This window comes from Hermetia illucens, chromosome 4, assembly GCF_905115235.1.
Source record: "Hermetia illucens chromosome 4, iHerIll2.2.curated.20191125, whole genome shotgun sequence".
NCBI classification, from domain to species: domain Eukaryota; kingdom Metazoa; phylum Arthropoda; class Insecta; order Diptera; family Stratiomyidae; genus Hermetia; species Hermetia illucens.
In genome coordinates, this window is record NC_051852.1 from 4,124,900 (window position 1) to 4,196,988 (window position 72,089).

The window sequence follows — 72,089 nt, forward strand, 5'->3', positions numbered from 1 at the left end:
TGCCCTCCTTGCCAAGGAGCGTAAAGCTATCTACCGCCGTAAGGGTGAAAACTTAAGAGAAGTGGTTGCCCGTGCAGAACGTCAACGCACCCTTAGCGAGTGGCAACTTTCTTGGCAAAATGAGCCAAGGGGCAAGTGGACTGCGCGGCTCATCGACAAATTAAACCCATGGTTGAACAGAAAGCACGGTGAGATTGATTACTTCCTTACCCAACTTCTAAGTGGGCATGGAGGTTTTCAGTCTTACCTGCACAGGGTTGGGAAGGTGCGATCTCCTGATTGTGTGTTCTGCAATAGAGTGGCGGATGACGCTGAACCCATCTTTTTCTCTTGCGAGAGGAGGGACGACCTCCGCCAGCAGCTTTATGCAGACACAGGGGAGCTCTCCCCAGACAACATGGTCAGAGAGATGCTGGAGAGCGCTGGCAGCTGGAATCGTATTGCGCATTATGTTCGAGCTCTTCTTACTACCCTGACTTGAAGGCTCCCAAAGCCGGGAGAGCGGGAGGGCTAGCCCGAAGTAATGTGTCCAACGGTTCCAGGCTAGTTCTCTGATGACAGGGAGGTGTTTAGTTGGTAGTCTGCCAGCGTGCTGTTGCGGGAGTCCAACATTCTGTGCGTAAACGCGTAACTCCCACAAAAAAAAAAGAAAAAAAAAAGATACGGTGACATATACAAGATACAATGAAGGGGAGGAAGTTGGGCGGGGAGACACGAAGGGCAATACAGTCAAAAAGAAAGCCAGAGGAGGAGAAGACGAGTTCAGCGGGAAAGGTATCGTTTATTGCAATTAGGACTCCACCACCGATGAACTTACGAGATGCATCCCGGTCCCCTACACAGCGGAAAGTGGAGTATCTTTCGGGGAGCTCGGAGTTCAATATGGCATAGTCCAGCTACCTTTCGGAGATGCAAACGGCATGGTGTTACTGAGCTAGCGCGGATAAATTGAAGGCTCCTACCTTGGTTTTTAAACCCCTAACATTCTAATAAATCAAACATGGATCCAGTTATATTGCTCGGCGGGCGAGGCAAGGGGGTTGTCCTGAAATTTACTCGCGAATGGGGGCGTTTGTATGGCTTGATGAATACACCTTCAGGGCAGAAATAAGGGTTGCCGAGAACGTCAAATTGAAAGACGCAATAGAATAATTTCATTAGAGCTGAATGAAACCATTTTTTGTTGAGGAAAATAAAATCTCCATTCGATTTATTATCAATAGATACATCGGAATGCTTGCAGTTATATATAATAAATACAAAACTCTTTTCTTTTGTCTTATTTATAAAAAAAAAAGAGTAAATATATACAATATGCATTTACGTGTTTAAAATAAAATAAAATAAAATAAAATTCACATCAAGATTATTTGGCAAAAAAACATTGAAATCAGTTCATACATTTTGCGCTCGTCAGACAATTTTGGAGATTATTTTTCTTCTTTGTTTATCTAATTTAAAAATTCTTCGACTAATGCCTGAAAAAATGGATAAATATGATACATCACAATGGTAGACTTTTAAGGTGGAGTGAAATAACAATAAATAACGTAATTAGTAATGTTCTCTTCCATTTAAAATATTTAACACCTAACAAAGGATTGATTTTTAAATTATTATTATTCGAGCTTTCTCTATAATCTTTTGGTGACTCCCTGAATTGAAGGAGTTGATTCATGCGTAGTCAGGGGTGAACCAAGTGGTATTTGCACTAAAGCTACTCTGTTTATGGTTTACCCTACGTTCTTAGCGAGAACTATTATATTTTTATTAAAGCTGCTATCAGCGTTATCTAGATCTATTAAAATAAAAACAACAGACTATCTACGGCTTTATTACTGAGCGCTAAATAAAGATATGGTACTTTTATTTGGTGTCTTTTCGGTTTCGTATCCTATTGCGGCTTCCGCGTCGTCTTTTCGAAGAAGCCTTCGGTTACTTATCTACTCTTTGAACTAACTAATGGCATTTGGTGCAATCTATGCATTGCGCGAATTGATCTAGGAAGTCATAAAGCTATGACTAAAAGAATAGAAAGATAGAGGTGGGAGGCAAACATGCTTGTGGAAGAGAAAGTCCTACGAGATGGCATGATACTTGTCATTGCTTTCAAGGTTCATCGATCAAGGTCGTCAGTTGTTGGGTGTCAAACAACTGGCGAGACCGGACAGAGGCAACTAGATCCATGCCTTTGATCATTCATCAGTCAAACGTCTCACTTTGTGGAAATTGCAAAGAAATCCTCATTCATTCATGTCCTGTGAAAAATGTCTTACATACATTGTCCTTAGAAATATCATTTTTTATCACTAGAGCCCTTAATATTATCGACTTTGGTTTGAGCCGCATCACTACCCCTAATACTATCTGGAATGTCTTTCGGGTCGGATTCGTCCAGGATCGTTTCGTCCTCCTCGATGATCACGTCGTTCAGATCCAAAGGGGGCGGATATACGGATCGGGGTGGAACATAGGGCCGTTGCTCCGAGTCCAATTGGTACGACACTTGAAGATTGGAAGGTTTTATTAAGTTGTTGTTGCTGGTGATAGCTTGGTTCGATGGAGTCATATCGGTAGTCGCTGTCCAGCTCTGACGATTGTTGTTGTTGGAATTGTCGATTCCGGGGATGGGATTGTTGGTATGCTCCCTCATAGTTATCGGTTGATTGGTACTGTTGCTGTCGGCTATTGACACCTGTGACACCACGGTACGACTGTGGTTGTAGCTGTATCCGATGTCTTTCCATTTCTCTAAAACAAAACGGACAATCTAAGTAAAGGCAAACGCTCTAAACCAGTTTGCATATTTTTAGGCAGGAAACAGGACGAAATGAATCTTTGATATATGAGTTACACTTACCACCTAAACTGCTTCCTTTCAACGGCAACAATCGAGTCGATTTGCATAGCAGAACGGTCTTGTACGCCTGGCGGTATTGCTTGTTCATTATCACATAAATTATCGGATTAATGCATGCGGATAAATACAACATTATGTAGCCAATGATATGGAAGGTCGGCATGTGAACATCAGGATCAGCAACCTTGATAACAGTAATAGGCAAATAGCATGCGGTAAAAGACAGGAATATGGCCAAGACCATTTTCGTTATCCTCCACTCGTTTCTTCTTGCCTTCACGTCCCTCTGATCCTTGACTCTTATTGACTTCTGACTAGTATTCGAATACTTGGCGTCAGCAGCACTAGTTACCTCATAGGAGCTGGACGAAAGTTCCGTCCTTGATGCACCAGCTCCTGTTGTTGATGGCATCGACCGCAAGTTATTTGGTATAGAATTCTGTTTGCTTGCATGCCGTCGTAGTCGTACCTCCGATTTATGGACCACCCAAAATATCCGAGCATAGCATCCAACTATTATCAGACATGGAATCAGGAAAGCAATAATGAAAAGTGCCGTTTTGCTACTTCGTCCATTGCTGTCCTTTAGGATGGAACAGGTCCCCAGTCGGGAGTCATATCCGAATGCTCCCCACACTTCCAGGAATGTCGGCAATTGCATTCCGTATGAGAAGACCCAACAAAATGCAATCATGACGCCAATCCAGAGTTTCTTGTAGATTTTCGCGTACATGCTATGGTGGGCAATCATGATGTACCTGAAAAAGTGAATGGGAAATGCGTTAAATCCTGTAAATGAACCCATTGAGATTGTAATTAATCCATAATTGCGTATTGGAGCGGAGCTGAAAATGGAGCTGAAATTCGCGAAATGAAATTACGAGCTCATGCCATTCCTCCAATAATTAAAACCGACGCAGTTCTTACGGTCCTCCACGGAAACCGGACAGGACTTAAATTGCTTTTATGGTACCCAGCTAGCCCCAATTTGTGGTAGCCTTTTCGGAAATGATAGTCCCGCACTTACCACACGCAATTTCCTCTAATCTACGTTTGGATCTTCATTATCTCACCTATTTATGGTAATCATTGCAATGCACAGCAAGGATACTCCGATATTTCCATATTGCAGGAAAGGTATCAAACGGCACAGGAATTCTCCATGAGTCCATGTTCCCTGTATGAAACGAGATGCACTGAATGGCAAAACAATAGCACAAAAGATACAGTCGGCAACGCATAAGCTGAAATCAGATGGAAATACCAAAAGAATGCAATTAGTTCATGTGTGGTTGCCAAGTGATGTGAGTAGACAACAAACTTATATTGGAATTTCGTAGAGGAACGTATGAATATTTAGTCGGTGTCATGACCATTCCAGGGAACCCCCAAGAAGGGACTAATTACCTTTCCTACATATATCTAGTGACGTGACATACCTGATAATGAAGGCAGCTGCCACATTCCTTACTTTCGGACATTTTAACAAAGCAATTATGGTCAACATATTGCCACAGATTCCGACTATCATTATGAGGATGGTCATTACAGCGGCAAAGGTCAATATTCTACGTGAAAATCTGAAAGAGAAATTGAAGAAAAAAATGAGAAAGATTTAGGAATAATTGGATAATTAGATATAAAAGGTTTCGTGGGAAGTTTGTGGGGTATAGCCCTGAAATGTGCTTCAGTTCGCCCCACAATTTTCCGAGACGCCTGCACTCCTTCTCTACTGTCCTGCGCTAAGTGCCCTTGAGGCGACCCACCCGTCAGTCATGAGAGAGTGGGTTCCACTGCATGGTGTTGCTCGCAGGGCAATGGTACGCCCCTCTTTAATGTGTGAAATACCCACTGCCACTTCGGCTTTCTGATCACAGTGCGTACGAGTGCCCATCCTTTGGGCCGACCAACTTCTTCGTTTGTGATAGGACGCAGATAGTTGTTGACTTTCCAAGTACCACTTAATTCAAGACAACGTCCAAGCCGGTTACCAAATCGATAGTCGATCTTGTTTTCCTTTCTTCGTTTAGGTGACGGAAATCATCTGCAAATTTTGGGGCCACGGGGCACTGGCCCGCCCATAAGGGACCATGCCGCCAGGCTCGGTATACCCTACAATTCGGATTGCCGAAGCTGCGGGGGAAGGAAAGGAAACCCTGATTCAGTCAGGCTACGGACGCTGTGCAAACCATTCCTTGGCGACCTCAGGGATATTTCTGGTTGCAAGTTGGGAGAGCTGCTTTCCTCCGTGAGGCTGTACCTAGGGGCTAGCTCTGAAGATCCAAGCCAGCTAGACTCTAGCTCGCTGCTCTCATAACAGCAGTCACGATCTTAAGAGTTTGTGGCATCAAAACGGCGCACCACAGCGCCAATTGGGTTCCTCGGAGCGGCCACTGATGCTCACCTACTCTACATCCTGCCAAATCTAGCCTGACCCCTTCTAGCCATATTGTTATTGCCCTGACTGATTCATTTGTGTGACAGCCCATAAGGTTTTTGCAACTACATCTAAGGCAAAATTATCGGTTAAGCGCATTATAGTGACATAGCATTCCATGAGGGAGGCTGCAACACGAAACCCTACAGTAGACTTGCCGTATCCGTGCGCCCTTCAAGTCTATTGTCTCGGTCATAACACAGAATCTTCGCCAAGAAGCCGAGTTTGACTAAATTGCTCAGCACTCCAATCCTACCCAGCGCTCCGTCGATCTGCGCCTACTTCACTGAATTGAAGACATTCTTTACGTCAAATATCACCACCGCATAGCATTGGCTGAGTTGTATCACTCTTAACGTTAATCCCGCTATCGCCCCCTCAGGGGTCGTCAACGACCTTTAAGGGCTCGCTTACGATGCCGGGTGTGACGTCCCGAGATGTAGTTCTGACCCCCTAGTTGGCAGTATACTTTCATCCTAGGTAGTAGTCCTGAGAAAACCTTGCGGTGAAGAGCGAACTGCGAATGTCCGGTAGACGTCGGGACACACTAGGAGTCCCCGGAGCTGTCAACAGCTCTCTGTCGACGTTGCTACGATGTGAATCTAGCTCCGCCCAAGTGATAGTTGTGAAGTGTATCATGAGGCAGCCCTTGTGGACCCTGGTCGGGTAGTGTGCATTGAAACGGCGTTAGCACACCGCATTGCCCCGAGTGAACGCAGATTCATCAATTAAGCGTAGGTCAGACCTCAGGGAACTGAGGTAGAAGCTGTGTCCCCGAGGGTACACCCGTCTCTGACTATTGCGACCCGTTCCCTTGCATACGATGCACTGGTGAATTTTCTATGGAGAATAAACCGAAACCAACAAAAAAATCGACGAAATATGAGGGAAGGAGGAAGAGCTGAGTACGTTTTAGCGCAGCACAAAAATGAGTCGTTCACCATAGCTATCAGTGAAAGAGGCTGACATACCCGATGTGACATCGAAACGCCCAAATAAAGAGGAAGCCTTACCAAGTGGCACGACTGACGGTGCGGGGACGGCAACTCTAATAACCTGAAGTGCCCCTGCTCCGAAAAAAAAGTCCAGCCAAAATCGCTAGTCCTGAGCATGTGGATTCGGACAAGAACCGAGTTCAAGTGCAGTCGACCGGCCTAGCTAGAGCCGAAGAGGGAAGGCTCATCAGAGAATGCGCAGCGTTTGCGGAAAGTGGTGAAGCGTATGCGGTCGGTAACGTTCCTCCAGAGGAACGTCAACAAAGGTGTTAAAAACGTGCTGATGGAACTGGAGGAACTATTGGATCGCATCTCATTCTACAAGCGAATGTGGAGAGCAGTGGAACATGACTAGAAATCAGAAACAGCTGCACTCCCCGCTGAGAACGCTGCTTCTGCCAAACGGACCGCAGATAGTCTACCTCAACGCGAACTGGAGAAAAAGCGGAAAGAGGACGATGTCCTTGAAGGAGACTTTATCAAAGTAATTTCCAGGATCAAAAAAAAAGGAAGGCGAAGAAGGATAAACGGAAACAAGTGACTACGCTGCCAGAAACACGTCTGTCACAAGGAGGCTGCTAACCAAAAGCCAGAAAAGACGAGGAAACGAAGAAAGACTAGACCGTCAGCTCTGTTCATTAAGTGAAATCCGTTACAGGATTAAACCGGAGCGGAGGTGTCTTCCATACCGAAAACGTGGGGTGGTGAAGCCCTCGTCGAACTGGGCCGAAGATGACTAACAAGAGTACGTTCTGCGAAACGGTCAAGGGGTTATTGGGGGAGAAGGTTCTTGTTTCTTGCCTAGAGCCCATGTGCTCTCTAGAAATCCGGGATCTTGACTGTCTCACAGAAAAGGTCGAAGTGGAGCAAGCGATAAAGCGTGAATGTCCAGAGGTTACCAATGCCGGGATAGGTCAAAAAGTCAAAAACTCGCCGTCGTAGAAGTCCCTACGCAATATGCGCGGAAACTACTAAGCAGCGGTAAAATAAAAATTGGGTGGGCAATATGCAGGGTACGAATGCGGATAGTCCCCACCAGGTGCTATAGGTGTCTGGACTATGGACACACGTCAGCAACTTGCAAGGGACCGGGCAGGACAACAACATGCACCAAGCGAAGACCTGCAGTGAAAGTGAATGTTTTGTTTTCTGCAGGGATCGTGGCGTGTCTGGTGAGAGAGTCGCATACACTGGGGACTCGGGACGGTGTCCAATCTTTAGGGTGGAACTGGAAAGGGCATGATCTGCATTTTACAAATTAACATGCCCCGGAGTGCAACCACTCACGAGTTGCTAGCGCAGTTTGCTATGGAGATAAATGATAGTGCTAGTCAACGAGCAATACCGAAACCGGGAGCCAGCTTCATGGCATCTTCACTTATTGGGCACTGCCGCTATCTGGGTTCGGGACGACGTTCGATTTCGTGTTCTTCCCGAAGGCCGAGGGAATGGGTTTGTCTGGATTCAGTGTTTAGGGATAGCATTTATCTGACGTCGAATGAGACGATGCTACGGAGGCTACTTGATGCTCTGGAGGACGCCGTTTCGGGCACGAGGGGCGAATCCTTGCAGACGGTGATTTTAATGCTAGGGCCCTGCTAGGGCATGGTTCAGCTGGACTCCAGAGGGAAATGGATTTTGGAAATGGTGGCGAGAAACGGGCTCGTAGTTTTGAACACCGGGTCGGCACCCAGGCTGTGAAGAAAGCATTCCTGACATCACTTTTGCGTCGGAATCTCTGGCATCGTCGGTGAATGGGAGGCGAGCCCTGCAAGATTTCTCGGTAAGTGACCACCAGTACATCGCATTCAAAGTGGTTGACGCCACTTGTCGGCCCCAACGTGACCCTCCCTCTGCCTGTAGACTGTCGTGAAGGTGAACATCGGGAAGTTCGTCGAAGCTCTTGGAGCAGATATAGCTGCGCAGGAGGGTAAATTCAGTGATGAACCTGATAACGATGCCGTGTGAGACTTCCATGCCCCGGAGGCGCCCCAGTCGCGACAAGCCTTCTGTACTGGTGGATGGCAGAAATTGCCGTTTGACACAACGTTTACACGCCAATGAGGAGCATGCCCCATAAAGGCACAGTATATATAGTGTCCGGATAGCTCAGTGGTTAGAGCGCAAGGCTGTCGTACGGACGGTCGCGGTTCAAATCTCACTGGTGGCAGTGTAATTTGTATCGTGATTTGACGTCGGACACCAGTCGACTCAGCTGTGAATGAATACCTGAGTCAAATCAGGGTAATAATCTCGGGCGAGCGCAATGCTGACCACATTGCCTCCTAGTGTACCGTTACGGTCTTGAATGAAGTGCTCTAACACACTTCAAGGCCCTGATCCAATATGGATTGTTGCGCCAACGATTATTATTATTATTAATCCTTTGCCACTTCGAAGGAGATGTATAGGCTGACATTGAGGATTCCATATTCCATTCCCATATTTAAGACAATAAGTCCCATTCTGACGAGTCATCTTTAGAACATATGTGCTCTGAGAATCTGGTTGAAGTTACATTAACTTTTTGTCCAACTATAACTCTCTCTTCTGTGCTCTAAATCTCCTCCTCTTTGGCGCCAGGCCTACTTTAAAAAGCGGACATAGATTCGGTGTGATGAAAACGCTGGAAAAAGTCAAGTCGCAACGACCAAAACCAAGCCATCTTGTTATTCACGGCCTCGCACTCGCAAGTCGACTATATCGTGATAACGCGATTGCGAATTCCTATGACGGCGCTGCTCGCTGGGGGGCACCCTATCAGTTCTTCGTTCTTGCACCATCTGCTCCATCAAATCCTGAGCAGTTGCTCTCCTCTACATGTTCGTTTGCAGGATGTATATCATTTTGCTTGACTTTTCCCTATTTGTAACTCTTCTTTGAAGATCTGGCACCGCCCGGAGATGGGAGCACGAGCCAAGTTTTTTTCCTACAGACCAGGATGCAGCATCTTTCTGACAGTCTTCGCTTTGTGCCCGAGTTCGCCACATTTTTAACACAAGGTGCTTCTGATTTACCCTTTGTACTTGAAGCAACGGGTTGGAACTACTCTTTGCCTTATCCTGATGATGAACCACTTGATCTTTATATTCTCACATGAAAAAAGTTGGCTTATTGTCTTCTCAGGTTCAGTGAGAATGGCCAATTTTTGTTTTCTGGAGTTGGCAGATGTAACCTCCACTTTGAGTTCGCTCCCTTTTTATCGGGAGAAAGTCCGGATCCCGGATTTCGAGAATGAACCTGGACGAGACTGGTAACCACTGCCTTCGTACCCAGAATGCTCTGGTCTGCTCGCAGAACGTTTTCTTCTTGTCAGTCTTTGACCTAAGTTAGACAAATGTAGTGCTGGTTCGAGTCCCCTGGATAGATTTCTTGTCTACTCCAGTGTCTTCTAGTTTAGCGGTGTTCTGGATTTCTTGAAGAACTTCTGAGAAAGATTTCCCTTTTTTAGCTTAATGAGAAGTCCCCCTGGCTGTGATTTGTCCCTTCCCTTTTTCTTTGGCACTGATATTGTCGTCGTAGTTGCCTCGACGTTGCTAGAATGGAGTCATTGCCATCACCACTGCGTTGCCTCTCCTTGTCTACTTTTGTCACTTGTCTGTTTTCCCTCTGGCGGGTTGAGGGCACCGCGTTCAGTGCAGCAAGGGGCTGTGCTTAGCTCCTCTTCGGAGGTTTTTCAGAAGTTTTCGCTTGTGTGATAAGGTCCAGAACTTCTCCATCTCTCGTATGCAACTTTTGACATCTAAAGATATCTCGTTGGAAGATAGTAGCAACCTTGATTTTCCATAAGACCGCCCCGGACTTCTTGAACAGTCTTCTCTCCTCTGCTTTTTTACTCCCGAGAGATGACATGTGCCTGCGCTCGGTTGGCGTTGTTAATTCTTCCCCGTCAAGGCAGTGTCACGCAGGTTGGAGTTCTAGGGTATTTTTTCTCGTTGCTTTTTTTGCGACCACGACCTGAACCTTTTGGCTGGTCGCACTATTGCTTTCCACAGTGTTACTCTCTCTCTCGCTGCAAGTTCCCTTCTCTACTGAGCTACTGAGACAGTGGGCCTTTATGCTTTTTACTAACTGAGCGTCGTAGCTTTACACTTTATGCAAAGGAATTTTTAGTAGGATTTTTAGTATTGTTAGCTGCAAAAAGCGGTGTACGCGATGTATTGTCGCTCCTTCTAAAAATTGCCAGTTATGGCCGTTGTAATTGTTGCTGGTATTCTCGTTGTCATCATTGCAGTTTAGGTCCCTGCTGCAACCTGCAGTCTCCGCTAGAAATTGAAGTCGTCTTGAATTATCCCCGTGATTGCCTGTGAGCAGGAAGGTCATGTGGGGATGGGCGCAAATTCATACAGGATTTTGTTGTCGGAGCCAAGATCAAGCCCTAGTTAGAAGTCCACTTGATGGTGTTATACCTTTCAATGTACTTGCAGTCTTGTTAGGATTATTAGTTATCAGGATTAAGGCAGCTGTAACATTAGTCTAAGATCCGTTTCCACGAGGTATCACTATGTTATAGTAATGCGGGGGGCAGGTTTCGTATGCTCTTGATGAAGGGATCTAAAGAAATGAGTAAAAACAGTGTTTTCTGCAGACAGTTGATGGTTTTTACAGATTCCTGTGAAGGAAGTCCACTAACCTGTTCCTGTGTTTACCCAGCAGGAAGTTCTCATGGCCGCTATTAACCGACAGGTTCTAGCCACAATATCGCCGCACATCGTGACTCGTCACTTTTGGGCAAACTTGGCAAGAGATCAAACGAAGGCGACATCCAACATATCAGCGACCTTCCCGAGGATCGCAGTTACCCATGCCATCAGACGACGAAACTAACAATGACTACGATTTATTGCAGCAAATCCCTGCGGAGGACAATGAACTCAACCAATAGTGACTGGCCAACTTAGGGGCACCACGAAATCCCTGTAATCTATGCTGATGGCAGCATCCCCCACTATGAACGAAGAACAGCAGTATTCGTGTAAACATCGAAAGCACCAGCTGACTTCTTACGTGACTTGCAAAAGCGACATCACGCAATGACTTCGCCATGTTTTCCATCGTGGAAGGAGTCGGTAAGTAAATCAGAGTAGGTACCCGAAGCGGAGAAGAAGTACCTGTAGCTCGTCGAGGAGGAACAACAAGAAGGCCGGTTCAACCTCGGCTGTTGGTGACAAAAGAACAAAAAGCCCCTCCCCCAAGCAACAAGTATCAACGCTTTCCCTGCTTCCCGTGCCACAATGTTCAAAGGCGAGAAAGTTCCTAAAATTACATAGCTACTCCTGGACAAAGATTTGATGGCGACCCTAAAATCCCAAGGACGAAAGCATCCTCAATTTTGGGTTTTCCAACGGGGACCACGCCAGTTTTTTTCGATGGCAAATTTTGCGACTAGGAAAGATAATGCCTTCGGTTCCAACCAAATCTTAATCTGGGCTTTTTATAGTCAACTTTGAGCTCTGTCAAGAAAAGTTCATCCTTCATCAAAAGACTACTCTCGAAAAGGTGAAGCCAGTGTAGCAAGTGCAGTGCTACAACTGTCGAAACATGACATATCGCCAAAAATTGCTCGATTGTGTAGAGATGCATTAAGTACACAACGATTCACGAGAGCTAGCCTGGAACCGTTTGTCATATTGCTTCGGGCTGGTCCTGGGACTCTCGCGCCTTGTGGAGCCTTCAAACCAGGGAATTCCTTTCATCAACGGGAGGGGACAGAAGGAAGGGATCTGTCAGTTCAAAGAACCCCCTGCTATCCGGCTACTCCACCGATCGGGCTCTATCTTCTTTGTAAACGAAGTGGACAACCCGGCTCTACCTGTCAGTACTCCTCAGCATTTCCTTGACAATATTGTCTGAAGAGAGCTCCCCTGTATTTAAATAGACCTGCTGGCGAATCCCATTCCGCCTTCCACAAGAAAAAAGGTGCGATGGGCGTCGCCCACAACTCCACTGCAGGTAAGACTGAAGACCCCCTTGCCTACTTAAGAACTAGAAGATGAAATACTCACTCTCACCATGCTTTCTAACCCTCCCACCTTCCAGATAGAGGCAGAGAATTAGCCGACCGGGGCGACTTAGGTATGGCGTCAGTATTATTGGCCGCAGTCGCTAGTAGGGTATAAGCAGAGCCAGTCAGTGGCGTCTCACGAGCTGAGGCTACGCTGGTGTTCGATGAAGTAGCAAGTTGATGGACAGAATTGACGGTGATTTTGAAACAGCATGTTGAATCGACACCAAAGTCGCCGTATGTTGATGAAGCAGTTGAATTGCATAAGATTTCGTACACTTAGTACATGCCTCCTCCCGGTCGTCGGAGTAGCTGCTTCCTCCCGGCGGCGGAGTCTGTGACACTTCTTCCGGAGCTCTGCAATTTCCACCGTCCACCAATACATAGAAGGTTTACCACGTCTCGATGCCCTCCTTGGAATGAAGGTTCTTCCGGCCGTCGTTATCAGGTTCATAACTGAATTGACGACGGTGTCAGCTGCAGCGCCACCATCAACAGGGGTACCCTCCAGCGCGGCCCCATCTCTTCCAAGAGTTTCGACAAACCTCCCGGTGTTCATCTTCCCGACGTTCCATCCACAGAAAGAGCGCCTGGGGGGCGCACATCGAGAGTTTGTGTCCACCATTTCGAAGGCAGTGTATCGATGGTCGCTTATCGAGACGTCAGTGATTCCAGCGCGGAGGTTAGGTCTGGAATGCTTGCTTCGTAGCCTGGGCACCGGAAAATTGGGGTGAATCCGGTGTTTAAAACTACCAATTCTGTATTCGCCGCCATTACCAGAATTCGTTTCCTTCTGGACTCTGAGTGAGGCATGGCCCATCCAGGTGCCCTAGATTTGAAGTCACCCCCGATTCGGATTCGTCCATCCGTTCCCAAGATAGCGTCCTCCAAACCGTCAATCCTGCGTCGAATATCCGGCATGGTGTTATTCGGCGTAAGATAGACACTGAAAAACGTTATCACTGAACACCGAATCCAGACGAAGCCGTCCCCTCGGTTTTGGGTAAGAGCCCTAAGGAGGGTGCAGCCTTAAACCCATATGGCAGCGGTATCTGATATATCAGGGTGCATGAAACTGGGGCCTTGTTTTGGTACTGCTCACTGATGAGTACTAAATTGTCTCTGCAGTGAACTGTGCCAGCAACTCGTGTGCGGTTGTTCCGGTGCACATTGATTTGTAGGATGCGAATCATGTTGACCGCGTCCTAGTTCTTTCCAGTTTTGCTCTGAAGACTGGACTCCGCCCCGATCCTGAAGTGTGCGCAACATTCTCAGCAGATGCGCGACGGTTCCTGGATAGGACGCAGCTTTCCTTTTCATTGCAGGTGTTCGCTTCATGGCCTGACTGACCCTATTTGTGGTCTATTGCCTTTCTGTGAGGTCCCCGACAGGTTGCAGACGTGTGCCCATAATCCAAACATCTGTAACATTTAGTTGGGGGGCACGGATTCGTACCCTACACACTATCCAAACAATTTTGATTTTCCCGCTGTTTAGAAGCTTCCTCGCATATTGCTCGTCAACTTGCACATAGCGGGTTTTTCGCCTCGGGAGTTCGCGGAGGTAATCCGGACATTGGTTACTCCCAGACATTCGTGTTTGATGGCCTCTTCTATCTCGTTTGTTTTCTATGAGGCAGTCAATGTCTCGGATTTCTAGAGAGCACGTGGATTCCAGGCTGGAAACCAAAGTTTTCTCTCCCAGAAGCCCCTTGACTGCTTCACAGAACATAACTTTATTTGTTGTCTAGTTCGACTAGGACTCCACCATTCCACCACCACAAAACACAGAGCAGTTCATAATTGACTTTCCGCTGGCATCTATATATTTCCTATTATCCAGATAAATTCCGTAGTCCAAGATGTTTGCGTGACAACCTTTTACCTTTGTTTGCAAATTTGAAAGGAATTTGACCAAAAACCCTGAATTAGGTGAAAGTGGATTAAAGCAGGCATTCCTAACCGTTCTCCATAATAATTCCTTCCAACACCTCATACATATCCCCGGATTTATTCCCTTAGAAACTACCCTGCAATCTGCAATCTGATCCGTAAATCTTCAAGGTAGAATAACTATGAAAATTTGCATGAAACATTGTTGGAAGTCACCTGTTGCGTTCATGTTACATAATTTAAACAAATCCCTGTGGGGCATTACACAATCTCCATGCTAAATAACCGGATACTGACACCAACCCCCCGACGCTACCCCCGGATTCAGGGCACGACTCGTACGAATTCAACTTTAATTTCGATTACTCTGATTATATCAAATTGTTCGTTCAATTGTGGCCGGTTGTAAACTAACTGGTTGGCTGTGCCAAATAGTTGGTGAGTTCATGTCGTAGAAATCTGGCTTCCGCTTTTGTTACCCATCTGCTAGCCACTTCCACCCATGCTCAATGCACCCTTCTGCCACCCCCTAGATTCAAACAATCAAAGTTCTATGTAGCAGCAGCAGGCATGGCATTGAAACAAGAGCCCGTTGCTGGCCTTATACAACTCGATGGTGCTTGGGATGGAACCTCCCCAGTTTTCACCCCTCATATTACGGCGACTATTATATGATGTGCTCTCGTAATCCTCTGCTAAGCTTCTTCTGGCTGTGGTCCATGCAAGCAGGCTGGCTTCCGAGCGGGTCAACTGCTCTTTTATTGCTGTTGGTGCCGCTGGCCGACCGACTTGGCTGCTGAAGGCGCTTCGCTTAACACATTTGGGGGCTTCATTATAGCAATAGCAACCGCATGGACTTCTGCTTCTGATGGACGAGGAAACAGGAAATTGTAATAAAAAAGAGTACATTTGTCCATTGGGTTCATTTGTCCATTAATTCGTTCCGATTCCGACCAATCGTCCGACCATATCATGTCTTGATCGTGGTCACAGTTTTCCCCTCCGGTGGTCAGAGCGTGTTGTTTCGTAGGTGGTCCGTTTTAATACGAGACAATATGACTATCAAACCGAAAATTTTTAATTGAAATGATAGCCCCATTTCTATTAAGCTTAAGTGGACAATGATGGCATGCATATGTGGCCCGGAGTTCGGAGTGTATGGGCTGAATCGGAAGAATGAAGCTTGGTAGTGGCTGCAGAATGAATGGATTAGTGCTGGTCATAATCATCATTTTCGCGGGACAGAGCCCCCAGATATTGTCCGACTGATGAGCTAATTGCCTAGTTTGCTCGTTTATTATATGCATTGTAATTGATATCTGAATTGAAGTTATTTTTAGGTCGCGATTTAACTTTTTTGAAACCAGGAATCTATTACAGATCCAATTGGACCAGTCTATCATGCTATGGTGTCACCCGGTTTTTACGACCCCCTCAATCAATTTCCCTCCTTAATCAACATTGCGAACACTATAAATTGACCATAACAACGGATCCATTCATTACCACAATAAAACTATCTCGAAAAGGTAGTTCACCAATGACTAGCCTGTTCACCGAGTACAATAGAAACAATAAAACATTTCCCTGAGGAGAATAATCGTAAAACTATCCCTTAATGATACTTTCGGTGTCTTCTTACCATATTTAATTCAGGATGGGGTTATTCGTCATTGACCATCTTGGCGAACATCATTAGTTTCTTCGATATTATATCCGCAACATGATTAAATCGATGGCCATAACCATCATCAATATTATCCTATATTCATTGTTTGACGGAAGATGGATGTCGGAGCTGAAATAGTTTATCGAATGACATGGCAAGGGATGAGATAAGACGCGATGTGCGTGACTCTCATGGGAAACGACACGTAAACGTTTTATGGAGGGGTTCAGTTGAACTAATAGAATGAAGATATCGAAACATGATAACCCCTCGTGTGATGACAAAGTATAGAGTTACTATAATATGGACTTCAATCTTACAGATAGTGTGACGGTAAATGATTCTAAGAAGCTCCTCAGATAAGCAAGGATGAGTAACTTGATGTAATGAAGTAGGAAGTTGTAGGTCCTATGAACTTCGTTCCGATTTTTTCACTGGTTAAATGTTCAGTCTCCCTATTTTTCAATAAAACTGTTCCTTACAGGATTAGCAGGTTTATTTTAGGGTTATTTTATTTACAAGCAGCATCTAGGTGATACTCCTTAATATTAGTAAACTTCACTATATCAAGCAAAAGATGGAATTTTACTAGGGTAGTTTAAGTACCTGGGTCTCTCTTGACGATTACCTACCTTGACCTGGTGAGGAAGCTCAGTAAGGAAGAACTTCTAAGAAACAAGAGGTGACACCTAAAGCGAACTCGTGATCAACAAGAGCCTAGACACCATATAGTGGCAGATTTCTGATTTTTTTCAGATTTCTCCGTTCGGTAGTTTTTAAGAATGGGTCCATTAAAGAGATGATCACTTTCGACCCCCCGCACTCCTCACCTTTCCAACAAATGTCGAAACTAAGACTGGCTTAGGAAAGTACTAATCGAGACCTTTCATTTGATACCTGACATGACTTACATGACTTTGCATATATGCGACCCCCCCTTAAATTCGACCTAAGAGGATGTAACTCACTGTATGCGTGAACGTTCACAGTTCCCACCTTTTCACCAAATTTGGTGTCAATCACTTGGTGCGTATCCGCGAAAAATGCGTGTGATGGACAGACAGGCAGACAGACTGACAGACAAACAGACAAACGCACAGAATTGTGAGGAGTTGCCAGATCTCCCAGCAGGCGCGACCTCAGTTGGCGGATAGGGGCATACCTATTGATGTGTAAATATGTGTTCATGCACTTTCTTTTCTGACTGTGCATGGGCTAGTGTTTTCTCATCTCTGGTGCGTGGACCAAAATGGCTATGGGAAGGATACCCAGAACATAAAACCACCATGGAAGACGAGAAAAGGAGGAAACTTACGGTGCAGGGGCTCGGAACCCCAGTATCGGCGACTTTTGGGAGTGAGCAAGCGGGCTCCCGGTCGTCGATATGCCTCGACCGCAGTGCCTCGGTGGTGGACAACTTGGCCACCTCGGCATATAATGCTACAAGTGATTTGGATCTGGAGAAAGAGGCGTTCAAGCGAAGTACAACGTTACCGAGAACACCAGTAACAAAACCAAACAAAGATAAACTGAAGGCAGATCTTTGGACGACAAAAACTGTGATAACACTCACCGCATGTGTTCAAGATGCGCGACAGCAGGAGGTACTCCAGGACCAAGAAAGAGATCCATTCAAAAGAAGCCCGTCAACTATGAGATCTCCATCAATGCCAAAGACGGTAAAGGATAAGGTACAGGTAAGGTCAATAAACGCCTAAAGTGAAGGAGCGTATAAAAGAGGTAACCCTGTCGGGGCTTATTGAGAGCAGCGCCGATCCGGAGGAATTACTCTTTACCCAGCTTGGGACAGAAATTGTTGAGCTATCCGAGTTTATTAAGGATAAGCACAACGTTCTCCAAGCTATAAAGAATATGGTGAGAGCTACTAGGGTCCTTTAAAATAGATCGCAGATGGAGGAAAAAAATACTAAAAATATAATACTACCATCGAATCACGGCGAAATAAACGAGCACGTGAAAAAGAGGAGGATCCTGTGAATAATCAGCAGTAAGAGAAGAAAAGGCGGACAGGACATTCTGAAAACCGGCACCAATAGTTCAGAAGGAGGAAAGCCTACAGCGAATGCAGGAAAGTCGAAAGGAGAAATATGTACTGCTCTGAAGGAGCAATTCAAGTTGGAAGAACTTACCGAGGAGTCTGTTGTGGGTCTACGAAAAGCCTATGGCGGTACTCAAACGGCCACAATACAAGTACCAGCGGAGGCAGCGCAGAAGTTGTTGGCGACCGGATGGGTCGTCTGCCGTTTAAGAGAAGAAACTTCACTAACATGCTTCATATTTGGACACTTTGCGAAGGTATGCATCAGCAGCATTGATCGATCCGATCGATGCAGAAGGTGTGGGGAGAAAGGCCATGTTGCCAGGGCGTGCAATAGGGACCCCAAGTGCCCATTGTGTGAAGTAAAAGATGGACAGGATAACCGGCATACCTCCGGGAGTAGTTAATGTCCGGAATTCAGGAAGACGCTCACTGCAATGAGAAAGTGAGACGACCGGCCATACAATGTGCTGCAAGTCAGGCAGGCAGTGGCTTTGTGTGGGCGAAAATAAGTGTTGTATATATATACAGCTGCTACTTCCCACCAAGTCTGACACTGACTGAATTCGAGGGAATGCTTGATAATCTTGTTTTCGACGCAAGGGGACGAAGTCCAAAAGTGATCGGTGGTGATTTCAACGCTTGGGCCCTTGAATGGGGTAGCAGAAAATCAAATGCCAGGGGGCGCAGTTTATTAGAAGCTGTTGCGCAGATGGACATAGTTTTGGCTAACGAAGGTGCTATAAACACTTTTCAGAAAGGGGGATCAGCCCTGCGTTGGCGTGTGGTATGTCCTGGTGCGTCAACGAACGCAACACCCACAGTCAAGCCACCTGCCAAAGTCCCATCATGCCCAAAATCGAGAAAGATTTCAAAGGCCGTTCATCTCCGCAGATCACGTGTCCTGCCCTCTTACTGAAAATCATCCAGGGATTATTCCTCCAACAAAGGGAAGGCACCGACACATTCCAACCATCTCTGAATGTGACGGCAATTGCGCCAGTCACCAGAGGCGAGCTGCCGGAGGTCTGCGGTAGAATAGGAGGCAATAAAGCGCCGGTGTTGTTATACACAAAACCTTAAAAATCAAAACGAAGTCTCGATCCTGACGATCCAACCCCGAGTGAAGGGCAACCCTAAGCTCATCGATGGAGAACCTGAGTCTAGACTTAGATTCTCCACTTACTCAAGACAATCAATCTGATTGGAGTCCTTAACGGATGCGACTCATTCGACTTAGGCAAAACCGAACAGGGCTCGGCCGGCAACAGGTGAGGCTTCATTTACAGACAAGCCGATGGATGGGTCTTGTATGAAGGCACTAATCCATCCGATTACGATACTGAGCAGTGTGGACAGCTTAGGAGGAAACTCCTCCTAGCTGTAAGAACCGCCTCCTCGCAAGTCATTAAGCTTCGCTTTGAGTCGGTAGGCGTATACCGTAGAATGTTACGGATAAACTTTGCCGACGAAAACACGAACGAGTGGTTAGACAGTACCGCTCCTCCCTCATTGATTTGTGGGAGGGTACGCGAGTAACACTGAAAAGGGTCTCTGAGCTGCCATCGTTCAAAAAGTGCTGTCCCTGGCTCCCAGAAGAAGAGCGTAAGGGTACAGAGATTTTGAAACTACCTAGTCTCCAGAATAACCTCAACACTTTCACCTGGATGCTGTTAGGCAGCAAAACAAGAGAGAGAACCGATAGGCCGTGAACTTTCTTTACTGTTGGCGTTTTTGAACTGGACATTAAAAATGTTCGGGAACAAACGGGCTGTGTGCTCTACCAGGGACTAGGGACCATCACATTACAAGTCTCGGCTCCTAAAACCATTGAAGGCGACGCACAGCCCTAGGCATCTTCATCTGAAGCGTAGATGAGGTACCATATTTCCCAAATAAATTTGCAGCATTGTAAAGGGCGACTGTATTTGTTAGCCGTCGGATCAATAGCTGCAAAACATTTATATACCTCATAAAAGAACCATGGGTAGTTGGCGGGCTAGTCAGGGGTCTAAATTTTCAACATGCTGACCTGTTATGTGCTAATGGAAATGGTCGACCCCGGTCTTGCATGGTGGTCTCAAAAGACCTCCAGGCTAATTTGATTAACGACCTATGTCAAACTAACCATAAAATGTCAACAGAGAGATAAAGAGATTCTATGGTGTTCTCCATGTTTCCTCTATGACACGCATCAGAAGCAAGACCAACTCAACTCGGTCACCCCTCCCATATGTGAAGCATGGCTCTCCTGACCCAGTGACTTCGGCGCCATCGCTTAAATTTTCTATTGACCGGCCCCACTGCCTCACTGACCTTGAATAATTCTTCAATTAGCACAAGATTTTCTTATTAAAATTGAAAAATTCTAAGAACAAGCCGGTCTAATTTCAGCTATCTACCTTAGCTTTTCAATACCACCTCATCTGCATTACTGAAAACTCCTTTAGATTCTGAGCTCCTCGAAGGTTACTCTGTTTTTCGTTGCGGCAGAGACTGCGCTGCATCAGGCTCGATCTTTAGTAGTTGCACTGGAATTGTATATGGTAGACAAATTTTCAACATGCTGACCTGTTATATGCTAATGGAAATGGTCGACCCCGGTCTTGCATGGTGGTCTCAAAAGACCTCCAGGCTAATTTGATTAACGACCTATGTCAAACTAACCATAAAATGTCAACAGAGAGATAAAGAGATTCTATGGTGTTCTCCATGTTTCCTCTATGACACGCATCAGAAGCAAGACCAACTCAACTCGGTCACCCCTCCCATATGTGAAGCATGGCTCTCCTGACCCAGTGACTTCGGCGCCATCGCTTAAATTTTCTATTGACCGGCCCCACTGCCTCACTGACCTTGAATAATTCTTCAATTAGCACAAGATTTTCTTATTAAAATTGAAAAATTCTAAGAACAAGCCGGTCTAATTTCAGCTATCTACCTTAGCTTTTCAATACCACCTCATCTGCATTACTGAAAACTCCTTTAGATTCTGAGCTCCTCGAAGGTTACTCTGTTTTTCGTTGCGGCAGAGACTGCGCTGCATCAGGCTCGATCTTTAGTAGTTGCACTGGAATTGTATATGGTAGACAAAGGAAGAGCATTTGTTGCATGGGGCGACTTAGTTATGGCGCATTAAAATATCAGCGTTTTAACTGCCTATAATGCTTCGATGAGAAATAATTTTATTCCTTGATAAACATCAAACATTCCATATTATTTTTTTCCGAATATTATTCATTCTCTTACATCTCACTACCGCATGACTACCAGCAAGTTGGATTAACTCATTGGAAAAGGGCATCCGCTGTAATATTGCGATAATGTAATGCACATAATACTCGTAGTTTCAAAGTTAACTAAGATGATTTTATCATTCGCGGATTTTCCCATTTATTTAATCGGAATGAAAATTCAGACGTCAAAGGAAATTTAAAAATAAATAGAGAGGAAAGCGTAGCGTAAGATGGACATGCAGGCAGGGACAGGCAGGGAGATGCCCGGTAGATGGGAACAAAACGCTCACCCGTGGATAAAAATTGGCTATGGGGAGAATAACCAGAAATATAATAAAATCGAACATGTCCGAATATTCATCAGAATATAAGGGCCATGATAGGAGGCATCAGGTTAGCGTGGGACGAAAAAGTGCGCCAGCCAACACAAGCGACCCTCATTCAAAACAGGGGAGAGAAGGAACTGAAGAGGAGACCGCGCAATGTGAATGTGAAACGCTGCCGAAGATTGTTTTTAGTCCCGGAAATGCGGTCCATTCTATTAGGTTGTTGCAAATGAAATGTCGGATATTTGAGTAAAATTTCAAAAAACTATAACTTTTATGAAAATTAATTTTATTAGTCAAAATAAGAATCAGCAGCTTCAATGCACTTCTCCCAACGAGATACAAGGGCATTTACTCCAGTTTCGTAAAAGTCTGGGTTTCTAGAGCTAAGAAATTCTTCAAAGGCACTTTTGACAGCTACTTCATTGCTGAATTGTTTCCCCACCAAAAAGTGATCCAAATGCTTAAAAAAGTGGTAGTCGGTTGGCGAGAGGTCGGGTGAATATGGTGGATGAGGAAGAGTCCCATATCGTAATTCATTTAATTTTTGGACAGTCATTCTGGAAACATGAGGTCGGGCGTTATCATGAAGCAGTATCACTCCATCTCTATTGACCAATCTAGGCCGCTGAACACGTAATTTCTCGTGCATTTCATCAAGTTGGGCACAATATTTCTCTGCATTAACTGTTTCACCACGCTCCAAAAACGAATAATGAATAATTCCAGATGCAGACCACCAAACAGTTACCATTACCTTCTTCGGGTGAAGGCTCGGTTTTGGCATGTGTTGTGGAGGCTGATCGGCATCTAGCCATTGCGCTGATCTGCGACGGTTGTCGTACAATATCCACTTTTCATCGCATGTCACTATTCTGCGCAAAAAGGGATTGTTCCTGTTGCGGTTGAGTAGAGAACTGGATATTTCCATTCGCAGCGCCATGTTTTGCTCGTTGAGTTCATGCGGAACCCACTTATCAAGCTTCTTCACCTTTCCAAGCTGTTGTAAGTGCCGAGATACTGTCGAATAGTGTACGCCTATTTTCTCTGCAATGTCACGAATCGATGATCGGGGATCAGATTCCACTATCAAACGCAACTCGTCGTTGTCGATCGATGGTCCTGGGTGTCCACGAGGTTCACTTTGGAGGGTCATGTCGCCTGATCGGAATTTTTCGAACCACCGCTGTGTCGTTCGTTCGTTTGCTGCGTCAGCTCCAAATGCTCTGCAAATGTTTCTGGTTGCCTCCGTTGCGTTGTGACCAAGTTTAAATTCATATAGAAAAAGTAGACGTTTTTGACTCCCTTCCATGCTTTTTTCTTTGAGTTTTACTTGGAACTTCAATGCCGATTGAAACTGAAATGACTCCTTGATCGAACGAACGACTATTTATACTCAATTATCCCATACCACCAGAGTCACCTTGCGGCAGTTTTAAACATTAAAATCATAACTAACTTCACTTCATTGAAAAATCCGACATTTCATTTGCAACAACCTTAGTATATACGTCGGATTTGTAGATGGAAGCAGGTGATGGTGACTGATGGCTGTGGGGGTTTACAGCGCTTTTAAAACTAGATCAGACGAAATAGTACTGGTGGTAGCGGGCATGATTCACGTTCACATTCTGGCGATACGTAAGAGGTATGGAGGGGCACACAGAACGCAGGAATGCGGCAAGGTCAGAGTCGTATAATCGCTGGCAACGCGGATGGGATGAGTGCTTGAGCGCAAAGACGGGGAAACCAACTTCCCACATTACCCAGTTTCTCATCGGAGACGGGGAATTATTTTGTTCTGGTTCGGTGGCATACTGGAGGATCCAGCGCATGTGATATTTCAATGGCTAATGTTTTTTTTAAAGAGGTGGAAATCTTCAAAAGGTAATGGTTTGAACACGCCAGTGTGTGGGATTTTTACCCACAAAAAAAAAACACCAACTTCCCCTACTCCCTGGAACTATAATACCTTTGGATATTACATTACGGGGAGGAGTTAGCTTATTTCAACTCCTTCCATCCACCCGCGGTGATCGTAACTGCGCCTTCCTCACCTCTTCCGCTTTTCGCAGTTTACTTTGGATCGTTGCGATCATGTAGTTGATCGTATTATCATTCTCCTGACAAGCTACCATTATCCGGGCGAAATTTTTCGGTAATAGCATTTACTGCACGCTCAAGATCACTCTCCTCTGGATTCCCGGGCATAGGAACATAGAAGGGAATGAGCGGGCTGACGGATTGGCCAGGCAAGGCTCTGTTCTTGGCAGTCCCTCGGGGAACACAGTCGGTGTTCCGCTGGCGGCTGTCGGGGGCCGAGTCTACTCGCACTACCTAGCAGCCGCGGGCCTGAGATGGCGAAGGCTTACAAGCTGTGCCAAATCAAGGAGAATTTGGCCCGCTTATAACATAGCCCGATCACGAGAGCTCCTGTGCCAGACGCGTGCAAATGCATTCAAGATTACGGCGGTCTGCACGGGGCACTGGCCCATAGGGGGCCATGCCGCTAGGCTCGGCTTACCCTACAACTCGCATTGCCGAAGCTGCGGAGAAGGAAGGGAAACCCTCATGCACTTCCTCTGCGATTGCCCGGCTCTGGCTCGAGCCAGGCTGCGGACACTGGGTAAACCATTCTTTGGGGACCTCAGTGAGATTTCTAGTTGCAGGGTCGGAGAGCTGCTTTCCTTCGTGAATGCTACGGGCTGGCTCTGAAGATCCGAGCCAGCTGGACTCCGCTTCCCTGTTCCTATAACAACAGTCACGGTCTTAGGAGTTTGTGGCATCAAAACCTACCCTACCCTACCCAGCATTTACTATGAGTTTCCTCTAAGTTAATACTTTTTTCCACCACTCCAGGTATTCGGATAATTATCGCGCTGGATCCTCCGGCATCCCATCGCAATTTGGATAATCTGTATCCAATGTAAACCTATGCGGGTATTGGTGGTGTCCTCCATGGGGAGAAATTGGGTGAGATTATTATTGATCTCTCCATGTTTTCTGTCCAGCCACTCTCTGATGTTAGGGATCAACCTGTTTGAGTGGTCCCATTGTTGTTGTCATATAATTTATAAATCTCTTTATGTGCGCTAGATAAAATATACAGCGCTGATCCAAAAAATTGGGACTGCATACATGCGAGGTTGGAACTCACCATTCAGGCTACAAAAGCGTGCCTCCTACATTCGGCATCATTCTTGCCAGAGTGATACTGGCGGTGGATATATTTTCGCAAATATACTCCGTGTGCTGCTTAAAACCGAACTTTGCATTTATTATCACTTGCAAGTATTTGATGGTAGACTTGAAAATTATGATATTATTCCCAATTCTAATGCGAGCAAAATTTCTCGTCCGGGGCTTAGTGATGAGGACAGGACCGCTTCCATTTTTTCCACCACAAATACCAGTCCGGCGCTTTCTAGGTAGGCTTTTACAGCACTGATTGGTGCGCATGGGTGCAACTTAGTATCTCTGAGATTCTCTGGAAGCACAATCGTCGCCTCTTCCGAACGCGGATGTTCAAGAGTTTCCACAATAGCGAGCCCAATGCGGAGCCCCGTGGGGCATCTGAGGGCCATCCACGGTGTTGTACCAGAGCGTCGTTCTCACAAGTAGCTCTCAAATGGCTCACCATGAGGTTTGCCAGCCTTAGGCACAGTACCAGTAGGGAATATCTCCTCGGACATGCACGCTTGAAACAATTCGGCGAACATGTCCGGTTTAGATTTCACGGCTTTATTTTCACCTATTCTGCAGCAGAATTCTAACAGCCCGTCTGTGGTTACTGCCGGAATTATCGCCACATCCACAGTTTTCTGAGTGGTATCAGCGCTCCCCCACTGGTTTAAATCTGCATCCTAGCAGAGCTCCTTAAAACATTTCCTTTTGCTCCTCTCAATGGCCAGCTTGAGATTCTCGCGTGCTACCTTGCTGGCATGCTTTTTTTGCACTTCATCAATCCTACCTACCGTCCTCGGGGCCATTTTTCTGACTATTTCACTATTCTATCAGTAGTTGGGTCTACCACTGGGGAATGTGCATCTCCTATGCATGGACGTATCACATGCCGTAGAGATGCAATGTGTGACATGGGGAGCTTTTCCCGTGGGGCCGCCAGCCTTAGTAGATCGGTCCAGCCACACTTCAATGAAGGTTTGCTTATCCAGAGCTTTTGCGTACCAGGCTGATGTCGCTCTGGGATTTGATTATGTTATTTACCAACCGTCTGACTATCTTCTTACTTCGAAGATAATTTCCTGGTGAACGTTGTTGTGGTAGGTCTCACTAACGTGCCAGGTCACACAACGCGTCACTGCAGGGGTAACAAAGATCAGGCCCACGACTGAAGCAGGCCCTCCTTTCCGAAAGGTACTTACCGCAAACCAATATCGTCGCTCCGCCGGTCAAGTCTGTAGCCCATATGCCCCCGTAACGGTTCCTGTATAGTTAACTTACGATGTCAACTTTCTTCTCAGACTCATAAATGCCCCGCTCAAGTAAGTCCGAAAAGAGCCAGCAATGATTGAGGCTTATTTGAATGAACCTCAGTTTTTCATTGTAGGCAATGCCTTCCTGAATTGCAGCGATTTATTATTTTCGGTAATACCCCGTCCTTTCATTCTTTGACATTATGGATTTTCTCATCGTACCTTCTGCACCGATGAGACCAATGGATGTCGTCGATGCTTGCCTTCGCGAAGTGTCCAAACATGGGGTACTTGAAGCACCGTTTTAACGAACTGCTCGTTCAGACGGCAGACAACCCATGCGATTCGAACTTTTCCTGCCGTTGACAGCTTCTAGCTTCTCCCTGGATGTTACTTCGTCGAAATCCTTACATTATATATAAATCTCATATTTATGGGCCCGTGCGGTGACATTTCCCTAAGTGAGTTTTTTATTTTGTTACGAAAGCCAAAACTGATGGCCCAAGATTTTTTCAGCTCAAACATGAGATCGAGTTTCTGGGTCCTTCGAATTTCAGTATCTCCGCGTACATAAGATTGCCCTTACTGAATATAACAATTGTCTCTGGGTGAATTAGTACTTTCGATTTCTTCTTCGCCTTTTTGAGAAGTACTTTTCGCAGGCAGGCTAAGGTGTCTGAACCAAGCACTGAGAAGGAGAGTGACTCCGGAGAATATAGCTGCAGGGATGCTGAGGTCGAAGGAGTACTGGCTTATGTATGAATGCCTAAGAGCAAACGCACCCCGCAAAGTAATAACGTAATGGTGGTCTCACGTGGCTTGGGCTGGTGCGACCGCGGGTGGGCTTCAGAGGGTGCGAGACTTTTCTTACTATCAAATAGTCCAGAAAAAGATAGTAAAGAATCTCAAAATAGAGAAATAGAAAGACCTTGTACTAAAGAAGGGAGTAAATAGCTCCTTAAATATTGTACGATTAAATGGAGAGATTCAAAGAGAAACTTTTCAGCAAGAAGGGAAATATGTATGTCTATTGATTTACATATAAATAAAGAAAGAAGAATAGCAAAGGGTGTGAAAGTTACAATCAACGAATGTAAGTCCTCATCGAGTGAATACAAGTAAATAATTCCAATTAATTGACTTTGGGATTGTGTTACTTCAAGTAATGTCGGTATCAATTATGCATTTGATTAATGTGATTAAATCCATGAGTCAAAGATTGCACATTAATACTCGTAATAGCGGAGGACTAACATTTTCAACATATTTTCTGCAAGATATGGATTGCAAGCTTTTTGCAGGTTTGCGGGTTTTTCTCTTGTATTGCGATATCAATTATGTTTACATATTTTTAACGAACTAATCTTGTACTGATAAAAATGAAAAATAGATAAGGATAATGATAATAGCATTGTAAATAAATCAAGTCTAGAGAAAAACAAAATTCGCAAATGAAATAAGTACGTTATCGTATTTTAACCAGTTCAGTCCCAATCTTTTTCCTGCGAATCGTGAGAGTCCTTTTTATCCCCGACTTGGGACTATCACGTTGCTTTCCTTATCATATGCAATTACAAATGCTTATGTAAATATCCAAACTATGGAATTTGTAGATAAAACTTTTCATTCTTTTTGTGTTGAATATATTTTTAAGACTTACAAAAACTCAAGGACTATATCACGGTTTCAGGGTTTATTGCAAGAAACTTACCGATTAATCTCATCCACATCGTCCTCTCCTGTATTCGTACTGTATTCTGCGTGTTCGGTGCTCGTTTCGTTCCATATTCTTGCGGCAAAAGTTGCTGCAGTTGTACTCATCCCGTTCATTCCAAATCTGTTTAATTTCCAGTCTGTGTGGTCCATTCTGTGAAGGGATGAAAAGTTGAATGTAGGAGTCAAAATGAGAAGAGGAGGGTAGGTCGTAATTAGAATATTTTTGATGCAGGATTTGAGATAGATGTTCAGAAGATCATTGAAAGCCACGGATTTGAACTGTACCCTAATGAAAGATTCTCTTCTCCAAGTATTCAGTCAGCACGTTCGCGGTAAACCGTTTAATCGGCTCCACAAATGAAAACTTCCAGAGAGAATCGAGAACCACTGTTGCTCCGATATTTCCGGCGCGAGATCTGGGGTATGGGCCAATCAAATCGATATACAAGCGTTGAAATACCCGATCGGAGATGAGCGCTTTTCCCATTAGAAGCCGAGCGTTTGGTTGGAAGCTTTTAACGTCTTGCACGTTTCACAATTGCGGATATAGTCCTTGACCTGGGAAAATATTTTAGGCCAATAAAACCACAACCGCAGTCTACCCAAAGTTTTACCAACCCCCCCATGTGCACTCAAAGGAAGATCATGGGCACGGGTGATCACCTTCATCGTCAGCTCCTCCGGAATCCAAAGCTTCCAAGCCTGTTGTTCCTGCAGTTCATCTCCTGAAGCATGATTGGTTCGCTTGCATCCATCCAATCCATCGCACACCTCCTGATCAGGGAGTTTGTTGGAATTTTCCTAATACGCTCTATCAGTTGCAAATAGTCCGCAGATCGAAAATGTCGTGAATCAAAATCCACGTCTGCGTTGTTCCCACTTCTCTCCAAAGCATCCACCTCCGCTGGTGAATACATTCGAGATAAAGAATCCGGAACCAGATGTTGTGATCCCTTCCAGTGTTTGATGATGAACGAGAATTCTTGAAGCTTCAATGCCCATCTGGCCAGTCTGCCGTGAAGGTCGGACTGGTTCATCAGCCATTTGAGCGAAGCGTGGTCAGTTACCACTTTGAATGTGGTGCCTTCAATATAAGCTCGGAATTTGCGCACTGCCTCCACCGCTGCCAGACATTCCTGCTCAGTGACAGTGTGATTTCGCTTCTTCGACATATACGCTATAGGAACTTCATGTCCCTCCTCTGTCTTCTGCAACAGCACCGCTCCTATACCATGTTGACTTGCGTCGCAGTGTATGGCGAAAGGCTTGGAGAAGTCAGGGCTATGCAGAATTGGAACCGAGGAGAGACTCGTTTTCAGAGCGTCGAAGGCAGAAATGGCTTCCTCAGACCAGCAAAACTGACGCTTCTTCTGAAGCATGTTTGTCAACGGTGCAGTGAGCGAAGCGTAATTTGGCACAAATCGCTGATATCACCCACACATCCCAAGAAATCGCCGCAGTTGCTTGATGGTTTTCGGCCGCGGAAAATCTTTGATGGCATGTACCTTGTCGGGATCGGTACAAATCGTCCCGTTACCGATGATGTGCCCCAAGTATTGAACTTCCTTCATAACAAACTTGCTCTTCCGGATGTTCAACATCAAGCCAGCGTGTTTCATACAGAGAGCCAGGTGCTGGTCGAAGGTCTCTGTAATAAGCAGCAAGTCATCTAAATATACAAACACTTGATGACGTAAGTGGACATCAGTCGCTGCATGGTTTGAGGTGCATTGCAGAGCCTAGACGGCGTGGTCACAAACTGATAGAGTGGCCGATCTGGGACGGTGAAGGCAGTCTTATCCTTGGACGCCTCATCCAGAGGAATTTGCCAGAACGCATCCTTCAGATCGAGACTCGTAACGAATCTAGCCTTCGGGAGACGACTGAAGATCCCCTCGATGAGAGTTAAAGGATAAGCGTCCTTCACGGTTACACTGTTCACTGTACGTGCATCAAGGCAAAGTCGCACTTTACCAGGTTTCACCAAAAGGGTAACTGGCGAAAACCAGGCGCTTTGTGATTCTTCGATGACTCTCAAATCCAGCATCCTATCAATCTCTTCGTAGAGGAGCTTTTCGATGGCGGGAGAGACTGAGAAGTGTCTCTGTTTAATCGGTTTATTACTGCCGACATCGCTGACGTGTGTCATTAGACTTGTACGTCCTAAGCCCTCCGACTCGAAGGATGGAAAACTGCCAATGACAGCCTCGGGCCTTGCTCGCTGGTATGTCGTCAACTGGTGTTGATTGACGTTCTCGACATTTTCGATTGAACAAATGGAAGGTACAAATAAGTCCAGTGCGAGACCGAACTTGCGCACAAAATCAGCTCCAAGGTAAAGATTTTGCTTTAACGACAGGATAAGGAGGAACGACATCGATTCCGTCCGATCGCAAAACGTGATGTCAGCCGACACTCTGCCTAATGTTGAGTGGCTAGTCCCGTCGGCTGTCCTGAGATCGGTGCGTAATTTCTCCCACTTGTACCGACCGTCGTTAATAATTTTCCGGGAGAAATTCGAAGCTAAGTAACTTATAAAGGCTCCGGTATCAATCAGTCCTGAAACACGTTCACCCAAGACTGTCACAACCGCATACGGGCGAATATCATTACTGGACCGACTCGTGAGAATGGCAGAGTAGTAGAGACGAGGGTTGCGCATTATTCGTCGCCAATATTGGCGTAAACGAAGAGTTTTCGTCGCCATCTCTGCTACTCCGAAGATCCATTCTCTGGCCGCGTGATATTGCTGCAGTCTCACGTGCAACGGCCTCAGAACCGAAAGCATCGGTGTTCTCGAAATAATTGGTGGTGGGGTCAAATCCGGGTAGTTCATAGCTAAGTTGTGGGACCGCTTCACCACGAAAGGCGGACCGAGTGTCGAGGGGACTAGTGTTAATGTGGCAAATGAGGTCTGCGGCTCCCTTCCCCGAGGGAACGATTTGTTCAGTTTTTTTGCAATGAGCAACGGGGACATTGTGGCTTCATGATATTAGGAGCAAAACCGACGACCCCCATACAATCTTGCCATTGGTGTCCTAGATCCCCACAGTTTCAACAACTCCTGGGCTGTACAGCTTCGACCTCTGCTTCGGGGATGTCATGGCGACTCGAGCTGCCGAGTACACCAGAAGGTTCGGTAGCGTCCACTTCCGACAAATGACGCTTTGGACCCGAAAATTTAGCCAACTGACGTACGGCCAAGCGGTCTAGCTGGTTTTCAAATTTTTCTACCCAATCACGCAATTTACGAATTGTAGCTATGTGAATAGGGAAAATTGCTCGCATGATTTCAGGTCTTAGACTGCGCCGCAGAGTCTCCACCAGTTCAGCCTCTTTAGGCGGTTGCTGGAGTCGGGAGACCAAACGTCGGATGCCTTTATAAAATTCCGCGAAGGGTTCACGATCTTTTTGAGTCCGGCTCCGAATCTGCTCCCAAAGATCAATGTCCAGCTAACGATCTCGGAATTGATCTCGGAGAGCGTCCCGCAGATCCGGCCATTGAGCGTCGGGGTTGCCTTGCCGATACTCCCAGTACCAGTCTGCCGGTTCTCCAGTGAACAAAGTGTAGGCGTATTCCAAGAGAATAGAAAAATTCCCTTGCAGAGTCGAATGAGCTAAGGATTCGACTCGGAAAAGGAACTTTTCTATTGGCAGCGATCCCTCGGAGCCGTCATATTTCAAGCCCCAAGAGTTCACGATGTGCCTTATTTTGTCCGGGGACATCACGCTGCGGAGCCGTCTCGATGAACTGGATGGGAGAGTTAACGGGGGTAATGGCGATGAAAGAGAAACAGGTGCTGGGGGTCGATCTACTCTCGGAGGAAGAACGCTATTCCTCATCCAACACCTCTTTAACGAACATACTTAGCCTCGATATCAATCGGGCTTCTAGATATGACATCGACGGCGATTCCGGTATCACATCATATGGTCCTCTAGCTTGAGTCGCCGTGCTAGAAGTTCCCTGTTGGGTGTTGTCTGTCGTTGGATAGGCGGAGTCTTCGCAGGTTGCCGAAGTCCAACGCTGATTTGTTCGCGCCCCCCGATTATGGGTCGACGCCCAGGCCCCTGCCTCTCGTTCGTATCCATTCCTTTTTCCCGCAGAACCTGTATCAAGGGACATCCTCAAAAGAAAAGACAAACTAGCCTGAGGATGTCAAGGAAGAGTGGAAGCCTCAGGGGCCGCGCGGAAGAGGCAATAATTGGGACTGTGATCCGTCGTGGAACTTCCCCTCCCCTCCCCTCCTAGTTCGCATTCTGGTTGTTATTCGATAGGCCGTCGCGAATTCCCTAGTATTGTCTATTTTGGAATCCGGTGCGGACCCACGCATTGGAATAGACACGTTGATTTGGTAGTAATGAAGCGTGAGGGATCAAAGCGCTCAAAGGACCCCCCCACATTTCCAAGCCTGGCTAGCACAGAGGCGTGCAAGAACGTGTCGAGCGAGCACTTTGATGGAGCTTCAATCTTTGCGGGCGGACCTTCACGGTCAACTTGGCCATTTTTTTTAGGTTTCTGGGATAGGTCTGCCCTCTAGGTCGTTGTCGGCCACTTAGGATGATCGCTCTGATCATTCTATCCACCTAAGTTCATTACAAGATACATGTATCTTCATGAAGTTTTCTTCTCAAATAGATACTTGTACTGTTTGATAATATATCTGTTTACATTCAGAATTTTTTACCCCCATTGTTTGAAGCTCTTCCAAACCATTTCAACAAGCTTTACCATCAACAAATGTAAACATTTACGCACAATAGCAATGGAATTTGATTAGTTAGTTCACTATACACGCTTCCATTAATTCACTGTTTATATTCGAAACATTTCTTGAACAATCACTGGAGCAAAACATTGGAACACACTCAACAATTTTGAATCAACCAAAAGGGGGAGCACTCAGTGTACACATGGGGCCTATACCAATTAGTCATTGTCGCCAAATTTTGTCACGCTTCTGCTACTTCAAAGGAGAAATAAATAAAAGTTTCTACACTGGCTCCATTTCGCATGGGAAATGCAATGACTTTAACCGAAAAAAATGGAAAGTTAAGAAAATTTACAGATGGAGAAAATGTTCATGTGGTACTAAACATGTGAAACCTCTCATATGATTTGTATGCAGTGCATATGCAGTAAATCAGTAATTCTGTATCCACTTAGTATCTTAGTATGGTGGATTTCGATTGTTTTGAGTTTTATTGGACTTAAAGAACGGAAGACATTTGGATGCGTTTTCTTATGCATTATAAATGACGTATCTTCGATCCCAGCAAGAGGAAGCGAACTATTTATGGGGACACAAATTTATTGTCACTAAAAGCTCCATCCAGCTATTGGTATGCCAATTTGAAAAGTCCTTTAGAATCGTCGGGAAAATACGATCTTTTTAACTAGCTGAACAGAATTATTTATAATTTAATAAATTTCCCCCCTTTAAGCTTGTTATCAAGTCTCCTTTTTTGGAGCCCCGGGGGTCAATATTTTCGGGAAAGAGCTGTGATTTATATTGAACCAATAGCGATATTGATCCCCGCAGTTTAGTCATTTGAATTTTTAGTTAACATTATCAGCGCCCCTGGGTATTGGCTCCAATATTTATTCCGTGCTATGAATTCTAATTATATCAGCTACTAGCGAAGGTGCTCCATAAATATGCAAATATGAACAAATATTGCAGTCTGGCACTGTCAATAGAAATGTATTCCTAGAACGTTTTCTACATTTACATGCTTGCGTGCTTATACTTATTTTTTTTTTAAGTGAGATCATGAAAATATGCCAATAATTTGAGAGGTTCATTGGTTAAACATCAACAAATTCAAGATCGATAAAAGGAAGGCATTTGGAAACAACAAGATGAACTTACAGGAAACAAAGCGGTTCAAGTAAGGTCGATTTTCAGCAACCATCATCATCATCAACGGCGCAACAACCGGTATCCGGTCTAGGCCTGCCTTAATAAGGAACTCCAGGCATCCCGGTTTTGCGCCGAGGTCCACCAATTCGATATCCTTAAAAGCTGTCTGGCGTCCTGGCCTACGTCATCGCTCCATCTTAGGCAGGGTCTGCCTCATCTTCTTTTTTTACCATAGATATTGCCCTTGCAGACTTTCCGGGTGGGATCATCCTCATCCATATGGATTAAGTGACCCGCCCACCGTAACCTATTGAGCCCGATTTTATCCCCAACCGGACGGTAATGGTATCTCATAGATTTCGTCATTGTGTAGGCGACGGAATCGTCCATACTCATGTAGGGAGCGAAAAATTCTTCGGAGGATTCTTCTCTCGAAAGCGGCCAAGTGTTCGCAATTTTTCTTGCTAAGAACCCAAGTTTCCGAGGAATACATGAGGACTGACAAGATCATTGTCTTGTACAGTAAGAGCTTTGACCTTATGGTGAGACGCTTCGGGCGAAACAATTTTTGTAAGCTGAAATAGGCTCTGTTGGCTGACAACAGCCGTGCGCGGATTTCATAGCTGTTATCGGTTGTGATTTTCGACCCTAGATAGGAGAAATTGTCAACGGTCTCAATGTTGTATTCTCCTATCCTTATTCTTCCTGTTTGACCAGTGCGGTTTGATGTTGTTGGTTGGTTTGTCTTCGATACTGACGTTGTCACCATATATTTTGTCTTGCCTTCATTGATGTGCAGCCCAAGATCTCGCGCCTATTACCGTGCCTGGTCGATCTGGATGAAGGCAGGGTGGTTCTTCCCATGATATCGATATCGTCAGCATAGGCCAGTTGTTGGGTGGACTTGCCTCCTGATTTTTTTCAGATTTTTCGGTTTGGTAGTTTCTGAGAAGGGTCCCCTTAAAGAAGTGATCACTTTCAACCCCCCGCACTGCCCACCTTTCCAACAAATGTCAAAACTAAGACCGGCTTTGAAAAGTACCTTTAATTTGATACCCCACATGACTATATTTGATGAAAAAAAATTGTACACCCCCCTTTTGCATGTATGGGGACCCCCCTTAATTTCAACGTAACAGGATGTAACTCACTGTGTGCGTGAGCGTTCACACCGTGAGCGTTCCCACTTTTCTACCAAATTTGGTGTCGATCGCTATAACCGTCTCCGAGAAAAATGCCTGTCGCGGACAGACAGACAGACGGACAGACAGAGAGTAAACCGATTTTAATAAGGCTTTGTGTTTACACAAAACCTTAAAAAGGGCTAGGGAGAATTAGATTCTTCTTGAATGGAATTTTAATATTTCACTCGAATTTCAATTATTCTCGTTAATTATGACGTCAGCATCTTATTTATATGGCTTAGGATGCTGTTAATTAGCACGAAATTGATAAGTTTGAACTTCTATAACTTTGACACTAAGCGTTGGATTTCAATGGAATTTGTCATGTGTATGCAGGAGACTATCCTCTACGTCGGTGCAAAATTTAGTACACCTGGGATGAACTTAAGGGGAGTTTTTTAGTCAATTTCTAAAAGTTGATAATGTACTATTCGTAAATTTATTTGAGCAGATACCGGAACTAGAGAAAATTTGAAAAGTAAGCCGCTAAAAAAAATTTGATTTGCCTCAAGTTCTGATAAAATCATGTAATTGACACTATGGGCAGAAAAGTTAATATTCCAGCAGAAAAAAAGGAACCAATCTTACTGTCATTCGTGGTAACCGGCATAATTACCCCGTCAGTCAACTTTTTAGGTGTCTGGGTGGGTGTTTAACCCAAAAAGAGGAGTCTGTGGACTATAAAAAAAGGAAGTAAGTTGCTTCCCAAGTGGTCCGGTCCGCAACCAAATTGATGCGGACTCAGGACACCCAGCATCCTCAACACCTTTCATTTGAAACCGCACATGACTATATATATAGCCCTCGTATGACAATATATATGTAGCCCTTGTTTAAACTCCACGTAAATTTATGTCACTCACTGTATGCGTGGGATTTCATAGGTACCATCTGTCCACCAAATTTTTTTCGGGTCGGTTTAGCCGTTTTTAAGAAAAGTGCGTGCGACAGACAAACAGATAGACAAATTTCATTCGCATCGAGTTAGCCGTTTTGGAGAAAAGGGGGTGTAACAGACACACAGGCAGACAGTGAATCGATTTTAATTGGGTTTTGTTGCTGTTACACAAAACCTACGTTCTGACCAGGCCAGCGAATGAAACAAAAAGTTTAGAATGGAGAAAATATGTGCCCAAAGTGGGAATGTCGGCTGTCGCTCAAAGGCAAACAAAAATATCGTATGCGAAGATACTAAAAATGGTGAAAAGTGGAGCAGGAGGGAGACTAAAGCAAAGAAGCGGTGCTTGTTAGAAGCTTTCACTCAGTTGGAACGAAGATGATGTAAACGCCTATTGGAAAGGGGGCCCGGTTCAATTGTAGATCTGACTTTTGTGCTGGGGTGCTGGGCAATGGATGAACAAATATTCACGGAAGTGTGACTAAACGAGCCCAGCAAAATAGGCACCTCCACGGAAAGAGCTCTCCATGCCATACAATGTATGGCTAAAGTATGTGACGCATCTATGCCTAGGAGATGCTCCTTCCTCGCTAGAAGACCCAATTACTGGTACGATCTACTTGACTCCGACGCACGACTCAGAGGGCAAAGGAGCTAGAAGGAAGCCAATGGAAGGCAATGTTTTAAGAAGCTTTGTTCGGGGACGGAACTAAATCCGTGCGGTAGCGCCTAATAAATCGTGACGGGACAATTCGGAGGCCATTCATCTCCGCAGATAATTTTGATACAAATCATACAGGGGTTATTTCCCCAGCAAAAACACCTTGCAGCGACCCCTTGATGTGCCAAGGATTCCGGCAGTCACCAGAGACGAACTGTTGGAGATCTGCGGTCGAATCGGTGACAAGAAGGTCCTGGGTCTGGATGGAATACGGACTAAGGATCTAAAGCTTGCCGTGAAACCCAGAACAGATATGTTCGCTTGTTTGAAGCGTGCATATCTGAGGGGATCTTGCCTGGGTCATGGAAGCGACAAAAGCTGGTGGTGCTGTTTAAGGCTGATAAACATCGAGGAGAACCGTCCTCCAATAGACTCATATGTCTTCTAGAAACTATGGAGAAAATATTGGAGCGGGTAATTTATTATAGTATAACACTCGGTCGTTGTGAGCCAAGGAGACCTTTCAGATCGGCGGCAAAAGTTCCGTAAAGCCAGATCAATCATGTCATCAAAATGGTTGTTGTCTTACCGAAAATGCAATTTTGGGAAGGGGTTGTCCCAGCAAATATTGCGTGGTGGTGACCCTGGATGTGAGGAAAGCATTCAACTCGGCCAATTAGAACCTTATACGAAAGTTTCTGGCGACGATTGGTGTTCCCACCTATCCCGCTGTTATTGTCGATAGCTACATGCGATAGTGGACGCTCCAGTATGACAACGATGATGGACTTCAGGAGTACTTCGTCTTCCCGGGTGTTCTACAAGGCTTCGTATTAGGCCCACTACTTCGAAACATCATGGATAATAATGTACTTAACCTTCCGGTGCCGGAGGAGGTCGCAAAGCATCTCGAGGATGCTGAGTTGTAGCCAAGCGAAGCAATCAGTGCAGATCAGACTTCGTTAGAGAGTGCTAGACTGGCACTCGTGTAGGAAAAACGGAAGCGGACCCCATCACTAAGCACCGCAAGAGAAATTACGCCTACATTAGAATATTGGAATTGGGAATCATATCGTAACTTCTAAGTCGGCATCAAATGCTTGAGAGTGATGATAGAGGAAAAACTGAATTTTAAGCAACACATAGAACATATTTGCGAAAAAGCATCCACCACGAGTATGCCTTTAGCAAGATTGATGCCAAACTTAGCAGGTTCGCGGTACTTACAGGCTGCTTAGAGCCATCTAGCCGTATGCTATCCTAGTTTGGGGATCGGCGTTGCATATCTTATCTAGCGCACAAAAATTGAATACTATCTACAGAAGAACTTCTCTGAAGATATGGTGTTCGTCATCTTAGGAACGGTGCCGATTGACATCTTAGCAGATGAGATGACGAACGTATATAACATCAAGTCCTTCGCTTTTTTTGTGTTTAAAAATGACACACACTGGCATGTCTAGGCTAGTGTCTTATGAAGATTTCCACCTCCTTTAAAAAAAATACGAACAGACTGATTATTATTATTCTGTTAAGGGAAAGTCGCACCGCGTCCTTGAAGAACTATTGTGCCCCTTTTACTGGTTATAGTGTACCTATTGATCATAGTATCTCAAGCAGGCCTGTAACCGTTAGGAACTTTAGTATGTTCCCCACTTCCAGATATTTCAGCTTTGCATCTGGTATTAAGTGTTCTCCCAGATGTACCGGCCTACTTTGCACAAGTGCCGGACAGTGTCCCAGGACGTGCATAGAGGTTTCGTCCTCCTCCTCACAGAACCTGCAGGCAGTGTCCGTAGATATCCCTAGCTTCCCTAGGTGATAGTTCAGCCGACAATGACCAGAGAGAATTCCCACTATGATTCGGAGGTTCTTTTTGGTGAGGTTTAAGCAATCCTTTGTATGCATGGGTTCGTATCCCCCAATAAGCACCCTAGACTGCTCCATCCCTGGTAGGCCCGCCCTATATAGTTCCCTCAACCGTTTCTCTTCATTTCTTAGATTCAAAGCCATGAAACCGTTTCCGATTCCACAGAAGGGTTCTGGCCCGTGTAAACGCATCCCTGCTCCCTTCTTGGCTAGTTCATCCGCTGCCTCATTGCCTTCTAACCCAGCATGATCTGGAACCCAAAGTATCCAGACCTTGTTGGACGAGCCGAGTGTATTCAGTCTCTCAAGGCATTCCCATACCAGTTTAGAGTTCACCTGGTTGGACCTAAGTGCCTTGATCGCTGCTTGGCTGAGACTGATAGACAGACATTGAATCATGATAAGGTTTTGTTTCACACAAAATCTTAATAATGAATGGACCGATCAATACATTTTTGCGTGTTACTGACATGTAAGCATGGCCGAAAATTTCAACCCCAAGTGCATAGGTATCCCACTATATTGACAAAATATCTAACTTTGTAAAAGTCTCTATTCTGGGCTACGGAGAAAAATTCGGGATTGGAGGAGATGGTCAACCCATTCCCTGCCCCCTTGCGCTAGGCTTAGGAAGGCTTCCTTAAGAAGCGCTTTCAGTTGCTTTGTCCACGCATATCATGACGTTTTTTTTAGCGTGATTTTATTTTGGGGGGGGGGGGCTGATTTTAGAAAGTAAAATGGATGTAGATAGACAGAAACCTTGTTTCGGATTAACGCATCATGGTTCAGAAGAACCGAGACGTGGGCCGGTGCATTGGCATGATGGAAGAGGGAATCATTTTTCTGGCATCTTTTATCGCACTCTGCCTTCACTTTAAAAAGAGCCATGGGGGTGACCTCCGTATCCGGCCAGGTGAAGAAGTCTGAATTTAGATATTTGGTGTATCGGGCAGATCTTCCTTATATCAACAGTTATATTCCTTATAGAAGAAGAATTTAAAAGCACGTCACAAGGCACTATACTCATCCAAATAAACCGGTGAATTAAAATCTACATAGGTTTGTCGAGATACAAATCTCTTATCTTTTTCGTAGTCCGAGCCCTTCCAAGAAAATCTTTTAATTTATCATAAACTGAGAAGTTTTTCTCAGAACATAATCCATAATTATTTTATTGAACACAAATCCAAATATAACAAAGAGAAAGCAAATGACTTAGCAACTGGTCATAATGGTGCTGGACCAAGCCACTGGTATGTACTAGTAACTACACTAGAGCTCCATTGGCTACTGTTTGATAGACTCATAACTTTATATTTTCAGAAAAAAATTGGAATGAAAAATACAAAATCATAAATAAAGCAAAATATCATGGAAATCATGAGTGAACCCATTTCTCACATGATATTAATTACGATGAAATCATAACTTTGGATTCAAGATGAAGTTCATACTCGTATTGTATTCGCTGGAGTAGCTGGCGCGGTTTATGATGTCAAACTGATTGCTGCAAGTGACTACTAAGTGAAATATCAATTGCACATTGTTTTCCACACAACATACATATGGTCGACATGAGTGTAATTAAACTTGCTCGAATGTTTCGATTAGAAAGAAAAGTATGAATGGAGGAAGTGAAGCAACTTTACTAAATATTTCCTGGAACAACATTTCGTTAGATGTTCGTGACAGAAATTTTTATTCAAATTTTGACAATTTGTCTTTCTGGTCTCATCATACTCAGTATTCCAAAAGATACTCAGTTTAAATTTTAGATAGTTTTTTAATGGAAATTAATTTGTGCTTGAAAAGAGAGATAGGAAGTAGTAAGGTGGAGTTAGTTAGCCTTGGAAACCCCCCTTCCGTGAATGGTTAGATTTTAGTTTCTTCTGGTTCTTTCGTCCTCCTCCTCACAAAACCTGCAGGCAGTGTCCGTAGATATCCCTAGCTTCCCTAGGTGATAGTTCAGCCGACAATGACCAGTGAGAATTCCCACTATGATTCGGAGGTTCCTTTTGGTGAGGTTTAAGCAATCCTTTGTACGCATGGGTTCGTATCGCCCAATAAGCACTCTGGATAGTTCCCTCAACCGTTTCTCTTCGTTTCTTAGATTCATAGCCATGAAACCGTTTCCGATTCCACAGAAGGGTTCTGGCCAGTGCAAAGGCATCCCTGCTCCCTTCTTGGCTAGTTCATCCGCTACCTCATTGCCTTCCAACCCAGCATGGCCTGGAACCCAAAGTATCCAGACCTTGTTGGACGAACCGAGTGTATTCAGTCTCTCAAGGCATTCCCATACCAGTTTAGAGTTCACCTGGTTGGACCTTGATCGCTGCTTGGCTATCGAAAGATATCCAAACTGCTGACTTGATCCAGCGGCATAGGTATACTTTTCAAGTGCTCACTCAATGGTTCAAATTTATTCGGAAAAGACTGAACTACTGTAACTTTATCAATAGTTTCTGAGAATGCGTCCGTTAAAGAAATTATCATTTTTGACTCCCCGCACTCCTCGCCAACCCAATGTCGAACCCAATGTCGAAACTAAGATCGGCTTTGGAAAGTACTAATGGAGACCTTTCATTTGATACCCAACATGACTAGCTATATTCAGTGAAAAAACAATTATACACCCCCTATTTTCATCTATGAGGATGAAACTCTACGTAGAAAGACGTAACTTAGTGCATGTTTGGCCGTTAACAGTTCCCCCAGTTCACAGTTCTCAGCAGATTTCGTATCAAACGATGTAGCCATTCCTGAGAAAAGTGCGTGTGACGGACAGACGGACGTTGAGCCGATTTTAATAACGTTTTACATTACAGCCCAGCGCCTTTTTATTTCCGCTCTGTAGGGGCCTCTTTTTTGGCAGCCCGACGTAGGGCCTTGGCCGTCTAGGTCGCTGTCCTCCAATTATCTCGGTCATGTGACCGCGTCCTCCAATCTTGAAAGCCCAACAATTGCTCGGTGTCCGTATATATTGTGCTCTCCCACTGTGCTCTCGGCCTTCCTCGTAGTTTTGCTACATCGAGACTTTGTCCGTTCATAACCTTTTTAGGCAAACAGAGCACTGTTCACTTAATGCCAAAAAGATGACCCTGTTCCGATTGATGAAAACAGCTTAGAAGGCGCTGAGGATGGCTTCTTTTTCACCATGAAACGGTTGAAAGAGGCAGTCTTCTCCATAAAAAAATAAAAAGGCACCAGGACCCGAGGGTATCCCGGCAAAGGTGTGCCACCATCGACGGGTTTCGCTTGGAGGTGGCAATTTTCTTTGCCACTGAAAAGTGACAGGGCTGGCACAGATCAGCTATGACAAATGAGACCTTGAGTTCCTATCTACATACCAGTCATTCTTTATGCTACATGCAGTCGGGAAAATGCTCGAAAAGCTCGTGAGGAGTAGACTCGCCAAAGCGATATGCGCTGCCGGTGATGCCATTAATGGTGACTTCTCGCAACACCTGGTGTTAGAAATGGTTGAAATTTCGGAACATTGCAGTTATGCTAGATACACTAGAAAATCCATTTTACACGCCGAGCTATCTTTTGTGTATATTGAGGGGTTATCTGATAGTCCGCTCCCTTCCCTATGACACGCTGGGAACCAGATGAGGGTGAAAATCAGGTTACAGGTAGCACAGGGGCACATCATGGACGTCTCGAACACTTTTTACGATAGTTTGCTAAGATTCGACATACCAGAAAAGTCGGAGATACTATGTTGAGTAGGCGCAAAGAAGAGTTAGCATACTGATAGGATGGGTAATCCGATGGATGATTGCTCATCGTTTCAGTCTTGGGCTGGAATATATCGAATTATTAAATAGTCGAAGTCAACAGTTAAGTACCTTGAGTGATTTCCAATAAATCAAAGCAGCAGCATACAACGCCGTAGCTGGAGTTTCGGCCTTAAATCGGCTCATGACAAACGTTGGGAGTCCTACCTTAAGCAGGAAACGTCTTTTCATGCATACAATGCAGCCCGTTTTGTTCGATGACTCGGAGATTTAGGCTTATGCTCTTGGCGGAGAGGTATATTGCAGTTGCTTTGATGGTGGTATCTGCCTATCTCAGAATCGATACTCAGGATGGTCGCGGGAGTGACCGGGAGTTACCCTTCTTGCCAAGGAACCGAAAATGATTTACAAGTGCAAAGGAAGACACTTAAGGAAGGTTGTTGCTCGTGAAGAACGACAGCAGACAAAAAATAAATTGACAAGGGCTAGCTGCCTCCAAACTACAAAGGGCAGCTTTGTATTGATGAAGGAGGTAAGTCGCTCCCGAATTATATATTTAAGTTTAAAAACAAAAAATGGAATTTGGCGGAAGCTACCCTTTGTCCATTAATTTTAGACAGGACTACAAATAGCAGACGAAAATCTAATCTCTTAGAGACAGCAGACACTCAGGACAGGCAGACAGATTGCGCGGCTTATTAGCAACTTAGGTTCGCGGTTGAACCAAAAGGAGGATGAGATTGATTATTCCTTCACCCAGCTTTTAAGCAGGCATGTACGTTTTCAGGCTTTATCAGTGCAAGATTGGGAAGGTTCAATTCCCTGACTGTGTGTTCTGCAATGGTGGAGGGCGCCGGCCACATTTTTTCTCTTGTGAAAATTTGGATGGGATCATCGGCAACTTTACGAAGATACTGTGGAGGCGCAAGCTAATTAACATGGATTTGTCCAGGCTCCGCACTGGAATGATGCAATTCACCCCGAAGGGAAACTCACCCGCCTGAGTGGCTTGCCTACCTGTGAGTAGCGAGGTGAGAGTTACGAGCCAGGTGGAGCAATCGGGAAGTAAAAAGTCAGTGGGAAGTAATGTAGAAAATAAAAAAAAAACACAGTCAAGTTTTCTCTTCTGTAGACCATGTGGCGATTACAGACGTCTGAATGCTCAGACCATTCTATCCTATACCACTCATCCACGACTTTGCGAATAACCTCGCTAGCTGCCGTGTTTTCATGACCTTGGACTTAGCCAAGGCGTACAATCAAATCCTTGTAGCTCCAGAAGATATTCCGAAAACGGCAATATTCACATCCTTAGGACTCTACGAGTTCACACGGATGCCTTTTGCTCTGTGCAATGCGGCGCATACTTTTCACAGGTTCATCCACTCTATCCTGCGAAACCTTAGCTTTTGTTTCGTGTACTTGGATGATATTTTGGTGGCCCCTTCTTCGGAGTCTGAGTATTTGGAACATTTCGAACGCGTTTTTCAACGTCTCCTAGATGCTGGTTTTGTACTTAACGTTGAAAAGTGCAAATTCCTTCAACAACAGGTGAAGTTTTTAGGCCACATTATTTCCCTTGAGGGAATCCAACTGGATCCAGATAAGGTTCAGGCCATCATAGACTTCTCACAACCTAAGACGGTTAAGGATCTGGGAAGGTTTTTGGACATCGTCTATCGTCGATTCTTGCCCAAAGCCGCACAACATCAAGCTATCTTCAATGCCTACTTGTCTGGACCCAAGACTAAAAACTCACACGTGATTGTGTGGTCTACAGAGGCTGTTCAGGCTTTTGAGCTAACCAAACGATAGCTGGCTAAAGCTACACTCCTGTCATTTCCTCAAACAGATGCACCCTTAGCCGTATTCGTCGAAGCCTCAGACATGGCGTTAGGTGCTGCCCTTCACCAAAAGGTGAATCAAATCTGGCAACTGTTGAGCTTCTTTTCTAAGAAATTGAATACAGCTCAACAGAACTATAGCACCTATGATCGTAACCAATTAGAAGCGTACATATTAATAAAGTACTTCCGATACTTTCTAGAAGGCAGGCCGTTCACATTGTTCACGGACCACAAGCCTCTTACTTTGCCGTTTAAGCAGAAGCCCGACAAAGCGTCCCCTCGCCAACTCCGGCACCTGAGTTGCATAAGCCAGTTTACTTCGAACATCCAACATGTGTTCGGCAAGGATAATGTAGTTGCAGATGCTTTGTCACGCGTTTTAGAGGTTAAAATCCCTGCCACGGTCGAATTTTCGGCGATCGCCGACGCACAGAAGGATAACACAGTACTTCAGAGCCTCAGGGACAACTATAAAAACACATTTCGCAAGTTTACGCTGTTCGGTTCAACCTCCGAAAGGGACCCAAGCCATATATTCCGGCCGCTTTACGCAAGAAAGTATTCCATGCAATACATGATCTTGCGCATCTAGGCATTCGGACAACGAATCGGATTGTCACTAGTAGATATTTCTGGCCATCAATGAATAAGGATGTTAAATATTGGGCCATAGAGTACATCGCATGAGAGAACTGTAAAGTCACGAAGCACATACAGAAAGAGGTAGGCTCATTTCCACGGTTTACAAAGCATTTTCACACGATCCACATCGACATTATTGACCTCTTGCGAGATTTACATGGCTTCATGGGTATTGCCTCATAATCATCGATAGGTTCACGCGGTGGCCTGAAGCAATACCTGTGGCCGATATTTCCGCACAATCGAGGCCGAGGTCCTTTGTTGTGAATGGATCCCACGCTTGAGAGTTCCGGCCGAAGTTATTACTGACCAAGGAATGCAGTTCGAGTCTACTCTGTTCTCGGAGTTGGGCAAACTCTTAGATTTCAAACGCCATTGGAAGACTGCGTACCACCCGCTATCCAATGGGGTGCTGGAACGCTGCCATAGGACACTGAAAGCACAGTTAAGCCCTTGGGTGTTTAACGTAGGTACCTCTCGTGGAGACTAAATCCTACGGTCCTCTTAAGATACTAAGTGCAGGGCTTAGCATTCATACTGGTGGATGCAAGATATACCTAAATCTCTACCGAACTAAGGAGTACGGCACCCGTGTTGAAACGCAACACCACGCCGAGGCTCGAAGGTCTCTTCTCGCTTGAGCACAACCACAACCACCATGAAACTCTCACTAGGGAGCCAACCGCAAGTCCACCCGAAGTATGAGAGTCTAAGCGCTATCCCGGTTCCCATGGTATCAGTGTACCCCTGGTAAGGTTTCGTGACCAATTTGCCACTTCAGATGAGTCCCCGTGCAGACTCGGGTCTGATCGCCCTGATTAGGCCTTTGGAGCAGTCGCCTACTGCATCACGGCCGGCAAACCAAAGTGAGTACAGCGTCTCCCGGTGCCACCACTATGGAGGTTCTCCTCGACCACTTGGTTTTGGTTTAGCCGACAGGGTTGCCGTCCCGTCTTCCTCACCGCCACCTCTAAGCACCACACTGAAGGCACACGATGACTACTCGTTGTCGCAAGTTCTTCCGTTCGTTTTACTTGGCCTACGTACAGTCTATCGCGGAAAGTTTGATGCCAGTTCCGCCAAGTTAGCATACGGGGCGGATTTGAGACTTCCCTGCGATCCTGTGTTCGATACCAGGTCCGCCCTTTTCAGCACTGGGTTTTTGCGTTTGCGCCGGGACACCGTGGCAAAATTTAAATCACCCTCGCTATCCCATCTTTCTTCGACGAGGGCTGACACCCCCAAAAGGCCTGGATGTCTGCACAGACGTCTTGGTTTGCGTGGATGCTTCCCGGAAGCACTTACATATGATGGTCCATATGGAGTGCTAAACAGAGGGGAGCACTACTTTACGCTTGACGTAGGTGATAGTCCCAAGAACGTCTCCGTGTTCAGGTTAAAGCCTGTTATCTTCGGAGATGAGGTTTCAGGGAGAAGGGGTGCACGGCGCGTGAGATTTGATCTGCGCTCCTATAGTTGGGGGGGGGGGGGGGCCAAAAGTCGGGTTTGTCGCTTAAGCGCGGTATCAGCTGGAGATGGAGTAGTGTGAAGGTACAGGCACGACAGGCGCACGGGAATGATGCAATTCACCACGAAGTGAAACTCATCCGCCTGAGTGGCTCGTCTATCTGTGGGTAGCGAGGTGAGAGTCACCAGGCTGGCGGAGCAATCGGGAAGTAAAAAATCAATGAGAAATGATGTAGAAAATAAAAAAAAGCTTAAACAATTTTTTATCTTCTGGATAACAGCTGTTAGAAAGATGCTCAGAAACGCTGACAGGTGGACTCGTTTGGCGTATTATGTTTAGGTTCTTGTTCCGAAAAAGATAGAGCTCGACCAGTCTGGGACCGATGGCCGGTGGTTCTTTGAACCAATATCTCTCTTCCTCCCCTGGGTGAAAGCCTGATTTGCAGGCTCCCTAAGGCCAGACTAGCCCCAGGTAATCAAGGTAATTCATGTGTGTCCTGAAACATTCGTTTGGAGAGGATACCCCCCCCCCCCTCTCTTCTAATCGGTTTGTCTTTCTTTTTTTGATAGATAGAATAAATTAAAAAGATAAATAAATAAAAAATTGTCTCCATATTTATTAGTGCATAGTCACTTTAGATTTGGTTATCTTTGAAATTTATCTAACAAATTAGATGATGAGAGAACACTCTATTATTGCCAGTTACTTTACATGGAGGTGGATGGCTCAAAGAACGACTAGAACGACTTCGTTTGAGTTTCAAAACACCAACCAAATTCAGTTTAATTTTCTTTACATGCTCTGATGAACAGAAGCACTCAATTGAAAATTGGCTGCTATAAAGGGGAGCACTATTAACCTAGTATCTGTCTGTACCCAAATATGGAACAATTATTCTTTCGAGTCATCAGAGCCCAAGCATCATTTCAACTTTCCTCACTCTCCATGTAAATAACGAAATTTGTAGTTCAAAAAAAAACGTTACACCCAAAACAGGCATTTGAATTGAATTGACGCTGATATCAATTAATCTACACAAATGAATGACTCCATGGTTCAAATAATGCCTGGTGAATGGTGTTCTTGTTACTTCTGGTTAGTAAGAATCCGATTCCGGAGACAATGCAATTACTTAGTTTTTAATACTTACAAATGAGTGAAGATGGCGAGGAATGCCTGCTGCGCCTTCCAGTCGAATTAGTGTCAATTAACACTCATTAAAAAAGGTCAATTTCAAACAGATCTGAACATGGTCTACTGGCTCGTACTAACAGGGGTACCAATTACCCTTGTTGCCGAAGAGTGGATATGGGTGCATAGTGGAAGGCTGCCGTTGGGACTAGGGGGGTATGTTTTAAAGAAGGGTGTGTGTCTTAAAGAAGAATGACTTCTTAGATGCAAAGTTAAAGATAAGAATAGTGAGTCCTTGAAGAATATTTTTGTATCTGCGGTGGCGGTATCATATGTCCTTGGCCGACCCTCCATTTGGGGCCGAAATTTCATCAAAATACAGTCAAAAGAGAAGAGAACTCTCCACGTTAACGCCACACTATCGTGATGCGTCATCACAACGATGCAGTAACTGCGATTGCGATGATCATCTTTTCCCAGCATCCCAAGATACAGTGGCTTCCAAGCGACAATAAGCCTCAAATTATTCACCTATTACTCACTTGCTATTCCGGGGAAACTGATCGTTGTCGTTGATCGCTACTTCGATGAGTAATCCAAAATGATGTCTTAAAGGTGGCCGGGGTACTCGTATGTAGACGCGACGATGGCAAGGTTACTCGGAAAACTATGCTAATGTGCCTACGTTTCAGTAAAAACAAACAAACACTCACGAACAAGCTGACCACTGGCGGTTCATTATAGTTGAATGGGCTATTTCACGGGAATATGAGGCAAGCTAACGAGGGTCTCAATCAATGGGTCTAGTCAAATCCACCAATTTGTAATTCGAGCAGATACTGCAGTGACGCAGATTGAGAGGGTGGTATCCGGGTGATGATGCTAACACGGCGAATCCTAGAGAACTTCCACAGCACTATCAACGTTCAGGTAACGATTGTAAACATTACGCATAACACTGATCGCGGCAAAATAGAAAACACACAACAACAAGAACTTCCAGCTGAAACGCTCCATTGCCCACAGGTAATTGCTGACTATTGACTAATGCCTCGACTAGCATCTATAGATACTTAGACCGGCGTGCGCTAGAGCTACTGAAAGATAGTCTTGAACCTGCCGATTGTACCTGCGCCACAAATGCAGCGCAAAGGCTATTGTTTAACTTTATCTCGCGGATAGATCACCTGTTCGTCACTATACACCTAGAACACACAGAGGTTCACCTTGGGCTCACTGATCACCCTGCAAGCGAACTAGCGACAATCTTAGATATCGCGGAAGTGACATCCAAGACACAGCCTGCCGAACCGTGGCTCTAAACTTACTAAGCGTAGCTGGGTTTTATCAATGAATGGTGGGTATCGCGGTTTGACGCTGTATGACGGTCAGATTGTGCTGATCGTGGCTGGGGTGGCGTCTGAAACTGTTCCAGTACGAGTATATCAGCACTGGCAGTTTGTGAACTTGGAGAATTTGATCTCACGCATGGCTCTAGGGGAAAAGATTCAATTAATAGAATTATTCCGACTGAGAAGAGAAGATTCAAATTATGCATATTTGATGAGTGTAATAGAATTGTTGATTGGACACTAATGTGACCTTCAGGATCGATGGGGTTTTTTTTTGCGAAATTTCGATTTCGCTTCAAATCTTATTGCGATCTTTCTGGTAGTAGTTTTATGAGGTGAAGATAAGTTCAATATGTGAACGCTGATAGTTTGATAAGAAATCTTTCTGCTGTATCTGATACTTTTTTAGGCATTGGAGATACGCGTGTGATTTAAACGTTATGGAGTTTAGACAGGGCCCTAGAGAAAAAATTCGTACCCGGAGTGAAAATTACGTGGAAAAAGGGAGCCAGTGTTGAAAATATACAAATCTGGGCCAAAAATTATTCGGGCCCCCTATTACCACTATCCGGATTCAAATTCCCTCGAGAAAATTCCGGGCCCGGTCATCAGGCCTTTGTGAAGAATATATTCCGGATGGAGGGGGTTTGAAAGGCTAAACTTAACTGGAGAGTTTATGGGTGGTGCGATTTTTCAATAGGTTTCATTTATTTAATTAAAGACAACGCACAACAAGTAAATTCCTAGTTGCATATTACCTTCGGAGGGGGGAGCAAGTAAGTGGTTTTATTTACGCTTAAAACTAACTAACAAAACAGAACCTAAGGACCTAAGCTGTAGGGCATTGTAGGACCGCCATGCTCTCGGGATAGGGGTGTGACAGTTGATGTTGCAGAGAGGACATCGGAGTTGGCAGAGCAGTCCATCAGGCAATTACAGAGTATGAAAAGGGTACACATACAGGGAGCATTATAAAAGTAATGCGACCTTAAAAATAGATGTATTCATTCGATTGGTACAAAGACGGTTAAAATTCCTCAAGATGGTCTCCATCTGCATCGATACACCTGCAGAGATGATTCTGCCAAGCCTGGAAAGCACCGTGAGGAGGCAGGAACCTTGTAACTTGAGTCTGAATGTTGGCCACCGACTCCCAATGCTTTCCCTTCAGTTCGTTTTCAGTTGGGGGAACGAAAAAAAGTCACATGGAGCCAAATCAGGGCTGTAGGGAGGCTGGGTGTTCTGGGTCAGGAAGTTGTTAACGACGAAGGCCGTGTGGTTGGCGGCATTGTCGTGGTGCAGCTTGAAAACATCTTTGATGTCAGGCCTGACGCGTGCGACCTGTTGTTTCAGTTTCTTGAGCACCTCCAGGTAAAACGCTAGTTTGTCCTTGCAGTACAAGTTCAAAATGGATGATTGCCTTGGAAGATATTTTTCCTTTTTATTGGCCCAAAGCATTTGGTAATATATACAAATACGTATTTCGGGGAGCAACTGTCCCCTTCTTCAGTGTTTTATTATCTGAAGAGTTTCTTTACAATTGTAAAATACGTATTTGTGTATATTATCAAATACTTTTAGCCAATAAAAACGAAAAATATATCTGAAGGCAATCTTTCATTTTAAGGCGTCGGCTAGCAAACTACCTCCTAAATCGAAACCATCAAAATGGACGATTCCTCTGACGTCGAAGAAGACAATCAGTTCAGAATGAGGCACGTCAGTGATATCCTCACGGCACGGTCCTTGAAGGCCTTGCACCACCTTGCGCATTGGGATCTCAAAATGCATCCCTCGTTAAAGGCCTCTTGAAGAATTTGGTAAGTTTCCGTTGCATTCTTCCCATGCCGCAAACAAAACTTGATCGCGTACCGCTGTTCCAATGAGCACTCCATTACGCAGTGACACAATCGAAAAACAGACTTCGCGCAAAGACACGTTCTAACACTCCGACTGGGGACAAGGCGCTTTTGAAAGGGCAAAACCCCCGTCCACAGTCTCCAACCAGTCTGATCACGCTGTGATGTATAGTTGCGTTATAATAAAACAATGCGCATTATTTTCATAATCCACCCTGTATCAAGGAAGTTACAGGGTTGCTGCAGGGAAGGGAGATTGAGGGTGCGAAGCCATGTCGGATAGTCCACACGGGGAGGTTCCTTTTGAAAAAGAGGGTTCCGGTGAATTTACATTATACAACTTCAAGAGCGTGACACTCGTGGTTACGGATAAGGCACCAGATAACACTACAGTGTTGAAGGATGTTTCTGAAAGAGAGTTGAAAAGCCCGACCTGACTTTAGTTAAAGTCGGAGAAGGAACGTAAGATAAAATCAGACATTTTGAAGCTAGGTTGATGATGTCAATGAAGTGGGAATTGAAAAGAAGTTTGCCATCAAAGGTTACACCTAGGTCTTGAAAGGATGACAGTAGTGTAGGCGTTGACTTGACAATGGAACGCATAGCCTTGAAATAAGCAAGGTCGGCGTCATTTTTAAAAGCCCGAAAATTACCCCGTAAGACATGTTTCAGTGGAAGGTTATTAAGGATCTCTGTTATGAATCAAGTGGGTAAGAACGAAGACAAGTAGTAGAAGGAGGATATAACGGGAGGGGAGATTGGATAGGATATTATAAAAGGTGTCAAGAGCTTAGATAATATGTCATCCCAGTTGATAGACGCTAAAGCTAAGGCGGAGAGAGGCACACTGCAAACTGCTGAAACTAACCAGATGGTTTCGAATATAAGTCGAGTGGGAGCGCTGTCAACTACTCTGCCGAAAGCTGAAAAGGAAAGGCTTGTTAAGTAATGCACGACAGTTGTGAACCGCACGCGATCTCCGACGTTCTCCAGAAAAACTTCAGCAAAGGGGTGAAAAAAAGGGCTGATGGAGCTGGAGGTTTCCTGGACAGAATTTGGTATTATAGGCGGACATGGAACATAAGAGAAGATCCGCGAGCAGAATCAACCGCGCCTCCCGATGAGAACACTGTGAGCGTCAAACGGGTCGTAGACAGCCCATTGCAGAGCAAACTGCGGAAAAAACGAAAAGAGGAAGGGGCATTTGAAGAAGACTTCCCTTAGGTACTCTTCAGGGCTTAAAAGAAGAAGGCAAAGAGGGACAAGAGACAACAATACGCTGTGTCATCAGAAAAACCTCAGCTTAAAATTAAGGCGGACACGAAGGATGAAGCACCAAAAACAAAAGTGAGGAAAAGAAAGAGGAGTAGACCGCAAGTTCTGCTTATTAAGCTAACGGAAGGCAAGACTTTTGCGGAAGTCCTCAGTAAGATCCCTTAGAAGGTCAAGCCCGAAAATAGCGGAGGAGAAGTGTCTTCCATTCGAAAAACGAAGAGTGATGGAGTTCTAGTCGAACTGGATCCGTGGACAACAAATAAAGCTACGTTCTGTGAACCAGTCAAGGGGCTGCCGGGAGTGAAATCTTTGGTTTCTAGCCTAAAACGCACGTGCTCTCTGGAAATCCGAAATCTTGATTGCCTCCCAGAAAAAAACTAAGTGGAAGAGGCCATCAAGGGGGAATGTCTGAAGTAAACTAATGCCCAGATTGCTATCATCTCTACGAACTCTCGAGGCCAAAAACTCACGGTGGTAGAAATTGCCGAGTAATATGCGAGGAAGCTTCTTAACAGCGAGAAAATTGGTTGGCTAATATGTAGGATAAGAATCCGGATCGAACCAAATGTTACAGATATTTGGGTTATGGGCACACATCTGCAGCCAGTCTGGGGTCAGCCAGGCGGGCAACATGCCGCAGATACGACCAGATAGGTCATAAAGCGAATACTTGCAACGAAAAGGAGAATTGCGTTCAATGCAGGGAATGTGACGCACTTTATGAGAGTGTTGTACTCACAGCGGACTCTGGGCGGTGCAAAACTGGAAATAGCTAGAAAGCGGTTAACATGATGCGCTTCGTATAGATCAAAATGCACCGGAGTTTAACCGCTCACGAGTTGCTAGTGCAGTTCGCTGCAGAAACCAAATCTAGTGCCTATCAGGGAACAGTACCGAAACGAGGACCCAGATACATGGCACTGCGACATATCAAGTGCCGCAGCCATTTGAGTTCAGGGCGGTACTCACCTTAGGGTTCTGTTCAAAGCCGAGGGGACGATTTTGTCTCGATTAGATGTTTAGGGGTAACATTTTTCAATGTCTATCTAAAACCGAATGAGACGATGTCGGACTTTTGGAGGACGCTACCTTGGGCATAGAGGGGCGGATGCTGGTCCGGCTGACTCCAATGCAAGGGCACTTGAATGGGGAATGCCCCATCCAGACTCAAGAGGGAAACGAATTCTCGAAAAGGCGATCGACGCATGGATCGGGAAAGTCCCTAGAGAATTCGTCTTGGCATGCTACGAAGGGCATCATGGTAAAGTTGGTAAACCCTTATAATTTAGTGAGAGTCGAACGATTCGGTTGAAGCCTATACTGCTCCTTCACAACGAAGAAAACTATGAAGAGGAGAAGTTATACTTGTTGGTAGTTTCCAATCAGTTAAACATCACCCTTTTGTGCAAGGCGGTGGTATGAGCCTCTTTCCATATATTTGCAAGGTGTCTTCATACAAAATCTTGTTGAATATGATAGTAATGATGATAGGGGAAAGAAAGTTCTATAAGAATTTCGATAATGAAAGGTTTTAGAAGAGGAATGGAAGATGGTTAGGCAGAAAAAAGGTTATCTGTGTCCAAAGAGCAGTGGAACAAAGGGATGAAATTAAAAAAAATACCCAAACATGATTTCAAAGAAATTCACATTCCGATATTGGAAAATAGGAAATAAGAATCAGGGAGGTTGAGTAAGCACGAAAGAAAGTAAGATTGCCAATTCATATTCTTCATTAGAATTTCCGTAGGGAAGCAACGAAATCCCATTCAAGAGCAGCATTTCCTACCGAGAGAAAACAGGTTGCTGATGTTAGCATACCACCCTAGTCAATTGCCCAAACTTATTCATAACTAGGAAATCTGCGCCAAGAAAGTGAAACTTGAGTTGAGGAGAGGCATTCCTAAAGGTGACATTGTGATCGTGATGGGTGATTTGAATACCAAGGTGGGCTCGGACATGTGATGGAGAATCACAGTCTTGGCGACAGTAACGATAATGGTGGGAGGTTTATGGGTTTCTTCTGCTTCCACCGTCTTATTATTGGTGGCGCATTATTCGAGCACAGAGTATGCCATAAGGTCAGTCAAATCGACCACTTCTTCGTCGTCTCCTGGATGTGCGCAACAGAGGACGCATTGATACAGGCCTCGAAAGGGATCAATATGTGATGGTCGCTTACGTTCCCATGTGCATTGCGTCCACCACTTCTCGCAGGGTTGAAGAGCTGTGACCCTCCAATTCGATCCAGCAAATTCGCTTGTATGATCCAGCTGTCACTCGACAGTGGAAAAGCTATCTTGCTGATCGGACAGCAGATGCAATGAGTAACCTATCTGAGAATATTGACGAGCGTTGAGCAGCCATAAAAGAATGCCTTTTTTTCGGATACTATGCAGATCATCGATAACGTTCCGAACGGGCTGACTACGAAATCATTGAAGCGGATCGATGAACGTAGGAGATTAAGGCTATATTGACCCCTTATAACGAAGACAGACGTGTGACGCTTTAATTCCGATAACGACGGTTTTTCACCGTATCGCATCTTTTGAAGTTCCTCCTCCTGAGGTTGAATTGGGTAGTCACCCTAAAATGTGTGGAATTACCGCAGATCTGCTACGTCCACTCGTATGTAAATTTTGGGAATCCGAAATCTTTCCAACAGAGTGGAAAAAGGAGATGATCGTTAAGCTTCCAAAGCAAGGTACCTATTTTGAATGTGACAATTCAAGAGGTATTTGCGTACTTCCTGCCGTTGCAAAGATAATAGCTAAACTAATTCGGGAACGCATTAAAGAAGATTTCGAAGTTTGGATCGACAGAGAGCAGGCTGGTTTCCGCTCCGCATCCTCCGTATTCCGGAGTAACTAATAGCTATTATTAGAGAAAGTAACTAATAGCTATTATTAGAGTGACATATGATGATGCAAAAGTCACGTGTTGTACTAAGGAAAATCTCAAAAAATGTTGCGGTCAAAAGCGGAGTTTAGCAGAGTTGCATATTGTCAGCTATCAGATATCTTTCTGCAAACACCTCGTCTATCCTGATGACATCTAGTTGCCCTTTCACATATCTCATCTAGTCAATAACCTTGGCTTAATAGCTCTGGATTTTGAAAGAGCGGCAAGTAGAGTTGGACTGAAGTTAAACACCTGCAAAACGAAGGACCAGGTCATCAAAGTCATCGATTAATTTGTATATCTAGGAAGAGTGGCTTTTGCCGGTGATGGTCCGAGCTAGATGTTGTCCGACTAGATCTGCTTTCGCTGCATTGTCTAAAATCTGGGGATTCAATCTCAACACCAAGATTAAGTTGAAACTGTAATGTGTTAGTGTCCTTTCTGTGTTGTTATATGGGAGTAGCATATGGAAAGTGAACCTCACTGTCCCTCGAAGGCTTCAAGCTTTCATCAACACTTGCCTGCTCGTTATCATCGGAGTACGTTGGTCTGATACGATCATATGGAATCAATGGAATCTACCATACTTTCCCAAGGTGGCCGACGAGTGGGTCGTCCCAAGGGCACTTGTTACAGAACAGTAGAGAAGGAGTTCAAGCGTCTCAGGAAATCGTGAGGAGAGCTGATGGTAACCGCGAGGGATGACGCGTAGGGGTGGTTCACATTCTGTACCCTACGAAAAGGTAAATGGGATAAGGGACACCAATTTAGACCTTATCGTACTGTTGGTTGGTTAATGGTTTTTGTTGTTAAATGGTCCATGTTTATTTGACACTCCTTTTTGCATTGGTCTTCTCAGTTACCCGAAATGCATACGAATTTATAAAGGATTTAAAATGCCGGAGTAGTTTCCCTGCAAATCTGTGGATGATGCATCTCGCCATAATCTCTCTTTCGCGTAAAATCCATGTGATTTCTGAACTGTTACTGATGAAACCATGAGGGGATCCCAAGCAACATTTTAACTACAGAGTTGCATTTATTGGTCAATTTAACAAATTAACAATTTGTAGTCTGACACCACCGGCATATTCTTATCGAATTGAGTATCGATTGTGGTTCTTGTATTAATGGTTTTCTTAGCTATTATGGATAAAGGCCTTGTTCATTTCATAGAACTAACTCAACTTATCCACTTAAGGGGGTCATCCCGTGTGTCGGGTTGGAGAAATCGATTTTTTGTTTTTTGCATGAATCGTATCTATATATAGTGGAGAATATGTGGGCAAAGGGATTTTCCGATATTCCGAGTCCTTCAGAAATTACAGGGTTAAACAGGTAAGGAGTTTGCAGCCGCGGCTAGAGTTTTCTCCAGTATTTCTGCAAATTTCTGCAAATAATAAAATATACGTGGTAGTAAAGAAGGAATACGTAGGACATGTCGAGAAAAGAATGGGAATGCGGCTTAGAAATGCAAAGAAGAATCACAAAGGCATTGGTGGAAAAGGGGCTGGAAAACTTACTGATAAGGACCTCACTACATTTTCTGGGCTAGCTATTCGTCGACACGCCAATTCGATAGAAGGAATGAAGCAAGAAATAAATAAATGTTCAACAGACGAAAATCCTCAGCATCAAAATTGTCCAGCAAGCGAGGATAGTTGGTGCACATAGCGCAAAGCGGAAGCTAAAGGAGAACTGGATAGTTTTCACCACGAGAAGGCACCTTTGACAGAAGAAGTTCAAACAGTCATCAAACCAATCTACGAAGATTTCTCACGAGATGATCTCTTGAACAAATGTTTAGGAGCAGAGACCCAGAATAACAATGAGTCGTTAAATGCATTGATCTGAACTTTCGCTCCTAAACACCTTCACTCTGGGGCCAAGGTCCTAGAAATAGCCACTTTTCTGGCTGTAATTATTTTCAATGAAGGATTCAATTCAATTCTCAAAATCCTAGTGACAATGGGATGCCAAGTTGGTCACATATGTCAGGTTTATGCCGACCGCCTTAATGAAGCGCGAATTTGGCGGTTCGAACGACGATCGACTGACCTCGCTAAAAGAGCCACAATTGAAACCAGAGAGCAACAATCGGCCTTACAAGACTTTTTTGAAGAAACGGAGGGTGCTCTCTATGGACCAGGTGTAGCAGATTAATGGTGAGCTAAAATTTTACTGTTGATAATCACATTTAAATTTTCAAATGCGTTTTTCTCGAAACTGCATCTTGAAAATCGGCTGCCACCATAGCTCAAAATCTATCCAACCAAATTCTTTCAAATTTTCACGGCTTCTTTAATGCATATTTCTACGGTCCGCAAACTAGGATAATTGCAATCGGACGGCAGTTTTTTTTTATTCATAAAAAAAGCCGTAAAAAAACACCAAAATCCAAAAAATTAAGTTTAAAAGCCCACCAAAAATTTACCTTTTAATATTTTCTAATTATCCTAGTTTGTGGACCGTGGAATATTGTCCACATTAAAATGCCGTTTAGTTTTTTTCCCTCAGATGAACGCAGCACCCTCCAGCGTGGCAGCAGAAAAACACCTTTTTTTGGAGATGGGTGTATAAATTAACACCTATTCCAAAAATTAGCTACGAAATCAAGCTGAAAAATTTATCACATATACTAGAGATATCAATAAACATATGGTGAAAAAATCACGTTTCTGTCTTTATCCACTCCTTCAAAATAATTTTTCAAAAAAAGGCAAAAAAACGGCCTTCACACGGGATGACCCCCTTAAATTCGAAGAAAATATCATTTGGAAGCCACTTGGCTGATCAAATGGCAACTACCGGGCATTTGAAACATGCAAAATGATGAATTATGACTGATTTGCTATTAGCACGCATGCATTGTCAACCATGTCGAATAGATAATAGATACTTATGGGGGATCGGACTAAAAATTTAGATTAAGGTTGCGCTCTGAGATTACGTCGAATGCGGGGAGGGTTCGTTTGGAGGGCAAATCTTTAGATGAAACATTGCGTTGCATGAAAGATGATACCAAACCATGACCCTTCAGTTTTTATTACGATCTTTATTCCAAGCTGCATTGTATACTGACTTGTGTCAGCAAAATTGAGTCATGTTACAACGCCCTACCCTTAAATTGAACAAAACTATGAGGGGTGCATTAATTCAGTCGCAGAACAAGCAACAATTTCCAATTATCCCTAGTTAAGGTATCATACCACTATCTATGCATACGGCCTGCATTGATGAGGGTTCCTCTACCACTCTTCAGCTGCCTTTATTGATAAACGTACGTTACAAATGAAGAATATTTTATCTAAAATTGACTCCCCCTTCCACAAATACAATTTTCGTATTGACAGGAAGTTAATCGGGAAAGTATTGTTTACTCATCTAAATATGATAACAAGACCAAATTATAAAGGTAAATACAGAAATTCTCTGTCAACTGGACGCCAACGTGACTTTTTACGTAGATCGTTGTTGATATGATTATTAGTATAATATGAAGATATGACAAAATGGGGTATGTCGAGAAAAAGTCTATGGTAATATCTATTTCGAGCAGAAGTGCTAGGTATTTTTCTGAATTCCGTGGGAAAATCTAATTCATGTGCTCAATTTGTTGCATTCCCCATCGAAAAACTGCTTGAAAATTTAATGATGGCTCCATTCGAATCTGTATTTCTATCTTTATTTTTTTTAGAAGAATAATAAAATTGAGTTTAGTTTTTATTCGTGTCACTTAACAGTTGAATTTCGAAAAAAAAGTTATAACCGAAAAACTGAATTTCTTCTCACTATCTTCTTGCCAATACGTTCAACCCAGAGGGTAATAGCCGTTTGATAAGATTCGAAATTTTCGCTACTTTAATACGACCTTAATAATTCCATTCTTATCATCGCAACAGGCATAAAGTCATGATATTTGAATATATATGCCAACGGACATGTTTTTCATTGCCATGAAGAAATTTACAGATAAGAATATGTGTACATATGGGAGAAGAAAAGTTTCTTATCGTTTTCCCCAAAATGTATCTATATTTAGTCGCACACACGAAAATGTATTAATATATTTACCTAGTGTTTAAATAAGATAGAATGTAGTGAATATCGGTTGTATTCAGAAATGGAGAGTTTGCCAATTAAATAATTTGTCAGTTAATTCTCTTAATTGACGGTTGTGTACACTTTGCATAAACAGTACTGGTCTGCACTAGATTTGAAAAAGAAGAAACAACAAAGCTCTCGACGCCCATTTTTTACAATGTCATTTCAATGAATTGGTACAGATTAAGGACTTCATTAAGGAGCTGGAACTGTAGAAAAACAATTCGGAATAGCGAAAACTGGACATTTCAGGCATAGACGAGACTGTGACTTCCGAAAAGGCGCTTTCTACTGTGCATAACAATGTAGCCTCAACATCATCTCAGGAGTCTATGCACCAGGCCTCTCATTCTGTATTGAATTCGCCTGCAATGCCCTCCTACATCAGGGTTCCTTCCACTGGCTCTACACCCTTAATCCAGCGGCCCCCATGCGACGAGTTACGGTCTACCGAGCCTCCGATCCTGTCTCGCTCCATCGCGCCTACGGCGGGACAATATCCGCAGCCTCCTCAGCAAGTTTTGAATCGGAACACAGCCGCCTCACTTTCTGACATCGTTCCTGTCGCCAACGAAGCTCCGCTTCCCGCTACCGCCATATATCCTGGCACTTCATCCATCCATACCAGTGGCTCCAAGTTAAAGGTGGCGTCCCCACCTAAACAGCTCTTCATCTCCAGGCTAGCGTTCACAACGTCTACGGATGATGTTCTGGAGTTTATAAGGAGCAAAGTTGGTTTACTCTCTCCTCTGTCCTGCATTAAACTCACAAAAGACGACAACACCGACCGGGTCATTGCATCTTTCAAGGTTACTTATCCACACGAAGTTGATGTCCTCGGCAAATTTCAGGGCAACCCGCCTGCCTCGCCGAGTTATATAACTGGATCCATGTTCACAGTCCGTCTGTTTTATCATTGCATCAGGGGTTTAAAAACCAAGCTGGGGGCCTTCAATTTATCCGCGCTGGCTCAGCAACACCATGCCATCTGTATCTCCGAAACCTGGCTAGACGATGCCATATTATACTCCGAGCTCCCCGAAGGGTACTCCACTTTCCGTTGTGACAGGGACCGGGATGCTTCTCGTAAGTCCACTGGCGGTGGAGTCTTAATTGCTATAAAAGATTCACTCCCCGCTGAACTCGTCTTCTTCTCCTCTGGCTTTCCTTTTGATTGTGTTGCTCTTCGTGTCTCCCCGCCCAACTTCCTCCCGTTCATTGTTTCTTGTGTATATGCCCCCTGTGCTAGCCCTTCTCACCTGGATGAAGAATTGTTTGACAGTTTGTCTGAACTCCTTACCGTCAGATTTCCTTCCCTCCATTTCTTCCTTTGTGGAGATTTCAACCTCCCCATGCTCAACTGGCCTAATCATCTTAGTCTTCCAATTCCTTCCAACAACCTCTCCCATTCTTCCCTCCCACTTTCTTCCTTTATGTATACTTGCTCTGCCCTGAATTTCAATACCACCAAAAACTCCTTGGGCCGCACTCTCGATATCTTCCTTTCCAACCTCTCCGAGCGCCACCTCTCTTTATTTCCTGGCACATCCCCGTATGTAAAAACCGACGCTCACCATCCCGCGGTTGAATTTGAAGTGGAGCTCCCTCGTTCAAAACCCAAAACCAAGCGTAAACCCACTAAGTTCAACTTCCGCAAAGCCAATTTTGACGGTCTGAACTCAGCTTTAGCGTCTTTCAACTGTTTATTATAAGTAATTCATCGTGTGATCAATCTCTTAACACCTTCTACAATATACCCTCTGATCTCCTCTCCTTTTATGTTCCTTCTTCCCCTCCCTGCCTACGTTCTTACTCAACTTGGTTCACAACGGAACTTCATATTAACATTCGCTTGAAACATACACTGAGGAAGAAGTTTCGGGCTTCTAAAAATGACGCCGACCTTGCTCACTTTAAAGCTATACGATCTACTGTGAAGTCAATGGTCAGAAAAGCGCGTAAAAGGTGCCTATTGAGCGTCGAAGCCGCCCTTGCCCGCGGTAACTTAAAACCCTTTTGGTCTCACGCTCGCAACTCTCGTAATCCAACTCAATCTGTCCCTTCTTCTATCAGTTTCGCTGACTCCACTGCCAACTCCCCACAACAATCCTGCGACCTTCTCTGCACCTACTTCTCTTCAGTGTTTTCTCCCTCGAGCCCTTCACCCTCTACACCTTTCATAACCACAGACTCCTCCGAATCACTAGCCATTCCTCTCCTTACGCCTTCCTTGGTTGAGTTCCTCATTGGTAACCTTGACCCCAATGTCGGACCTGGCCCCGATGGGCTTCCTAATCTCTTCCCCCTTAACTGTAGAAAACACATTTCCTTCGCCCTGTGTATAATCTACAACAAAAGTCTAGACGAATGCTACTTTCCCCGTCTCTGGAAAGAGGCCCTTATCATTCCTATCCTCAAGAGCAGAGACCCTTCCCTTGCTGTGAACTACCGCCCCATTTCCCTTCTCTCCTCTTCCTCCAAAATCCTAGAAAGATACGTCAACGACTGGTTGTCCGCGCACTTCGGCCACATCATTGTCAAAGAGCAGCATGGTTTCGTGAAACATAGATCAACGGCTTCAAATCTTCTGAACAACAAATGCCACTGGATGCGCCATTCCCTGAAATCCTCCCCATCATCCTTTTCCTATTCTCTCAGTGGTCAACCCCTTTCACTACTGACTTCCTTCAAAGACCTGGGTGTAATATTCGACGATAAACTTCGTTTCAATTCCCACGTCGTTGACATCATCAATAGAGCTTCCAAAATGTCTGGTTTTATCCTACGTTCCTCGTCCGACTTTCCCTCAATCCAGCCCTCCTTAACACTCTTCAATTCCCTTGTCAAAAACAGCCTTGAATATTGCTGTGTAGTCTGGTCCCCCTACCGCATCCGTAAGGGCCGCGCTCTTGAAGCTGTACAACGCAAATTCATCCGGACCCTCTTTTACAAACAGAACCTTCCACGGGTTGATTATCCGTCACGACTCCGCACCCTCAATCTCCCCTCCCTACAGCAACGCCGAATCTTCCTTGATATGTGTACTCTTTTCAAACTCTGCAATGGTCTGATGGACTGCTCCGCCAACTCGGATATTACTCTCCGTATCGCCTCGTTTCATAACACACGTAATGCGGACATTTTTGATGTACCCTTCGCCGAGCTCGAGATTTACTTTCACTCTCCGATCCTTTTTTTGCCAGTCCTACAATGCCTGGTTGGTTCCTTTGACTCTATGTCCCTCTCTAGCTTTAAGCGCAAAATATGCCATTTACTTGCTCCTCCCTCTGAGGACAATATGTAATAAGAAATTTGCTTTCTGGGTATTGTCCTCATTAAATAAATAAATAAATAAATAAATCTTGTGTCAGAAACTATCTATACAGAAAAATGACTGACGGTTTCGTCCGGGATGAACGCAACTCGCCAGATGCTGCCTCACCTCTGTCCAGGGAGCAGCATTACCGAAAGTGGCTACAGGTGGTAATCGCTCCTCTATGTATAATCGGAAAGACGACATGAATGCGAATTATATCCAAGTGAAATCCGCTTTTATATTCAGACCCAGAATAGGCCGAAGCGAAATTATATTGTTTGAGGATTGGGGGAGCCCTAAGTCCACATCCTGTTGATGCCTGACCGGACCAATTGTGAAGGAAACTTTCTACCATAATTGTGATCCACGGACCCCTTATTGCTGAGCTTAATACCCAAATTATCAAAAAAGTAGCTGACAATTTTGTCCTGGGCAGAGGCAATTCGTCAGACGCTACCTCGCCTTTTCCACTCGTTCAGAGCTAAAAAATCAAAATATTCCTTGACATGTATCCAAGCTCCAACTCCGCCGTTCCTAAGAGTTCACCTTATATTATGATGACGTCAAGCATGTCTCAAAGTGCAATAAATTCATTTTAAATACAAAGTTTTGACCTCGTATAACTTTGCTAATAATAGTTTGATTACCTTCAAACTTTTCAGAATTACGTCTAATATTATCACTTATACTGATGTCATGTGTAGTTCTGGAAGGAACTTAAGTGGGATTTTTGGGTAAATTTCTACACAGCGTATTACTCTGTTAGTACCTATTTGAGTAGACTGGTCTGCCAAACCTTTGGATGAGCTTCTGCTTAAGCCTGGTAAACTTCCAAGTGAACCATCCTCATTCCGACCCATATGTGTTCTGGACACTCTGGCGAAAATGTTAGAGCAGATAATCTATAATAGATTACTCCCGGTTATTGAGAGCCAAAGCGACCTTTCAAATCGGCAGTATGGGTTCCGTAAATCCAGATCAACCATTGATGCCACCAGATTGGCTACTGGCTTGGCCGAAGATGCAGTCCACGGAAAGGGTAGTACTAGCAAATATTGCATGGTAGTAACCCTGGACATGAAAAATTCCTTCAATTCGGCCAATTAGAATCTAACATGGGAATCCCCAGTGAAAGTTCGTCTTCCCGCTTACCTCGTTGTTATCGTCGACAGTTATTTAACTGAAAGTTGGTTCTGGTATGACACCGATGACGGATCCCAGTGGAACGTTATTTCCACGGGTGACTCGCAGGGCTCTGTATTGTGCCCACTACTGTGGTAGATCATGTACAAGAATGAACTTAATCTTCTCTTTCCGGGGTGTTCTTCACTTGAGGGAAAACGGAAACGATCCTCATCACTAAGCGCCGGAAGCGAAACTACGCCTGTATTAGAATCGGGAACCATATCCAATCCATTCAAGCCGATTATCAAATACTTAGGAGTGGTGATAGAGAGGAAGCTTAGTTACAGGCAACACACCATATACTGCAAGTGTGGCCCTTGTAAGGATGATGCGAACGTGGGATGGCCACGTTATTCCTCTAGGTTGCTTATAGCCAGGGTGGTGACTTCAATCACACTCAATGCTAACAAACTGAATGCAGTGTACAGGAGGATAGGCCTGAGGGTATCCTCTGCCTTCAGCATAATCTCAAATTATGCAGCAAGCTTCATCTCGGGAATGATGCCGATTGACATCTTGGCAGACGGGATGACAAACATATGCAATGCAAAGCCGATGTCTCTCTTATCGCAGACGAAGAATGTTGAGAGAGAGAAATAGATCCGTAAATAGATGGCAAGAGCGGAGGGATTCACAGACTCATTCCTGGCATCAAGGAGTGGTTGGAGAGACGACTCGGTGAGATTAATGATAGTCTCCCCCAGTTAAACTGGACACCTCACCTGAAGGTGCAAATTGTGATGGAGTCCCAGAGGACCCAGAGCACATATTCTTTCACTGTCCACGATTTTTGAATGAATGAAAGGAGGAATCTAGGGGAGACCCTAGGAGAGGTACTGGTATCAGAAAATCTGGTGTCGAGTATGGTAGCATGCCAAGAGGATTGGGATTCGGTCAACTTCATGATCGTATCTATCCAGAACAAACTACGAAAGGCAGAGGAGAGGAGATAAGCGCGGTTACGTACGCCTCGTATAGAAGAAAAGTGACCAAGCAAGAGTGAGTTGACTCCGCCAGTGATGTAATGCCTTATGGGGAAGGAGTCGGGGGTGGTTTTATTGGGTAAAAATCCCACACACTGATATGTCCAGACTAGTGTCTTTTGAAGTTTTCCATCTTCTCAAAAAAAAGACCTGTGAGTAGTTGTCAGATCCCCCTTCAAGCGCGTCCCTTTGTGTGGATAAGGGAATGCTCGCGTATGCTGCGGATACGTATGAATATGCAATTGTAGGCATTCGGTGAAGGGGCTCGGAATTCCAGTACCGGCGGATATTGAGGATGGGCAAGAAGGCTCCCGGTCGTCGATATCCCTCGACTGCACTGCCTTGGTGGTGGACAGCTTATATCTAACTATACAGTTTGGACAAGGAGGTTTTTAAACCGAGCACATCACTCCCTAGAACACCCATAACAAAAGCGCAGAAGGATGCACCTAAGAGAGAACGGTGGGTGTCAAAAGCCGTAATGACACCAACTATTATACATCCAAACATAAGGCTTTAGAGGTTCTCAGGATCGAGAGCCGGATCCGTTTAGGAGAACTTCAATGATTATGAGATCACCTCCGATATCGAAGGTGAAAAAAGACCTGAGCCAAGGGAACCGTTAATGTCTCAAATGTGCCTCAATGTGCGAAAAGCAGAACGGACGCTGTGCAACAGAAGTGGGACCTGGAAGAGTGATCCTTCATTTTAATTGGAGCGAAAATTGACAACAACATCAAACCGCACTGGTCAAACACAAACACGAACAAGAATAAGGATAGGAGAATATAACTTTGAGACCGTTGACAATTTCTCCTATCTAGGGTCGAAAATCACAACCGATAACAACTACGATGATGAAATCCGCGCACGGTTGTTGTCAGCCAACAGAGCCTATTTCAGCTTACAAAGACTGTTCCGCTCGAAACGTCTCACCATAGGGTCAAAGCTCTTACTGTACAAGACTATGATCTTGTCAGTCCTCATGTATTCCTCGGAAACTTTGGTGCTTAGCAAGAAAAATTGCGAACTCTTCGCCGCGTTCGAGAGAAGAATCCTCCGAAGAATTTTCGGTCCCCTACATGAGGATGGACGATTCCGTAGCCTACACAATGACGAAATCTATGAGTGATACCATGACCGTCCGGTTGTGGATAAAATCTGGCTCAATAGGTTACTGTGAGCGGGTCATTTAATCCGTATGGATGAGGATAATCCAGCCCGGAAAGTCTATAAGGGCAATATCTATGGTAGAAAAAGAAGACGAGGCAGACCCTGCCTAAGATGGAGCGATGGCGTAGAACAGGACGCCCGACAGCTTTTAGGGATATCGAATTGGTGGACCTCGGCGCAAAACCGGAATGTCTGGAGTTCCTTATTAAGGCAGGCCTAGACCGGATACCGGAATTTATCAAAGATAAACACAAGGTGCAGCAATCAATCATGGTTATGGTGAGGGCCATCAGGGGTCGTCATAACAAAAAGTCGGAAGCTGTAAAAGAATCGAAGAAAAACACTAAGATTACTCCTTCGACGGTAATGCAGTCCATCCAGACAACACCCAGCCGTTTACTCGAGTATGGACAGAGAAAAAGGAAGAAGTCAGCGGGTTCCCAAAAAACAAAAAGGCGTATCGCCCGCTTTGAGGAAGGAGCCTAAAGCCTCGGTAGGCGGGAAAATAGCGCCTAAAACACAAGCGTGGAAGGCGATGCCTGATCAATAGGTATGCGACGGTTGGACTAAGGTGGGACCAGAGCAGCCGAAAATGAAGAAGGAGGGAATGAGGATGCGTCGATCATCATTTCAAGCACTGATAGTATATCCTATGTAGCCATACTAAGAAGATTGAAAACCTACCCTGCTCTCAAAGAGTTGGGGGAGGGGGGGGGGGGGAGGGGGTTGGAATCTAACCAGGATCCATAGGAAGCAAAAGGATAATCTTATGTTAGAACTGAAAAGTTCCGAAGACAGCAAAATCGAATGTTTTCTAAGCCAAATCAAAAATATATTTGACGAAAGTGCTGCTGTGCATGCAAGCACCTAGATGAGGTCACTTCTAAGGCAGAAATCTTCACTGCTTTAGCGGAGCAGTTCAAGCTGCACGACTTGCAGGAGGAATCCATTGTGAACGTCAGAAAGACGTATGGAGATACATAGACGGCGACCATCCAGCTATCGGCAGAAGCAGTGCGCAGATTGCTAGACATCGGGGCAGAAGCAGTGCGCAGGTTGCTAGACATCGGGATGGTCCGAACTGGATGGTTAGTCTGTCGCCTTAGGGAGCAAAGTTCTCTGAAGAGATGTTTCAAGCGTCTCTTGTACGGAGATCTGGCGAGAGCCATACAGACGTTGTGGAGAAACATGTCACAATGGTCAGGAATGTAACAAGGATCCTAAATGCATGTTGTGCGATAAAAAGAAGGGCGTGGACAGCGGACATATTGTCGGTAGCGGCAAGCGTCCCGAATTAAAAAAGGCGCTAAATGCAGTGGAAAAATGAGGACGATGCAGCACAAACTCAATCACTGTAGGGTTGTTTAAGACCTGATATCGCAGTACAAATGGTTATAATAAGGGAACCGATCCTACAGAGGTGCTAGTTTTGTGGATATGCGGAGAGCAAGTCATACAGGAATGCATGAGGCAGCCCACAACTGGGTCCGTATGGGCAAAAATAGACTGCATATACTATATGTCTATAGTTGCTATGCTCCTCCAAGCCTCCAAGCCAAAAGTCATCGCCGATAACTTAAATGCATGGACCACAGAATGGAGAAAGTTACTAACGAATGTAAGAGGACGTTGCCTCTTGGATGCTTTCGAGCACTAACACATCATATTGGCTAACGATGGTCAGGTTAATACTTACTGGAAAGGGTGGTCTGGGTCGGTTGTAGATTTGATTTTTCTTAGTCCTTCACTAGCTCGCGATATGTCCTGGAACGTCAGTGAATATTAGCGGTTGAAAATATGTTCGTCAAAAAATGAGGAGAACGTCAGGTTGGTCTGCGAAGGCAATTGACGAGCGAACATTCATAGATGTGTGGTTGGACCAGGAGACTTTCCAAGGTACACCCTCGGAAAGGGCCCTCCATATCACGGAGTGTATCGCGAAGGCATGCGACTCATCAATGCCGAGACCTTATACATTTCCCAGTATAAGGCTCAACTTCTGGTGGAACAGTGAACTATCTGATTTCCGTTCGACGTGTCATCGAGCCAGACGAACGGCCCAGCGGAGGATTAACCAGGAGGTGAAGTTCTTCGAACTTCATGAAGCTAACTATACAGTGAAGTAAAATGGATTGCCTTAAACAATACTGTGCAGAGTCATATATATATTCTACGGAAATTTCCTCAACTTGCGCGAAATAGGAAATTATATCTGGGAGCATGCCTAATACCACGGATCAAGCAGTGGATTGCAAGATAGCCTGATGCGGATTATAGCCTTCTGGGAGCCGACCTATCTCTCTCTGGAGTTATTTTGTGGCTCTCTAGGGGCCAAACCTCTCATCTGCCAAGGCCGTTAGTGGTTGGTGACAGCCGCACCTTGTACGTGACCCTTCTTTCGACAAAACGTTACGGATCTAGACTGATGAGTTGGAAAACTCCTAACCCCAATCCGAACCATGCCCAGTGGATAGTTTGTAGTTGGGGGTAACTGACTGTATTCTAAGTAAGTCTGACCTTACCGTGCTACGAGGGCATATCCTAACCCCATACTCGTCAGATTGAAATAAGTTAACATTTTATAAAGAAAAATATTAAAAACAACAAATGAGCGGGAACATCTTCGTAACACTGAGAGCTAGGTGACTACACCCAAGAAGGGAGAATTTGGGCGCTTAAAACGCAGGGACGAGCAAGGGCACGTCGGAAGTCACCTTATCAGATATCAGGAAGGAGACAGGCCTCAGTGGGGCCGCTATTAAATGGTACCTCCGCTACTTGAAGGAAGGCCTGAAACCAAAGGAGGCTCTTAAAAGGCTCAGAATAGACTTAAGCCTTCAGCATCAGCGCCAAGATAGCGGGGGTAGCGGACATCAGACCGCAGGAGGGAAGTGCTCCTAAAGTGAAAGTGTTTGTAGAGCAAATACTCATTCGTGAAGAGCAGGGAATAATTGAGGACCACAACGTCATGGAGATGAATGGGGGATGGAATAAGTAACTCATTTTCACCGGCAAATGCACAACGGAGGATATACCGTACTTGTATAGCACTATAGTTCCTAATCCGCCAGGATGGAAGGGAACGGAACTGGCAACATGTGCTTGGGATGATATACCAGGATACGTATAGATCCGAAACGATTGAGACGGGGACGACCGATCCCTGGAGGCAATTAAAAGTCGATTTGGTAGCTTATCTGTACATGTTCACAGGGAGAAACCAAAGAAGGATACTTCGGACGGCACATCAACTGAAAAGCCTACCGAGGTTCACCAAGGAATAGCGGAAGCCATAGAGTCTGTAATTGTTGAGCAGGGAAGTGGATGTGCTGCCCACAGGAGAGGGAAAACTGAGCGATTTTAACCGAGACCTCCTAGGAGGACAATACTCCGACATTGGAGAAGAGTTCCAAGGACTTAAGGAACCGATGGACAGCATTCAAGGTAAAAACACTCAGAAGTAGGAAGTATGCTAAAATTTCGGTCGGCTACAGGACTGATCAGTAAATTATAGTTGATAGTACACTAGTATCTCCAGAGGCACAGTAGCTGTTTAGAATGCAGTGCAATTTTTCTGGATGTTGTTGTTGTTAATATTTTAGGAGCTTGTATTTAACAAAGTTCAATACACACGTAAAAATCGATATAATTTTCTCCTAATTGTTTATTTTCAAAATCTTACTTTTTATTATCAACTGAACATTAAACAAATGACGTATTTCAAATTTTTAAGAGCACTTTTTATCAGCAGTCCTTTTCTTTTATTATTATTTTTTTATGTTTTTGACGTTTCTCGCCACCTACTCTGTTCTTCACTCGAGGTCTAAACTGAGTGGAGCGCCGGTGACGTCATCTGTCCGCTGGTATTCGCGCCACACCACTCCGCCCCCAGATGAAACCGAGGGGTTTTAGCGACCGAATCCGGAACTGTGTTCCCATCAGTCCTTGAAGCGAACGCGCCGTTGTTTAGGGTTGTACACGGGCTTCAGCCTGGACAGGGAGACCGCCTTTTTGTGTCCACCGATCTCGAGCTGGAAGAAATGTTCTCCCCGCTCGAGAACGCGGCACGGGCCTTCGTATGGAGGCTGCAGCGGCTTCCGGACAGCATCCGTCCTGACCAGGACGTGCGTACACGTGTCCAGTTCCTTAGGCATACAGACAGGTGCGGACGAGTGTTGGGTGGGAGGAGTGGCCTTGATGCGTCGGAGATTGTCTCTCAGCAGACGCACCAACCCCGATTCTGTGAGACCCGATCTCTTGTCGAAGACCGGATCACTTGGAAGTCTCGGGTTCTCCCCGTATACCAGCTCTGCGGGGCTGGCAGCAAATTTCTCTCGGCGGGTTGTACGTAGGCCGAGTAGGACGAGAGACAAGAGTTGGGTTTAGGACGGATCGTCGCGTGCCATAATGGCGGCTTTCAGCGTCCGGTGCCAACGTTCTAGCATTCCATTGGATTGCGGGTGGTATGCAGTAGTCCGCTGGCGTTTAAACCCTAGGAGTTTGCCTAACTCGGAGAAAAGGGTGGACTCAAATTGCATTCCCTGGTCAGTGATGACCACTGCAGGGACGCCAAAGCGAGGTATCCACTCTCGACAGAGGGCTTCGGCACATGATTGCGCCGTAATGTCTTTCAGAGGTATTGCCTGAGGCCACCGCGTAAACCTGTCGATGATTGTGAAACAATACCTATAACCGTGCGAGTCTCGCAAAGGCCCTACTATGTCGAGGTGTATTGTGTGGAACCGCTTGGTAGTGCGGGGGAATGAGCCCACTTCTTTCCTTACAAGCCTGGAGACTTTACACTTCTGGCATGCGATGCACTCTCTGGCCCAGGAATTGACATCCTTATTCATAGAGGGCCAGAAGTATTTCTCGGTGGCTAGCCGGTTTGTTGTCCTGATGCCTGGATGCGCTAAGTCGTGAACTGCGTAGAACACTTCCTTGCGAAGGGTGTCCGGAATGTATGGCCGAGGTCCCTTTTCCGAGTCTTCGCAGCAGAGAGAGAGGTTTGAGCCAAAGATGGACAACAACCGAAATTTGTATTTGGGGTTGGATTTGAGGCTCTGAAGTGCTGCGTCATCCTCCTGCGCCTTGGCAATAGCCGAGAAATCGAGTGAGGCGGGGATGTTAACCTCGGAGACACGAGACAAAGCGTCAGCGACTATGTTGTCCTTGCCGGACACGTGCTGGATGTCTGATGTAAACTGGCTTATAAAGCTCAGGTGTCGAAGCTGACGAGGGGACGCTTTGTCGAGCTTCTGTTTCAAAGCATACGTGAGAGGCTTATGGTCCGTGAACACTGTGAACGGCCTGCCTTCTAGGGAGAAACGGAAGTATTTGATGCTCAAGTACGCGGCGAGCAGTTCGCGATCATAGGTACTGTAGTTCCGTTGAGCGGGTTCAACTGCTTCGAGAAGAAGCTCAACGGCTGCCAAATTTGATCCACCTTTTGGTGAAGGGCAGCACCTACTGCGATGTCAGAGGAATCAACAAAAACGGCTAGGGGTGCATCTTGCAGAGGGAATGCCAAGAGTGTAGCGTCGGCCAGTTGTTGACGGGATTTTTCAAACGCGCGGATAGCCTCTTCAGACCACACGATCTCTCGCGTGTCCTTAGTTTTGGGGCCAGACAAGTACGCGTTCAAAATGGACTGGTGATGGGCGGCCTTAGGCAGGAAACGACGGTAGAAGTTTAGCATGCCCAAGAACCTCCTCAACTCCTTCACTGTCTTTGGACGCGGGAAGCTTGTTATCGCTTCAGGATTCGCGGCATTCGAAATTTATTTCGAATGTCGCGAATACCAGCGGACAGATGACGTCACCGGCGCTCCACTCAGTTCAGACCTCGAGTGAAGAACAGAGTAGGTGACGAGAAACGTCAGTATCACTGTGGCTTCACCGGGAGTCAATATTAAGGTGGCTTTTGATTTTTTATTTGACAAAACATGATCAACATATCCTCAAGGTCAAATAGTGCCATTGAACGTCTGTTCTTTCATATTCTCAACCTTTTCTATCTCTCAGTGTTCTGCTAGGTGTGTTCGATGACACTTACTCATCAAATACTGGCGCCGGCAATATTCAATATCTAATCGATCTGCCAAAATTTGACTTCATATTTCTACAATTTAGACATTTTTCTGTTTTCTTTGTGGAGCTGACCAAGTCCCGAATTCCTTATCAATATATTTCTGCTATTGCTTCCGGTTTGAATCAACTGAGTGACTAGCTAGTGGCCTTATATTGATGTGCCTTTTTTCAGTAACTTTTCGATGGTATACATCGTTATTTCGTATTTTGGTGGATTACCCCAATATCTGAAAATTTGTTAGCTCATGGAGTATCCCCTTTTTTAATGGTGCCCTGATATTGTTAAGAGAACTGACTGAATCACTTCTACTACTCTCTCGTGCTTCCTTTACTGTTTTTTCAACTAGTTCAATCTTAAAAGATCGTTTTATAATTTTTTTTATCTAGATTTCATTATAAATCATAGTACAGTACGCCAAACAAGGTAAAGAAATGCTTATTTAAAAACATCTTCGTAGCATCTTTATATCTTTTTCGAGCCCTGTATCAAGTGTTGTGTATCTCATCTGTCTTTTGAGGGTAAATTATGTAAATAGTCTAGATATAAATGTTCATTAAATTACTCCATTTAAACGAGAAATAAATGAATAATTCCAATCAAAATATAATAAAATCTTGAATAAACTCAACCGTGATGAGGTTGACTTTCAAGCCAGCCACGACCTCCAATCGGCATTAGTCATCCCAGAGTCGACAGTCTTAAGAAAGCCAACATGTCTCAAATGAATTCTGAGTTTCGTGGAAGTATTATGACTGATACTCAGTACCGGCTGTACAATCACAACCAGGTAACAAAGTGACGCATTCGACAAGCGGAATTCCGAATCAGTGGTCGCTACCGGTACTCATTTACCTGTATTGGGAACTACTCAGTCAGGGAGTCATCTTAAGATAGCGAATGGATCGTAAGATACTAGTTTC

At 44.8% G+C, this 72,089-nt stretch overlaps 1 protein-coding gene across 2 annotated transcripts; it reads right to left on the bottom strand.

The window, feature by feature from the left end:
* Window positions 1-1,183: 1,183 nt before the first annotated feature.
* On the bottom strand, window positions 1,184-48,341 carry LOC119655195 (G-protein coupled receptor moody). Of its 2 annotated transcripts, none has more exons than XM_038060965.1 (6): window positions 47,474-48,341; window positions 27,623-27,778; window positions 4,300-4,440; window positions 3,934-4,104; window positions 2,861-3,618; window positions 1,184-2,751 (listed from the first exon to the last, which is right to left on the bottom strand). In XM_038060965.1, exons 2-6 carry the CDS (start codon window positions 27,775-27,777, stop codon window positions 2,297-2,299), a joined length of 1,680 nt encoding a protein of 559 aa, XP_037916893.1. In that variant the 5' UTR covers window position 27,778; window positions 47,474-48,341; the 3' UTR covers window positions 1,184-2,296. The 2 variants fall into 2 exon arrangements, with proteins under 2 accessions (XP_037916893.1, XP_037916894.1); XM_038060966.1 differs by having other exon boundaries at window positions 47,463-48,341.
* Window positions 48,342-72,089: the final 23,748 nt, after the last annotated feature.

Bases quoted from the DNA above. Each gene is read 5' to 3' on its own strand.
- LOC119655195 (XM_038060965.1), bottom strand. From the start codon at position 27,777: ATGGACCACACAGACTGGAAATTAAACAGATTTGGAATGAACGGGATG. The intron at 4,105-4,299 runs GTATGTCACGTC...ATCTGATTTCAG, and splicing joins GCAGCTGCCTTCATTATCAG to CTTATGCGTTGCCGACTGTA. The intron at 2,752-2,860 runs GTAAGTGTAACT...GTTTTGTTTTAG, and splicing joins GAAAGGAAGCAGTTTAGGTG to AGAAATGGAAAGACATCGGA.